Genomic DNA, 67,244 nt, shown 5'->3' with positions numbered 1-67,244 from the left:
GACAGCTTCAGATCGGTCACGGTGGGAGCATTTTCACCACGGACATTTGGCAAATGTTACAAATTAGAGGTCTCTCCATCCCACCGCTCCCCGCGGAAAGCCCCTCTCTAACTCCAAATAACGGTAACCCGGGAAGGGGAAGGTAGCCTGCGAGCAGGGATTTTCTCAGACAAACCACGAAGGATGGAATCGATGTCACCGAGAAGAGATACATTCCTGGAAAAGGGAACTTGTGGGGAAGAAATTTTTTTAACCCCCCTAGAACAGCCGATACCCCAGGTCAAGGGCCCTGCATCAGAAACAGCTGGGTTCCAGCGACAGCTCTTGGGCTCGCTAAACTGTGTGACCACGAGCCTCACATCTCAATGCCCAGTTTCCCTGTCTGCAGGTGTGGTTAATAGTAACATCTGTCTCCAATGGAATCGTCAGGTGATGCATTTAAATCTTAGAGCGTTGCCCGGCACAGAGGAAGTGCTCCATCTATGTTAACTGTGACCGTTATTGATTAGAACCCCACAACTTCAGCAGGGAGGGAGCTGATCTTCCTATCTTCCTCCTAAGACCAGTTTCACCTTTAGGTGCCCTTCCCAGGGCTGGGAGGCGGGGATTGGCTCCTCTGTCCTCCCCAGCATCTACACTTTGACCTGAGCTTCCTTTGGGCTCCTCACGTGTGCCTGTCCCCTGCGATCAGTACAACGAACAAAGTATCCCCTAGAACACAGAGAGTCATACGGTGGCTCCCTGAATGCACAAGCGTTAAGGATGTCAGCGGTAGACACCCGCAGAAGCCAAAGGTGTTCTGGAGAGGAGTTCCTGGCCGGCTTAAGGTGTCCAGTAGGTGGATGATCCCCATACCCGAATATGGGGATTAAGAGGTACAAACTTCCAGTTACAAAATAAATAAGTCGGACGCACGCACAAAAGATATCCGCTATGTAAGTACAGAAAAGGCAGGACTCAAATCTGATTGTAACTACAAGACCTAAATCCTCTTAAAGTCGTATTGCCTTCTAACCAGCAGGAAAACTATTTCCCAAGCGTCTGACACTTCTGATTCCAAATTGACTAACCAGATGAAGCCATGTGATGCATGACTGACGGATTATTAGATCTAAGAGAGTTAGAGAGCGTCTTTGTTCAGAGTGGGGGTAGGAGGCATGCGTCTGGCTGAAAATTAGGGGCACTGTTGGTAAAACAGCGGAGGGAGAGCCCACAGTCACTGCCACTGCAGTCGCCTTCCTGAAGCTGTTCGCTTCTTGACCTCCAGGCACTTCGGGCTGACCCTCCATGCCCCCGGGATGATCTGTCCAGGCTGGGCAGGTGGCTGGATTTCCCCTGCAGCATTCTCTCTGCCTCAGTGTGACTTTGACCCCCACATCCCATCAGGTACAGAGTCCCACTCCTTGCCTCTACGGCACCTTTCCACAGTCTCCCTCCTTTCCAACCCTGGTCTCCTCACTGCAGCTCAGACGGCCACACCCACCGATCCGGGCTATCAAAATAATCCCTTCGTTGTTCCTTCTGCCCCCATCTGGCTCCCCTTTCAGTCCATTCCGCTGGCAGATTCCTCTCCCGGGTACAAGTCTCACCAAGACACATCCCTGCTCAAGAATGCCCATGATGTCCTATGTCCCGTCCCAAAGTCCAAATTCCTTGGAGTTCTGCAGACTTTCTATGAATCGGCCTTTGCCTGGGTGTCTAAGCTCATCTCCCTCGTATGCTTGAAGCTCCAGCAAGACAGGGCTGTGTGCTACTCCTGAGTAGGACTTGTGCTCCTCGGCCACTGTGTTTACTCGCGCACTTGCATCTGTTGGCATGCTCTTCTGGCCTCAGGCGGTCCCCGTCCTGCCCCTCTTGTAGATCTCAGGTCAGAGTCTTCCTCCTCCAGGAAGCCTGACCCCAGCTGGGACTGCTCTTATCACCCCCCACCCCCACCACTCCTCAAGTGTTGTCACAGTGTTGTGTGCTTCCGTTGGGCTTGGACACAAGCACCTGCTAGGATGTCACCTTCTGCGGGGTTGGGGCCGTGCTTGATTTGCTCATCTTGGTTCCCCCGACAGCGACTAGCATTAGCACCTGCTATGGCAGCGACACTGATGTTTGTAGACTGACTTGCAGAGTTGAGCTAGTGTCCCACGGGAGCCAGGTGTGAATTTGAACAGCTCACGGGATGATCTGTGAGCCTTCAGCAAGTCAGAAAGCCGAGTAACCGTTGACCCCCACCCTGGGAGCAAACATTTGGGCTCCGCTGTAATATACAAATGTAGGTCCAGAGCTTCCATGAAGGAGGAGCCCCTTCTGCCCTACTGGGCTTGTGTTTGTGGGGTGATACACGGGACTGGTAAGGATAGAGGCCAGGCCCCTTTCCTTTCTTTGTTAAAGCTCAAAGTGTGAGTAGCCATGAAAACCAAAGCCTTTGGGTGGGTGGGGGGAGGGTGTTTAAAGGAAACTTTAAATTATCTAGACAAACCATCCATCGTTTGGCTGAGGAACCTCAGTCCCAGACAAGCAAGGGGAGGGGGGGACGGTCTGCCCAAGGTCACATGGCCAGAGTGGAGGGTGGCACCGAGACTGTCCTGACTCCCAGCCTGCTGTTTTCCTGCCCCGCCCCGCGAGCGGCGCGGGTTAAACACACCATCCCTCCTAAGCTCACATCGAGTTTGGGGAAACACGAGGGTCATGGAGGTTACACGTAGATTTGTGTGTTTGCTTTAAGCTTGCCATCTTGAAATGACTTTATGTTTATACAGCCAAACAGGGAAAGACCTGCATTCAATTTTCAAAGTTTAAATTCTAGACGTCATCCCAGCAGTTATTTTGATTGTCCCTGTCTCTGTTCGTTGTCACCTTTTTCCCTTGGGGAAGTATCAACATGCCTCTTCTGATCTTGTGCTGGGGCTGAGATGTCTCACTGGGATCACCCACTCTCCCTCCAGTGTGGAACCGGCCAGGTTTTATTGCAATAGATAAGACTTCAGACCTCGGGCTACTGAAAGGCCCTTTGTTTGTGGATTACAAGGGGGTCACTCAGTTTATCTCCTTCATTATGCGACCCTGCTTTTTTTTTTTTTTTTTTTTTTGAGTGGCAAGGTTAAGGTCCCGGGGCAAAATGTTGATGGAAAGGAACATTAAGCACCAAGTTGTACTGTGTTTGTGTTCATTCCCACCCATTTAACCTCCCTGAGCTGGTGAAGGTTACAACGACAGTCCAATTCTCTAGTGACTCACTCCAGGAAAAGGACATGTGACAAGAACCTGGCTCTCATGGGACTGCTTGCCAGTGGTGCCATGACAGAGATGGCATTGTTCGGGGAAGATTCAGGAAGTCAAACATCCGGAGACAAGCATGCATGGTCAACTCACCCCACAGGCTGCAAGAGAACATTTTTTCCCCACTGATCAATCTGTGTATTTACCCCTGCAAGGGCAGTCGGAGGACTTCTGGAATATTTACTCCCCTTCAGTCTCAAATTCGGCCTTCTCTACAGGCCAGGAGGGGAAGGGACCAGCATTCCTGAGACCCGCTAAGTACTGGGTGCTTTGCCCACTGTCGGTGTCAGTTCCGGTCTCCCGACTTGGAGATAAACATTATTCCCTTTCCCAATTTACAGAAGAGGAAACTTAGGCGCGTGGAATTTAAGGAGTTTGGCCAGGCCCAGCCAGCTATCACCCAGGTCTCAAACCTGAAGTGTACGTCCAACGTCAGCAAATGTCCCCCTTCCCACGCTGGCGCCCCTCCCTCTGAGACCAGCGCCATCTGGTGGCAGCTAGTGGCAGGATGCTTCTGCAAGCTTGGTCTCTCCCCAGCCTCCCTAACACATCCTGTGTTCTCACTTCGTCCTCTCCATCTAGACACCCTTCAACGCCTTCGCAATAGCCATTTTCCTGTGAAGACTTCCTAAGCAGGCAATCCCAGGAGATCCCTTTTTCTCTCGCGTGACTCTGTCTGTGCCCTTGCTTAGCCCTCACAGAATATGGCTCAGCCCACACAGACTCGCAGGTGCACATGTAAACTTCCGGCGGTACAGTAACTCGAGGGCACGGACGACGACGTCTCGAGCCCCAAGAATGCTTCACATAACAATACCAAGCACTAGCTGGTGAACACGTACTGAATGATTAGCTGATGGATTTTCAGGGAACGGCTCTGTGAGTCTCTGATTCTTTTTAGCAGAGAAGCGTGGAAAACTCAGACGGGTGGTTGCTCTCTCTCCCTGGTCAAGTCTCGCCATTGCACTTCACTCTGTAATGCTCCCCCCATCTTTCTGTGGGTTTCAAGGGAGACAACCATTGCCCTGCACTAAATTCATGCCTTCAGCCACCTCTCTGTCAGTGCTGGCAGGGGAGAGAGAGAACACCCTGCTTGCTGTGCCCAGGAGGCCTTCTGGCAGCCTTACCTGTTCCCTTAATCTTTTCCCAAGTCTGGGTCCTCACTCCCAGCACCTCCCCAGGGCTTTAGTGATGATGGCCTAACCCTGTTGGTCACCCGCAACACCTCGAATCTCCTGGAGGGACACATCTGCCCAGATCTCACTCTTTTCCCTTAACTTACTGCCTTTCCTCTCTGAGTGGTCTGTTTCCAGTTCTTTGAGAAGAACGAAGATGTCAGGGCACCCACATTGGCATGGCCTGTTTGCTCTCGACTTCATCCATCCTGCCGCCCTGCAGCCTCTTGGTCATTTGGGGGTCTCCCCAGTGCGGCCCCTCTAGGCAGCTTGCTTTCCTCCCCAAGGCTGCCTCCCGCCACGCCCAGGGTGTGGAGAAAGCTCTGCAGGTGCCTCCAGAGCCACCTTCCCCCAGGCCTGGGTGTGCTTGTCTGCAGGTAGATGCCAGCCTGCACCCCATGGGTCTGAGCATGGCCTGCTCATCTCCCCAGGCAGCTGGGAGGGCCCCAAGCCACCATCACTTCTTACCTTGATTTCAGATGCCTGGCCCTGTGACTGCCACATAGTAATCGATGTTAATTGAAGGCAGAGCCGAATGGCAGATGAGCACATGGTCTTGATTCTGGTCTATGAAAACACTCAGCACATCCAATCAACCTGACGTTTGCAGGTGAGTCACTGAGAGCCAGCCTCTGCACTAGACAGAACTTGAGAACAAGGACTAGAGGAAGCATTGCATCTGGAGGTCATGAAGTCTGTCCGCCTCCACTACGAGATGAGGACCAGGACAGGCAAGGGGCTTGCCCTCGGCCATGCAGGGCTGTAAAGAGCAGACTCAGGCTGGCCTGACTGCCTGACAAAGGCACTGTGTCGGTCACGCCTTCAGAACAATATGATGCTTCTCTCCTCAGATACCTGGTAACTCAGACTTACTCTTCCCCCAGTTGTTTCTAATTAGTAAGGCTTGGGCTACTAACTCCTAAAGAGCGTGGATGAGTCCTCCTTGAGAGAATTCACGCACACACGCCTGCACACGCAGGAGAGCTGGGATCCTGTGAGGTGCCGCCGTGCAGCAAGCATCTGGACTATGTGCAAGATAGAGAGGACACATCGAAGGCATCCCCTTTCCAGCTATGAACCCAGCATTGCGCATGCCCGGCCCTGCGATGGCCCTCAGCCTGCCGGCTGACGGAGGCTGTCCTGGATGTGCTTGCCGGCATCATTCTTGTCGAACGTACTAGATGGCTACTGTTGTGTTCAGCAAACAGCCGGTGCCTCATGCCAAATGTAGTCCTTGCTCGTCCCTGTTCCATTTATCTTCCAGTCTGTACCTTTTCTTTATTAGCAGGGGCGCTTGCTGGGCAACGAGATCTCTGTCGCGTAGCAGTTTCGTGTGTGCCTTCTATTCGCAACCCACCTGGAGTCAGAGTCACGTCTCTGAGACAGAACAATTGGTTGCTATGGAAATGACTGTACCACCCCAGGCAGCAGGCCTGAACTCGAGATGGGCAGGGGTGGTGGGGGCGAGAGGAGGTGTTGCAATATCCTGAGTCTGACTTTTTAGAGTACTGACTGGTTTCTCTGGGCCAGCTTGGTCCCTCTGCTCCTCTTCCTCAAAACTGTGTCTGTGTGTGTGTGTGTGTGTGTGTGTGTGTGTGTGTGAGAGAGAGAGAGAGAGAGAGAGAGAGAGAGAGAGAGAGAGGCAGGGAGGGAGAGAGAGACTTCACTTATCCACACCCCTGCCCGCCACCACTAATGGCCCCACCCAAATATGGAGACCTTCCCCTACTTTCTCTCAGCTGCCTCCACCTCCCGTGTAGAGCTTGCTTCCTGGGTTAACCACACCCTACCCCAATCCTTTCTCCAGTCAAACCCACCCCCACCCCATGCTTCGTGAGTTTGCTCTTAATTCATTTGAGTGGGATCACTTGCTTTGTTTCTCTCCTTGTGATGTTTGTTTCCCCCTTAATCAGGCTCGTTTACTGCATCTTCCTGACAGTATCCCAGGCCCCAGGAGAGCACAGCTGGGCCAGCTCATTGTCCCTCATGCACATCCTGGGCTGGGCTCCCCTGACCACAGGTCTCTGGTGGACGCTACTCCCCGACGCTGAGAGACGCCCGACTCAGCCCCCAGCCTGTCCAGCTAAACTTAGTCTCACTTCTTGAGATCAGTAAGTCTGGGGCGATAGGCAAATTGGACAGCTCTGGATATCGTTTTGAACCTGCGCCAATGTACTAAAAGGAAAAAGACTCTAAAGCTCCAGTTGTATAAAATAACCCTCCGATGATAAGAGAAAAATGAGAAGAGAGTGCTTTGTTATTTAGAAGTGTTTAATTGTTGTAGTTATTAAACCGTGTGTATGTTTCAAAGTGGTTTTTATTTTTGTTTTGTTTTGTTTCTGTGTTTTCTTAGCCCCCCTTGCCTGTCAGCTGGGACAAATCTAGGGAAATATGTACCTCCAGGGAGGGCCCATGACCCCCGTAGGCTAACATGGCCTCCGTATTTTCACGTGAAGGGCTGTGCATGACTGCCCAACCTAATGGCAGCTACTTGTGGCTGGGAGAAACTAGATCTCTTCCAGAGTGCTTTTGAGGCCAAGGTTAAGCCTACCAACACAAGGTGTGGGTGGGGGGCCTTCCCTGTATCCGGAACCTGGGGGTGCAGCGCTGGGGGACACCCTTCTCACTGTGTGTGGTTGTAGGCAAACAGAGCTGAGCGGGACCCCATGGAGAAGGAAGCAATGTTGGGTTTTGGTGGCCTAGCCACCGTTCCCTGGGATCTGTCCTCCAGTCCCCTGAGGTGAGACGACACTGAGAGAGGCATCCCACTCGGGGAGGAAAGGGGCTGAAGTCAAGGCGTCTCCAGGGCAGAATAGAGCTCAACCCCCACCCCCCACCAATGAGCCCAGGGCTCCGTTCACTCGTGAAAGGGGTGCAGTGCCTGGAGAGCATGACAAAATAGAGAGCGGTTCTGGCATGGGGACAGCGGTGAGCTCACATGCCCAGTGACAGGAAAAGACCTGCATGAGGGAGGGGCTTGCCTTTTCCCATCCTGATGCCCGAGGGTGTCCTCACCAGGCCAAAGCCCAAGACGAACACCAAGCCTGGAGCCCCCCAGGCAGGAGGGCCAGGGAAGAGTCAGCTCTGGTCCTCTGTAGCTGGGAGAAGGGCCTCTGGCGGGGACAGGCTTTGAAGAAGCTGCTTTGCCCCAGCCTCGCCCCTCCAGGGGCAAGTTGGGAAGACAGCCTCGACTGTCCCCGTCCTGCCCTCATCCTGCCCAGAGCGGGTGTGGCAAGGCAGAGGGAAGTCCCCTCCCGGGGTCTCACCTCTTCTGCTTCTGATTGAACTCCGTAGCCCCACCTCAAGGAGCGGCCTCTGTGCCCCCCAAAATAAGGGTTTGGAAAGTGAATGTCAAGGTTCTTTGTAGCTCTGCCCTGACTGTAGACAAGAAAGGGCCCCAGTGGCCTCTCCTGTGAGACAAAAGACCCTCCCCACCATCCCCAATGCTCCCACTTACTCAGCAATTACCCAAGGAGTCGAGGCCCCCCCTCAAAACAGACACGCTGCTCAGAGGAGAGGCTGGAACTCGAACTCAGGCTGGGCGGCCGCACACTGGGGCCGTTGGGGGCCTTCAGGGCACATCAGGGAGCAAAGCGGGCAGGCCGCAGAGGGATAAGGACAAGGCCATGGAGCCCGGGAGAGGGAGGCACTGGGCCAGCGGCCGCCCCTGGATCAGGGCTGGCTGGAGTTGGAGGTAACTGCATTATGGGAAAGACTGAAAGGTTAATATGAAACCAGCCGATGCCGAAAGAGAACAATTAAGAAGGTTAAGGGCCTTAATATTAGATTAATGGCTGCCGGAGGATAAAGTTCACAGCTTCCAGGAAAGAAGTCTGACTCAGAGAAATCTTTTTAGTTGGCGGCTCTCAGTCTGGTTTTGTTGATATGTGTTTTGCTGTTGTTGTTGTTTTTCTTTCTTCCCGGCAACTGTGAGAAAATTACCATTCACTCACAGAGGATACACTCTCTCCTCCCCTCCCCCTTTCTTCTCTCTCTCTCTCTCTCTCTCTCTCTCTTTCTGTTTGGAAATGTCCAATTTTCTTCAAGTTCTGGCATGGACTTTCAGGTCCCACCTGTTCAGCCAGCCTCGCCTCCTAGTTGTTTCTCTCTGGTGAGGGCTCCCCCTCTGTGAGATCTGTGGGGCTCTGTGAGAATATCTCCCTCCATGTTGGTGGTGTCCTTAGGACATCTCAGGGTGCTAAGTGGCTTCACAGACCACTAGCTCAGCCCAGAGAGGTTCTGAGAGACTAAGGAGGAGAGACTGAGGGATCTACGAGACAACCCTCTGGAAGCCTGTGTGGTCTAAAGCTTCCCAGGTACCCTCATGGCTGACCCGGTTTGGGAACCACGGGCCCAGGGCATATGGAAGCAAGTCAGGGCCAGGGGGTCACAGACCCCTTTTGTCATTGGTATGACCTCCTAGCTCCTGGGCCAGCCGGTGTGTTCCTTGGGGCAAATGCTTTGTTTTACTCCTCCTTACAATTCCTACGCAGGGCTGGCCAACATTCTGCACCTGGGAGTTGAGTTAATTTTCAAAATCCCTCCCCTTTCTGGACCCTGAAAAACCCGTCCAGTTTCCAAGTCAGCATTTTCAGAGGCCTGGAAAATGGAAGCCAGGCTGCCTCTCGGAATCAGTCAGGTCTGGGCCTCAAACAGCCTGGCCCGCAGGGCCACGGGAGCCCAGGAGCCCGGAGCCAGAGGTGCCCTTAGAGACCTTCCCTTCCAGCAGTTTTCAAACTGTGCAGCCAGGCATCTTGGGGTTCCAGAGTGGACTCTCCGAGAGGCCACTGAGAAGAAGCAGCAGGAACCCCAGGGGAGAGGCTCCAGGCCTCCCCCAGGGCAGCTCCCTCCACTGTTACAGCCTTGTATTACTATCAAAGGGGGGCAGAACACGTTGCCCCAAGACTCAACACCATGGCGTATTGTTTTAATTCAGGGCACCTAAGAAACAGCTGAGGCCACAAGGCCTCCCTGACTCTTTTTGTCCTGAAACCAGGAGATAAAATCTCCCATGTGAAAGGCACCCAAAGGCAGGAAGACGTCACTGGTGACAGGGAACTGGGAGCTGAGAAGGCCGTAGAAACAAACTCGCTGCCCGTGGCCCTGACCCTGTGTCTTGCCAGTTCTTCAAACTGTATCGTTTCTTTGCCTAAAGCCTCCTGATCCGGTCACCGCTTTGGGTCCGCGTTCTCTTGTGCGGGCTTTTCTCCTGTTGATTGGCCTTCGTGAGTGGGATTTCCAGCCCCAGCCAGGGGCTCCAGGGGGGGTCAAGGAAGACTCTCTCCCCTGCATTACCGCAGTAACCTAACCGGTATCCCAGCTCCTACCCATGCCAACCCCCAGGCCCCGCCTGCTTTCCATCCAGCGTCCAGAGTGATTATCTCAAAGCATAAGGCCGGTCGGTTGCTCTGCTGATCGAGAGCCTACGTTGGATTTCTGTCTCATTCAGTAGTAATCTGAAGCCCTCACCATGATCGACAAGTCCCCACGTGTCTTCGGCCAGCTGTCCCTGCCTCCTCTCCTTCCATACCCTCTTTGCTCACCTGCTGCAGCCATGCTGGCCTCCCTCACACCCCTGAACACACCAGGCAGGTTCCTGCCACACTTCCATTCCTTCTGCCTGACACGCTCTTCCTCTGATACCCACCATGTCACTTCCTCGTTTTCTGGCCCCATATCAATAAAGGTGGTCCTTCCCCTGCTCTACTCACCGTCTCTTCTACTAGAATAGACAGTCCGAGAGGCCAAGGACTTTTCTTTGTTCATGCAGCATCCCTGGCACCAAGAACAGTGCCCGGCACATACTAGGTGCTCAATAAAGTAATTGTTTCCTGAATTAATCTGGTTTTCAGTCTAAAATCATTCTGTACATCTTTTTTTTAATTTTCAAGAGAGAGAGAGAGAGACAGCACAAGTGGGGGAGGGACAGAGAGAGAGAGAGAGAGAGACTAAGCATGAGCAGGAGAGGGGCAGAAAGAGAGGGAGACACAGAACCCGAAGCAGGCTCCAGGCTCCAAGCTGTCAGCCCAGAGCCCGATGCAGGGCTCAGACTCACGATCTGTGAGAGCGTGACCTGAGCTGAAGTCGAATGCTCAACCGACTGAACCACCCAGGCGCTCCTTGTACATTTCCTTTTTACTCATGTCTCTGTTTGCCAAATTTTCTGCAATGACTATGATATTTAGTCAGGAAAAGCAGTACAAAAAAGACAAAAGTCTTCTTTCCAGCACCATTCCTTGGGAGACCCAGAGCTTCCATAAAAGGACCCGAGAAGATGAAGGGAGACCCTGTCCCGAGCCCCGGGGTCTGAGCGGGACCATAACGATACTGGGAGAGCCACCATTTTCCTGATGGTAGACGAGAGGGTTCGGTGGGGCCAAGCAGCCCCTATTTTCCTAACAGCATCTTGTCTCGGGGGCAGTGGGAGGAATGGGGGGCAGGGGAGAGGAGCAGAAACAGACCAATAAGCACTGTGACACATCCCCCGCTTTCCCCCGCCCAATGCCCCAACACAGCTGCTCCCAAGGGTCCAGGCTTCCCGGCCTTCTCCGTAGAAGGCATCGCTTTCATGGGCGCAACATGCATCCCCCAGCCCAGCGTTCTCTCTCTCTTGTCTTTGTGGACTGTTTCTCTGGGCCCGGAGGCTGCTGCCTCTGCTCATTTGTGTGACTGAACCCAGAACAAGGAAGAAGCGTGTTGGTTCTAAGCCAGTCTCTGGCCTGACAGCACCCCTTCTCTGGCCTCTGTGTCAGATCCCCTGGCTCCCCCGGTGGGCAGACAACCTGGGCTCCCCCATGACTCAGGGCCCACGTTCAGAACAACCTTGTGCGCTGCAAACAATTCAGGAAGTGAAAGCACTTGATTTGCACTTGATTCCTTTTCAGATGAAATCCTTTCTGATCCTCTTTCAAATGGGCCATCCAAAATAGGCACCTGAAAAGAGAACCGGGAAGCCATGCGTCCCCTCTGTCCCACACCTTGTGAGACTGAGATGGTCCCAGGGGCCACCCGGTTTCCTGCCTGTTGTGTTATGACTTACCAGCCAGGCCACCCCACACTCAGGGACGAGCTGCTGTCTCCTGGGCTAAGCCGTGCCCGAGATGTTCAAGAGCAGGATGCATCCAACTTCTGTAAAGAGCCAGATGGCAAATGCTGTGGTCTTTGGGAGCCACCAACAGTCTGGCCTTTGTCACCTATCTTTCTTTGTTGGTGCATTAAGACCCTTTAGAAATACAAAAACCGTTCTTAGCTCACAGGCCATACAAAGCCAGGCTGTACGGGTGGGCAAAGTACAGCCCGCGGGCCAGATCCAGCCCACTGCCCGTTTGTGTAAAATGAAGTTTTGTTGAAACTCGGCCCCACTAGTTTCTCTCCGTATCGTCTGGGGCTGCGACAGCAGAATTGAGTTGCCGTAACGGAGACGATAAAACCAACAAAGCCTGAAATATTTACAATGTGGCACTTTGCAGGAAATGTTAGCGGCATCTCACCCTACAGCAACCATGTAAATGAGTCACACGTATTTCAGTTTTTAAAATGTTTCACATGCACTGCTATTTAATACCTGAAACGGTTTTTCCAGATCAATGTTAGGCCCGTTTTACAGATAAGGAAACAGGCCCTATGGCTAATAAATGGCAGAACCGGAAGCTAAACCCAGATCTCTGACCTCTCAGCTAGGGAGTTTTGACCAGATAAAACTGCCCCCAACAGCGCAATCCCTGAAACCCGGAATATAGTTCTTCTTTTTTTTTAAAGTTTATTTATTTATCTTGAGAGAGAGAGAGAGAGAGAGAGAGAGAGAGCGTGAGTAGGGGAGGGGCAGAGAGAGAGGGAGAGAGGATCTCCAGCAGGTTCCCTGCTGTTAGCACAGAGCCTGACACGGGGCTCAAACCCATGAACCACGAGATCAATACCTGAGCTGAAATGAAGAGTCGGACCCCTGACTAAGCCACCCAGGTGCCCCCAGGAATGTACTTCTTATTCAGCAATATCAGGGAAGGGGGCAGCAGGTTCCTCAGTGCCAGCGTCTGAGAGAGGCTGGGCCTGACGGCAACAGAGCCGACCTACACAGAAACTCTTAAGATCATCACGAGATCCTAGTGTGCAGAGAACGTCTCCAAGGACTTTTCCTCGCACAGGAAAGACTACTGAGACAGGCTGCCTGGCTGGCAGGAGAGCTGTCCCTTAAAATCCAAGTTTGGCTTCTGTAAACACTTACCAGGCAGTCACATCACTGTGAAGGGCACGGCAATCCTTCCACAGAGTCTGGGCCTGACCTTGCTTCCCCAGCAGTAACCCCGCCCCAGCTAGACTTGGAGGTGGTGATGCCATCAGTGGTGCGAGAGAGACCCCCAGTGGACATCGGCGGTATTGCAGCCTCCTAGAGCAACTCCAGAAACACCCTCCGGTTCCCCAGGAGCTCGCTTCTTGGGCTGGGAGGGTAAACCGCTGGGACCGTCATTGAGCAACTGCCCCAGTACGTGCAGGTCAATGAGAGCTGTCCTCCTCAAAATCCTCCCCGAGGGAGGCTGGTGCACGCATGTTTAACGATGCTGCCGTGTCCCCTAACGGGTGAGGAGCAGTGACTTCGGGCTGCCTTCGTGGCCCTTCAGGTGCTTTTTGAGTCTTCTCTGTGGGGCAAATCGGACTCCTGAGGACCGCTGGCCTTTCTGGAACTTTGTTTTAACTTCCTTCAGTCCAGCACTGCTCCAGGACCTGTTCTGTGCGTCCCATAATGTTGTTAGCTATGTTGGTGGTTATTGTTTGTGAGGTTTTTTATTTGAATTGAACACCAAAGTCATAAACTAGGATTCCCAGCGTTTCTGGGAAGGTCAGGCCACATTTGTTCTGAGTTCTTGTGCCGCAGCCAATGGCTGAGGCTGAGGACCTGCTGCCCCCTTTAGACAGGCAAGGGTTCTCCAGTTTGCTACACTCCCCACCACCCCCTATTGTCTCTTACCGCCCGCCTTGCTATTGATTACATTGCCTTCCTGGCCCTATAGAAGCTTTACAGCTACATCACACATACAGAATAATTGCCGTAACAACACCTGCTGCCACAGGACCAGACACCGTGCTGAACATGCTACATACATTCTCCCGTCTGACCCAGTGGAGTAGATATCATTATTACCAACTCATAATGCAGAAACTGGGATTCACCATCCCTAAGCGATTTGCCTGTGGTCTGACAGCAAGCGTCTACCCCATGCAATTAACTGCTGTGCTCAGACAGGCAGGCAGATCTGGATCTAATTCCCTAAGATAGTAGAAAGTCAGGTTGCATAGACAGAAAATGTCTTTATGAGCTACATATTGAATTGAAGTTCAGTTATGGACATACGCGTTTTTCCTTGTCAATAACAGGCTCCTCCCATTGGCTTAGAGGGCACCCACCACTGGCTCAGTAAAAGCCCCAGACAATCACTAGGTTTTCCTTTTTCTACCCATAATATATTCAGGAACGGCTAGCCACGACCCTGATTATGAAATCACCAAGATCCCTTTGGTGTTAAAGATACCAGAATACTCTCCCTTTCTTTCTCAGGAACCCTGTCTTGACCCCCTTCTGATGCCAGGTGCCCAGTGCCCTGAGCTCCCCAGAAGGGACCCGGGGGCCCCGCTGTAACATCCCACCTGGGCCCAAACTCTGAGATGTCACCTCACTTTCCAGATTTCCCCCATCCCTTTTGTGTATCAAAATGTCCTTCATCAAAACATCCTCTGCCCTGTCCCCAATCTTCAAGCTCTTGCCAGGTGACTGTTACATTCATCTGATAAATGAATGGGGAGATGAGGGGCTGACAGGTTCACTCATTGCTCTCCCAGCCGCCTGTGGATTGGCCATCCTCTCTTTTTAAAACCATCTCGGAGGCTCGGAGGAGACTGAAGGCAAAATTCAACTCTGCAGTCTCCCTTCCCAGTGGCCATCCTCTGATTCCTCCCACACCTTTGTCCCCTCCTGCTACTGGGTCTCTCCAGCTGGCCCTGTCCTCTGCCTGGAGATCCTTTCCATCCCTCGTGGCCAGTGTCTGCCTCTTTGTCCTTCAATCTTGGCTCAGTCACAGCCTCATCCAAAAGCACGCCCTGCCCTCCCTGACGAGGTCACTGTCAGACTCCAGCACCAAGAACCCTTCTTCAGGGGCAGAAGTCTGCATTTATTCATCAGATGAACACATCTGGACCCTCATCAGATGATGGGTGCCATGATGCTATCATGGCAGGGTTTCACCTGCTTCTGTTCCCTTTCGTATCCCTAGGTCCTATAGGTCCAATTTATATTTGTGGAAGAAAAGCGTGGCTGGGGGAGGTGGGTGGGGAGCAATTTCTAATTGAAATTCTAGGTGAATCAGAAAGAACCTAAATGACTTGCCCAAGGACACAAGGCTGGTTAGCGACACAGCAGAAAGTTGGACCCAAATGCCGAGGCACATTTCCTTTCCACTCTGTCATTCTTTCCTCTGGGGCCTCTGCAGCCCTCTGCGGACTGTACTGAATAATCGGACCCTGGAAATTATGATGGCTTTGGAGGCATGCCCAGTCTGGCTCCAGACGCAGGTGGTGCAGTAGACTCAGGCTGCAGCAGGATCCCTTTGCCATGTGCAAGGGGGCAGAGAGGGGCTGCAAGTGCCAGGGCAGACCTCTGGGTCACAGAAACACATCTTTGACGTGGCACCACCCGGGGAAGACCCCCGGGGCACTGGGGCTGGTCTCAGCAGGAGCTGAGTCTTAACCCAGGATAATCAACGTGCTAGAAGAAGAGGGACCATCTGTGGTGACCTTGCCACGTGCAAAACACTTTAGGGACACTGTTTGGTTGATTCTCACACACGAGACCTGCCCCATACATATTATTCTCCCCATTTACAGATGACGAGACAGGTCCAGAGACCAAGCTGCCAAGCATCACACAGCTTAGCCAGTGGAAGGACTGGCTTTTAAACCTGATGTGTCAGGTGGCTGAGCAAGTTCTTGCAGCACAGCCTCAAATAAAGAAAAGGAAGTTCAAGACCTCATGAAAGTACAGGATGCAGGAACTCGGTATAAGGAGGATAAGGAGGGGCACCCGGGTGGCTCAGTCGGTGAAGCGGCCGACTTTGGCTCAGGTCATGATCTCATGGTTGGTGAGTTCGAGCCCCATGTTGGGCTCTGTGCTGTCAGTACGAGCCTGCTTCGGATCCTGTCTCTCTGCCCCTCCCCTGCTCATTCTCTCTCTCTCTCTCTCTCTCTCTCTCTCTCTCTCAAAAATAAATAAACATTAGAAGGAGGAGGAGAGAGCCAGAGGGGGCCGGAGTGAACACTCACAGGAGGAAGAAGATTCAGTAGGAGGGTGCTGGCCCTGGGAGCAGTGGGAAGAGGGGGCTGGCACCTAGAAGTCCAGAATGCAGCAGGCCTTGGCAGTGGAGTGGAGAAGGAGCGGGAGGCCTGGGCGGAGGAGGCCCCCATCCTGGGCAGAGAGCTCAACGCACTTCCCGTTTCCCCCGGCCGCACGCACCCTTCCTTCCTCCCCAGTCTTTTTAGCAAAAGGAGTTTTTATTTCCACCTTCTATGGAAACATTCATTTGTTAAGCAACCAGATGTCCCGGATCCAGAAGAAGAAAACGGCAGTCTGGTGGACCAGCTGTCCAGTTTAAAGGAACATGCAGGGATCCGTCCCTGCCCTTAATGCTGTGTCTCTGACGCCGGCTTCCGAGAGAGCAACACGAGGAGGGGACAGGAGGCACTGTGCGTCCTGAAGGGGGAGGGGGCTCCAGAAGGGGCTCAGCCGGCACTCATAGCTGGCCTCCTCTGGGTGACATTGGACCCCTAATGTTCCAGAGTTCATTCCCCGCCTCCAGAGGGAGGAGCAGGAAGGAATGGCCTCGAAGGCTTCTTGTACTTACGGGTTGATGGTTCTCCAACCTTGGCCTGGGGGTGCGGGCAGAGCGAGATAAGAGAAAGGACAGTGGTGACCAGGAGTCACCCACGAGGTGACTGAACAGCCGAGTAATTAAACGAATATGAGACTGTGTTTGAAACTCACCTCATCCCAATTTTGTACCTTGAGATTCTCCTATTGTCCGTCCTCAGGAAAAATAATTGTAGGTTTGAGAAGACTGTGGGTGCCGTATCGTGTAAAGGGCACAGATGTGGGGGTCAGGTTCAAAGGGCAAGACCGCAAGTAGATGGCTCACGCCCTCTGAGCACCGATGCCTCATTTATAAAAGAAGGGTCACCATGCCCACCTTACGGGGTACGATGGGTTTCCACAGAGAGAATGCAGAACCCAGCAGGATTCCTACAAACATCTATCTGTCCGCACCCAGCTCTCCTCTCCCCCCACTGGGAGACTTCCAGGTGCCACCAATCGGTGGGGCTTTTCCGCTGTGCAGATGCACAACTTGAGGCCAGAGGGTGGCTTCCCCCTCATAAACGGAAGAACCGAGATTCGAACCTCCGTCTGCCGGATCCAGTCCCAAATAGCCTCTTCCCAGGTTCCCAGAGACACCGCAGGGAGGGGTGCCCCGGCGGAGCCACCCTTTGGGGGGTTGCTCTGGAAAGCCCCGCTGTTATCAATAAGTCACATTTAACCTCCTCTTGTTCTCAGAACACCCTCCACTCTGGCCGGAAGGGAACAAGCCTCACCAGCCACCTGGGGGCAAAGGGGATCTCTCAACCGCTTCCCCGGGTTAGTCCAGGCTTTTCTAGCAGTGCCACCCGGCCCAGGGCAAGCGCTGCTATTTATACGGTGCCTCAGTGCTTCAGGATGAGTTCGCTCTCCCCCTGGGAGGTGCGGGGTGACTGATTCTGCCCTTTTGTTGCAGCTCGGGGGGCCCCGTGCTCAATGCACCTGCTGCCCTCACACCCCTCATGGGGCCTCACCAACGTGACTCCTCAGTCATTTGTCCTCAGTCGTTTTGTCACCCAGAGGCTGAGACGTGGGGAGGGCTGGGCAGCAAAGCCCTTGTAAACTCGGGGGGTAACAAGGCTGTTCAATCTCTCCAGGGGTCGAGGCAATAATAGCCCCTTAAATATGCACTTCCTCCAATGGGTCGTGACACTCGCTTCACTGTGATTGCAGCAGAGGATATGGGGTGACATCAGCCTGGGTGAGTCACTTCAGCCGCTGGGTGCTTACATGAGCCTGGCAGCCACCCTTGCCCCGGGGCAGGGCCCCGACCGTCTACAAGGCTGAAACCTGCCCCCTCTGACCACTTCGGTTCCTCAAGAAATCACCCAACCCAGGCTTCAGCATCTCTGACTCCTTTCCGCCTGCTGGGTAACCCCTCCCCAGGCCCAGCTTAGAAACCTGGTCTAGACCCAAGCCCCTTGATGCTAGCCTTGTCCACCCACACTTCTCAGGCTGGTCATCTCCCAGCTTAGGGCTTGGGGCAGGCAGACCTGGGTCCCAATCCCGCTTCTACCGCTTGACGAGCAATGCAGTCTTAACCATGTTACTATACTTCTGTGAGCCTCTGTTTTTCCATCTGCTTAATGGGAATAATAGTACTATCTACCTGCTAGCGAAGGGTGAGATTCAGCAAACAATGCACTTAACACAGTGACTGGCACGCGGTAAAGGTTCAGTGAATGGCTCGTGTGTCTCCGTGTGTGTGTGTGTGTGTGTGTGTGTGTGTGTGCAGGCACGAGCCCGTGAATGTGTGCCTGAGCCTTGACTCCTTCACTGTATTTTTTTCCCCATATACCAATTTGAGCCCCACAGGGCTACATCATTTCTATGTTCTCAAGAATCCGGCTTTCTTATTTCATCCTTCCTCTTGCTTTTGGTTTTCTAACCTCTTTGCCCATACGTTTTGCCTAGCCCTTTGCAGCCCTCATATCCTCTGTTCATTTCAAATGGCTTACAATAGCAGTGTATCAACATTTACAACATTTTCAGTCCTAACACCACAGGGGGTGGGAGCTGATGAACGAGCTGCAGAATTAACTGAAGCGATGAATTATTTTTTTAAAAAAATAGGAAAATTTGCAAAGATGCAAGTAGGCAATGCACAAAAGAGCAACTCCAGACGATCAAAAAACACAAAAAAAGGTTTCAGACTCTAGCAATCAGGGAATGCCAATTTCAGTGGCAATGGGATATTTCTTTGCGTCTATCAGGATCACCAACATTTTAAGACTGACGATACCTCTTTCCGGTGGGAATGCAAGAAAACTTTCCTTTAATCACTGCCTTCGGGTGGCATAGCCTTTGGAAAGCAATCTGGCAACATCTGCTGAAATTAAAATTAAAAATACATATACAGGGGGCCTGGGTGACTCAGTCGGTTAAGTGTCCAACTTCAGCTCAGGTCATGATCTCATGGTTCATGAGTTCAAGCCCCATGTCAGGCTCTGTGCTGATAGCTCAGAGCCTGAAGCCTGCTTCAGAGTCTGTGTCTCCCTCTCTCTCTGCCCCTCCACTGCTTGCACTCTCTCAAAAAATAAATAAGCACTAAAAAATTTAAAAAAAAATACATATACCTTTTGACATATCTGTTCCACTTCTGGCAATCTACCCCATAGACATAAAAACACAGCTGACCCTTGGGGCGCCTGGGTGGCTCAGTCGGTTGGGCGTCCGGCTTCGGCTCAGGTCATGATCTCGCGGTCCATGGGTTCAAGTTCAGCGTCGGGCTCTGTGCTGACAGCTCAGAGCCTGGAGCCTGTTTCAGATTCTGTGTCTCCCTCTCTCTGACCCTCCCCCATTCATGCTCTCTCTGTCTCAAAAATAAATAAACGTTAAAAAAAATTATAAAAAAATAAAATGACGAAGATAGTAAATTAAAAAAAAAAAAAACACAGCTGACCCTGAACAACACGTGTTTGAAAGTGTGTGTCCACTTACAAGCAGATTTTCTTCTACAAATACAGTACAGCACCATGAATGTATTTTCTCTTCCTTACGATTTTCTTGATTTTCTCTAGCTTACTTTATTACAAGTATACAGCATATCATGCATGTAACATACAAAATGTATGTTCATTGACTGTTTATGTTACCGGTAAGGCATCTGGTCAACAGTAGGCTACTAGTAAAGTTTTTGGAGTCAAAGGTCAGACATGGAATTTTGACTGCGTGGGGGTCGGTGCCCGAACCCGTGTTGTTCAAGGCTGAACTGGACCGGAATGTATGACCATACGCACAAGGAGGTATACTAGGTTGCTGTTTAGAGTGGAAAGCAAAACCTAGAAACAAGGTGAATGTCCTTCAGAGGGGGAGAGGGTGATCTGTTAGGACATGTGAGGAAACATTCTGCAGCCATTATAAAGAACAAACTGGACCTATCACAGGTGACTCATAGGGATTACCATGAATAATTGGTAAGGGAATTGTGCATAAAATCATCCCACTTTTAAGAAGAAATACGCCACCCTTCCCCACCCTCTGCCCCCATTGTGTATGTGAGCCAACACCATGAACGTGGAGGAGACGTGGCAGAGACCAGCCCCAGTGGCATCCTGGTTTGGAGGATGGACAGTCACGTGGTAAGAGGGGGGTGGGAAAAAGTGAGGGAGGACCCAATCCGAAGATAAAGGGAAAAAAAGGATTCCATCAAAAATTAAAACATGTAGTACAATCACATTTGTCCGCTAATGCAAAGGTATGTGCGTGAGTACATGTAAGAAGAAATTTTAAATCTCATATACATATCTTAAACATTTCTGTTAACCCAAAACATCCAGACGTCCATTCCTTCACCGCGAGTTTGACATAGAGTCAAGGTCTCTGCACTGCGGATATGTCTATTTCTTGGAGTTCCGCCCTACCCTGCCCTCGTACAGAAATCACACCCTGAATTCATTGTCTACAATTTCTAACGTCAGTTTCCATAGAGCAGAGTGAGAACCTCAGACACTTGAAAACAAGTTGAGTAGAGGAACTTTTTAGATACTATGCTCGGCCTCCAGGCTTTTCCGCTGTCTTGCTACATCCGGTTCAACAATAACCTCATTTTAGGATCTCTCCTCTATTAGGTCTCTCCAAACTGTCACCTTGGTTCTTACAGAATCAATAACTCTTTGTTTCACACCCACGTTTCCCCCATTTATGTGACGTCCGTTGGAGTACGGCTGGCACAGAACAGGCTTGGGGACAAACTCATCTCCCTGCAGGTGACATTCATGTCAACAGGTGACATTCATGTCAACAGGTAGACACGGTGTATGTGGCACCCCGGAAGCCACAAGCATCCTCTGCTTCAGTGTGCCCCCTGGGAGGGAACGGCAACCAGCATTTCACGGAGAGAACGCGCAGGGCCACGCAGCCTGGCGAGTCAGTTACGAGAGGCAGAACTTCACCGAAAATTCTTACGCGCTGTGAACTGGCGAGGGCGAAGATGCCTTGGTGGGTCACATCCAGCTCTCTGACTATGTGACTCCGTCAATTATTCTGTGATTGAAATAGCTAGGGTTTTGAGTGTGGGGGTCAGGATGACCCGGAGGATTGCGTCCTTTTTACCGTATGTTAGGTAGCATTCTGCTGAACCGGCAACGAGTCTGGGGGTAAGCGGCTTGGCTGGGGTGGCCAGCCTGGGTGCTTACAAAACTGTCCTGGGACAGGGGACCCAGCATCAGGACAGAACTCTGGCCCAGCTTTAAATATCCTAATTTGCTAGGTAACTTGGGACACATCATTTTATGTCACTACACCTGTTTCCTCATCTGCAAAATGGGGTGACCCTGGCTAACTCACAGTTTTTCTGAGACTCCGATGACTGTTCATAAAAGTATTTACCACAACGAGAGGACCACCCGGCTTCTTTTCACGTGTGCACACCCTCTATAGTATTTTTAGCAACAGGAGGGAGTGAGGGGTTCTGTCCCTCCACAAGCTTTCTTGTGGAGCTTACTACACTTGGAGCAGATCGAGAGGATCCGGGCCCACCTCCACCGGCTCACCGCAAGTGTCCCTGGGCAAGTCACTTCATCTCTCTGAGCCTCGGTTCTGTCACCTGGGAAATGGAGAACGGTGGTGGGGAAATTGCTTAGCGGTTATAGCGAGGATTAAACAGAGGTTGCGAGGCCAAAGGCATCTGGGACACAGGAGAGGCTCAGTAGAGGTGATTCTCGCAGACAAGATTCTTAGTCCACACTCTAAGATAGGACAGAAAGGTAATGCCCTCTAGTGTTCGTAACTCAGTTCTGACTCTGAGTTGTCATTTCTCTTCATTGGTGGAAAATTTAAACCCCAGCCCTTCTCAGGGAATGCCTCCCCCGTGACATTGTGGACCGTGACTTCACGGTGTGAAGGACCTGGTGGGGGGGGGGGGGGGTTGGTGGTGAAGGGTACTGACCCCTGACCGCACAGGTTGGGGCTGGCTGTCCTTTGCCCTGTCCATCTGTCCTGCGGCTCTCTATTGCTTCTGGGACATATTTAGAGCACACAGTTGTCTCCGTGGCTTGGGGCCCAGAGCCAGGAAACAAAGGGGTGCAAGACAATCGGAAAGCAGAGGCCCGTGGTGAAACAGAGTGACTGCGCATCTAAAGACATCCAAATTCAAAAAAGAAGAAGGTTTGAATTGGTTTTCTTTCTTCTCTTCCTGATACTTCTGCTTTCAGAAGATTCTCAGCTGGTCCGGGACTGAGGGTGAGGCCAACGAGACCTTCAGCTAAGCTACGAAATTTAAGGGGACACCACAAGAACCCAGTAAGCAAGATAAATAATCTTTAATGCAAAATTTGTAAGAATCAAACTTGCAAAAACAATCTGAGATGAACAAAGCCTCAACACTTTAAATAAACACATGATCTAAAGTCCATTGGGAATTATCATCACCTGGTCAGGAGAAATGCTTAAATGTGGCAATGTTCCCCGTTGAAAATAAGCAAAGAAGCAGATTTTGAAATTCCTGCTGAGTTTTTCATTAAAGCCAGGGAAGGACCATTCTAGTAAAACCCTATTTTAGGGTATAAACAAGCTATTTAAACTTAAAAGTACTATTGAGTTTGAATATATCTTCTTTTTTTTGTTTTTAGTTACTGTAATGTTCTAGAAAAATCTCCCTCGTTAGGAAAACACATACAGACATGTATACAGGGGCACGCATTTCTTTTTCTTTTGCTCATCTCCAGTATCGGTTGGCCAGGCGAGGCGTGCTGATCAAGCGGTTTCATGAGTCACCCCTAAACAGGCCTGTAAATGCCGTGGCTCCAACTGCTCTTGTCGGAAGGAGTGAGCGGTGAGGGGGTTTCAGGAGGCTCGTGAGAAGGGCACTATTAACTGGGGTGCTTTTCCTTGATTCCGAAATCAAGACGCAGAGGCCCTCCTGCTTTAATCAGTATTTTACTCCGTGGTTGAAAGACTCTTGAGAAATCTCGAAGAAGAAAAGGAGATCGAGAAGAGGAAAAGCCTGGGGAGAGAGGAAGGACACTTCTTCCCCAGACGTCAGACACTAACCCAGGCTGCCCAGGGAACCCACACATTTGCTCACTCTGCTCTCACTTCTCCCATCCCCGGCCCCTCCCCCTCTGGCCCTGCGGGCCCTGGTGGGGTGCTCTCTCTGCTCAGGCCGGAACACCACTCTGACAGTTGTGGGGGGGGTGGCACATAAAACGGAGGGTTTCAGAGGTCTTCCAGCCATACATGGGAGAGTGTGTGCATCTGGCTCTCCCAGTAGAGCGTGGCGGTGAAGAGCCCTCTGGGGCTGCACTCCCGGAGCTGGAATCCTCATTCTTCCACGTGTGACCCACTGACCTTGGACACGCCCCTGTCACTTTCGTCCTTCATGAATCAAGGGAAGCAACAGCACCCGCCTGTCCCTTGGGGTGGGCTGCAGGTGGAGTCAGAGGCTTGGGGGGAAGCACTGGGGATGCAGAGGTGGGCAGAGATGAGGCCGAGGGCCTTCACAGAGGGTGGAGGGCGGCGGGTCCCCTGGCTGTGCAGGAGGGCACCCCAGAAGGAGGAGCGGGGGAGGGAAGAGGAATGCGGGCAGCACACAGAGGACCCGGGGATGTGTGTGCTGGGCGGAGGGAGCATGGTTGGGGGTGGCAGGGAGGAGAACCACAGTGGGTGGGGACAACCTGTCTCAGGATCCCAAGGTGAATGCTGGTTCATGACGCTTTTTTAGACTCGCTGGCTAGTGTCTGAGGCCGGGTTATTGCTCTTTGCTCTGATTTCCAAATAGAAAGTCGCTTTGTCCTCTGGTGACTCCCAGCCCTGAGTAGAGTGGGGGGAAATGGAGTCGGGGTCCTGAGGGAAGGGACATCGCCTGTGGAGTCTCCAGGGCTGAGGCAGCTGGCGGGGAAGGCCGGCTTCAGGGAAGGTGCCCCCCACCCTCTCTTTCCCAGGGGTGGCCCCTCCCGTAACTGCTTTGTTCGTTCGGTTATAAAGTTTTATTAGGACATAATTCACACACAACACAAGCCACTCATTGAAAGTGGATCATTTGATGGTTTTAGTCTATTCACAGTCGTGCAATTCCTACAATTTTAGAACCTTTTCATCACTCCAAAAAGAAACCTCGCGCTCATTAGCAACCACTCCCTTCCCCTGACCCAACATCCTCCTCCCAGCCCTAGGCAGCTCGTAATCTACTTTTTAGTTCTATACGTTTGCCTTTTCTGGACATTTTGTATCCGTGAAATGATGGAGTATGTGGTTTCTTTCACTGAGCATGTTTTCAAGGCTCACTCATGTTGTAGCATGCATCAGACCCTCGTTCCTTTTTTTTAAAAGTTTTATTTTGTTTTGTGAGAGAGAGAGAACAAGCAGGGAAGGGGCAGAGAAAGAGATGGAGAGAGAGAATCCCAAGCAGGCTCTGCACAGAGCCCAACGCAGGGCTCGATCTCATGAACCGTGAGGTCACGCATGACGTGGGCAGAAACCAAGAGTGAGACCCTTAACAGACTGAGCCAGCCAGGCGCCCCCCTCATTATATTTTATACCAACTACTGTCCCATTGTACGGATGTCCCACATCCATCTTGTCGTTGGTTGACGGACATTTGAATTGTTTCCGCTACTCAGCTACTGTGAATAACGGTCTACGAACAAGTTTTTGCGTGGACATGTTTTCATTTTCTCCCGGCAATATACCAAGGAGTGCAACGGCTGGGTCATTTGGTTGTAATTCTTTAGTTCTTTGTATATACTTCCATTTGAGGACTTAGCATACTCACCAGAAGGGCTCATAGGTCTGTCACCGTGTGAACTCTCTTCATCTCGCACCCCCCGTGGAGCCCAGCACCTACGAGGCACTAGGCGTGTGGGAGGTGCCCCACTGTGTCACATGCTGCTTACAAGCAGGGCATGATGAGGCTGGAAAAATGCCCACTAGACACTACGGTGAAGGGGTTGCTGGTAACCTTGATAGGCGGTGGGGGTGACAGACTGACTGAAGTGCGTACAAGAAAGAGTAAGAAGAGAGAAGTCTGGAAAAGGAAGCACAGGACATTTCTTTGGAGAAACCCTTCCGTGGAAGAGAGCGGGGAAAACGAGACAAGAGCTAGCCAGGGAACTGAATAAAGAGGCTCTTGGGTTTTGGAAGATGCGAGAAACGACAGTGTGTTTGTGGGATGTAGCAGAAAGGTAAACGCTGATGACGGGGGAGACAGGTGGACGAGGCGGGCGATGTCCTTAAGTAGCCCAGGTTGGGTCCCGGCCACAAGCGGTGTTACGGATGGAATGTTTTGTCCTAAAACCCGTATGTTGAGACCCTAACCCCAGCTGACTCTATCTGGAGACAGGACCTGCGAGGAGCTGACAGAAGTTAAATGAGGTCATGAGGGTGAGCTCCTGCTTGGATTGAGTAGTAGACACCCCAGGGTTCTTCTCCTAGCCACGAGAGGACACGGCGAGGAGGGAGCCACTGGCAAGCCAGGAAGAGAGCCCTCACCAGCCGCCAAACCGGCCCGCACCTTGATCTTGGACTTTCCAGCCTCCGGAACAGTGAGAAAATAAATTTCTGTTGTTGAAGCCACCCAGTCTTGGGTATTTGGTTGTTATGGCAGCCCCGGCAGACTGAGACGAGGGGGAGAGCCGAGGGGGGTTCACGCACAGTCCCAGGAGGGGAGGCAGGGCACATGGCCACCAGCGCGGCCGGGTGTGTGGATGCGTGGTGGGAGCTGCTTCTGGACACTTCTTGTTTCGGTGACAGAGGAAGCAAAGCGAGCCGCTCAGCGTGGGGATACAGGGCTGCAGGTCTAGGAAGAGAGATGAGGAGATTGTGAGCGAGCCGACCAGGGCCACACAGTGAGGCCATGTGAGAGACACTGGGGACCTGCTGGGGGTCTGCGGTCCCTGCAATGACTACTCAGCCCAGTGCCGTATTTGCCTGCAGGGATGCTCAGCAGCTGTGGGGGCGGGGAGGGAGCCAGCAGAGGTGACTGCGCACGGTTGGGGATCTGGCCAGAGGAGGACAGGTTGGGGGGGTGGGGGCGGTAAAAGAGTGACGGTAGCCGAGTCGCTCTCATGACGAACAGTGGAGATGGACACCCAGTACAGTGAGGAGAACGAGAAGCCGCAGCGGCCGTGTGCTGGTGGCAGGCAGTGGGGTCACCGGCTTGCAGCACCTGCGGGGCTGTGGGGTCCATGGAGTGGGGCGCTCAGGGAGAGACATGCAAGGCACAGAGTGGAGCAGGTGCGCTTATAACGGGGACTGCGCGGGGCTGGGGACGTTGGTGCAGGAAGGTCAGGAGCAGGACCAGGGCAGGGGCTGCTGGGAAAGGAAGAGGGCAAGGCGCTTGGGGCCGACCACGCCAGGGCAGCGGATCTGGGGGGTTTTGAACGCAGTCAGATTCTGCAGGGAGGAGCCTTAGGAACGAGTGATCCGGACCCAGCACTACAACCTTCACAGGTTGAGGGGTAACAAAGAGAACTAGAAAAGGGGATGTCTGGTGGTGGGGATGTGCCAGAAAGTGTGTCGGAACTGGGGCAGGAGGCGTGGGCTGGAAGCAGACAGGAGCCAGGAGGACTCGGCCCCTCACTCTTGCCCCCTGAGGGGCCTCGAGAGGAGCAGCATCGAGGAGAGTCAGGTTTCCATGAGAACAGAAAGGTGCAGGGAATATCCACAGCAGGGAACACTAGGAATTGTGCTGATGGGATGGGGTCAGAAGGGGCTGAACAGAACACACAGAGACGGAGGTTCCGGGTGAAGAATGTTCTGGGAGTCCCAGGCTCCCCGCCGGGCCCGGAATAAAGGGTTTGACAAGATTAACCAGACACGCACCTGGAGAAGAAGCTTTGCCGCTCGGAGGTGCCTCCTTCTTGCTGACAGTTGTGGGGGGGCCCGGACAGAGCTGTCCCATGGGGTGCCTTTCACACACTTTGCCTTGGGGTAAAGAAGCGTTATTTCCTCTTTCGGGCTGAAGACTCTCATGTGACCGGGGTTCCAGGGGCAGTGCGGGCTCCGGAGCTAGGGGCTGAGGACAGTGACACAGCCAGCTGGGGCCGTCCTCTGCCATATTCAGAAGAGGCTGCTCTCCTGTACTTGCACAGGACTGCGGTTTCTAGGAGTTCTCTGCCGTTTCCCTGCCCGAGCGACAGCCAACACCAGGTACTGAGTGGGTCAGAGATCTTAAGGAGACAAGTGTCCCTGCAGACCACTGACCGCTTACATATTTATTTACAATAAATACATCCCTGACATAAACTTTATAAAACATTGAGAGACCGTGGTCATACACAGTAGTGGAGCCAAAAACAGTAGCAAGGACAGGACAGCTACGGATGCTGGTTGTTAGTTGTTGTTTCTTCAAAAAAAAAAAACCAAAAAACCCTTTTTTTTATTTTGGAGAGACAGAGAGAGAGAAAGAGAGAGAGAGGGCAAAGAGTGAGCGTGAGTGGGGAAGGGGCAGAAGGAGAGAGAGACTCCCAAGCAGGTTCCACACTCAGGATGGACCCAACACAGGGCTCAATCCCACGACCCTGGCATCATGCCTGAACCGAAACCAAGAGTCAGAAGTTCAGTCGACTGAGCCCCCCCGCCCCCACCCCACCAAGTGTTCCCAAAAAAACCCTCTGCCAAAGGACCACTTCAGGTTAGGATTCCACAATTTCCTTGAAAATGATGTCAAACTTCAATGGTAAACCAGATGGCTTTTCGTTACTTAAATAACTTAGTTACTGTACACTTGGTTTAACCATCTTGAAGCACCAGTCAGCTGGAGCTATAAAAAAAAAGAAAAGGTCTCATGTTAGTAACTTGTAAAATGCAGAGTGGGAGTCTTAGTTACCCTCCTGTTCTAATGTGAGTAGCCCTTTTATAATAAGCCCATCAAAACCAAGGGCTCTAGGGAACAGAGATGGAGGGAGGCTGGTCTCGAACCCTCCTGGGATGGGAGCCGGAGGTCCACCTGAGGTATTACCTTCAGTGCAAAGCACTCCTTACCAGTTTTCCCTCTCCTCAAACCAACTCAGCCTGTGAAAGTGAATTGAAATGGAATTGAAATTTCCCCATAAGAAAACGGAGACTGAAGAACCCTTATTAAACTGTCACTCCCTCTAGCAGGTATTTGTATGAGTCCGCTGGGGATGGTTTTTCTTCCCTCCTCAGCTTCTCTTCCTGTTTAGTCATCTCCGTAGTGATGACAGACCGTCTTGGGTTAGCTCAGAGGAAATGAGCCCAAACGGAGAGCTGTGGCCCCCCCTTGGGCACTCCCCTTCACACTGACATTCCAGTTCTTGCCTTTTGCCCGCCTCAGCCCGTACCTCACTAGGCCAGACCAGGTCCGACAGGCTCAGCCCAGACCAGACCAGAGTTCCCCAAATATCTGTACTCCACTGGTAACAAGAGATCATAAAAAAAAAAAAAAAATCAGGTCACAGGAAGTAGGGAAAGGGGAGCAAAATACGAGTTTTCCTTACTAAGAATCTAACAGACTATGAAATACAGGTGTTGTGAGTTTCTGAGGGGGACAGAGAGTGAGGTGCTTCTCAAGCTTGTCCCAGCAGGCACAGGCTCCTTAGGGCAGCACCACGCAGGGCCAGGGGCCCGCTGCTCCCTGGCCTCTCCCCCGGGGGCCCTTCTCACCTGCGCCCACGCCTGTTGTATCTACTGCCGAAGAATCAGGCCTGCCTCTCCAGCTCACCTTCAGGCCGAGGCATCGCCCGCAACTCTTTCTTCCCCGAGAAACGGGACTCTCCGTTCCCTTTCTAGCTTGACTCTGTGATCTGTTTTCCAGGCATTTACCCAAAAGTGGAGTCTAGCGGCACTCCCAGAAATTGTTAAATCGAACTGCCTGGGGGAGAAGTGTCATATTATGCCCCTCAGATATCTGAAACCTACCTGGCTGATGTTTTCTGATTGGGTCTAGCTCTTTCCGATGCTGTCCTCATGGACATGTGAGAATTTGGCATTTGTGCCTGGTTATGCTTGTCCCCTCCCCCACTCCTCTTCCGATCCCTGCTCCTCCACCATATAGATAACTCTTCAGTGAGTTTAGGGACCCCCCCCCCTTGCAGCCACAGTGGGCTCTTTAAACTTAAAAATTATTATTAAGTAGGTAGGAAACACACAAAGTACAAAGTTTGGATAGTAAGCAGAAGTACACTGACGAGTCTGAGCTCCCACTCCGAGCCCCTACGCGACCCGCGGGTTTCTCTGCAGATGCCAGTTTTACCATCCTAGGCTTATTATTCCAAAGCACGGCTCTTCGTGCTTTTCAAAACTCTCCTGCTCAAGAACCTACAATGGCTCCCACTTCCCATACCACTCTATCATAATGCCCCAGACTTCCCTGTTTTGCATTTCTTCAGCTTGATGCTAAGCAGGGCAATCTCTCCATCAAATAAACCACGAGGGTCGAGCTCCCCTCCATGTCTTTGCCTCTGCTGCTTCTCCGGGCTGGAATGCCTTTTCCACCACACTCTGGCTTGAAGATCTAACTCGCGTCCTGCTCCCCTCAGTCTTCATGATTATTCTGGCTTCTTCACCTCCCCTTGGCTGATTGCCCAGCCCTGACCATCCACATCACACATTCTGGCCCAGTACCCCGTGCCCAAGCCCTTCTGCGTATATGCTCATTCATGCTCTCCCATGTGGCTGCAAGCTTCTCGGAGGTGGGAGCCCTAACATACACCTTCTCTGAATCCCACGCAAGGTCTAGCCTCACTGGATACATGATCTCCAGCCATCAGCTAACACAGAGCCTGACCTTGCTCGAGTGATCTCTGTGCAAGTTTGCTGAATGAATAAAGGAGCAGGTAAAGGCATGAGCTCTGGGTCACTCCATCACCTCTTCCAGGGGCCCTGGCCAAAAGCCCTCCCTGAACCACATTCCCAGTCACTGTTCTCGTGGCCACACCTCCGCCATAACTAGCTGGGTCTCAGCAGAGGCCCACCCAGACTCTCGCCCTCCCCTGGCACTTCTGCTTACTGCTGCCAATCTGAGATACCCATCTCGCACCATAACGCCTTGCCCTCCTCCCCCACCCCCGTGTCCCTGCTGGCACGCCTGCTCCTCGCCTCATCTATTGTTGCTCAACCCCTCTCCAGGCCTCTCCGCATGGCCTCCTGGCCCATCAACCCCTCACAGCCTCACTGCCCCTGCCCAGCCTGAGCCCGCAGCTTACAGAGCTGCCCCAGGCCTCCTGCCACAGCTGGCTTCCCTGGTAAGCTGGGCATGCCCCGCCCGACAGCTGGGAGGGAAGGAAACTCCAGAGCCCGAGGGCCCTAATGCACGCAGGTGCCCACAGCCACACAGTGGTCCTCCCCCAAATCCCACCCCAACCGCTGACCCAGTGGCTTTCTTCAAAGTCATCAACTCACTTAACAAAGCCCAAGGTCTCGGCCACCTGTCCTCCCACTTGGCCTCTCCTCACCTTTCATATGCAGCCTGCTCCCCGAGGATCTCTGGCAGGGCCCACCCTGGCTCTCCCTCCCCACCCCCCTGACTTGTTTCCCCCACCCCCGCTCCTCTGCCTCTACCCACCACCCATGGGCCTTGAGTTTGTCTTTCTTGCTGATCTCAGACATCAGGGCATCAGTCACCGTCCTGATGAAGACGCGCCCCAATCTGTGCCTCCAGCCCCGGCCCCTGCAGCTACTTCCGCAGTTACGTGCCAGGCCTTGCTACCCAAGGTGCCCACACCCCAAATTCAGCCAGCCACAGCGCAGACTCACCCAAACAAGAGCCCTGTTTTGTTCCTCTGCTACGGGGTGGTGTGCAACCGGCTGCTGGGGTCAGAATTCCTGTCATTTATGGCTTCTTTCCTGAACGACAATAAACTTCATAACCATGATGGCATGGTGACATTTACTAACTACCATTTGGAGCCAGTCACTTGTTCTAAGAATTTTGTTTGTATTGACTTGTGTGTATATGTTGTTATTTCTATGCTATTATCACCTACACTCTTACTCTGACTTCTCTATCTTTGTTATGCCCATTTTCCACACGAGACAACTGAGGCACAGAGAGTTTAAGTGACCTGTCTGAGGCCCATGACAGGTGAGCTGGAAGGGAAGGGAACCCCCGGGGGGGCCTACACTCCCCGTGGAAACGTCCGTGGATACGACCTCCGCACTTCCTCCCACACCCAGCCCTCCACACGTATCTCCACCACGACCACCTTGGTTCAGGCCCTCTCCGCTCAGCTGGACTGTTTCGTTACCCACTGACCAGTGTCCCCATCTCCAGCCTCGTGTCTGTTAACGCACCCTCGGCCGTGCCAGCAGAGGGCTGTGCCCAAAGCGTAGCTCTGCTCAGAAATCCTCAGTGGTTTCCCGGAAACAAATGTGACAAACTCTCGGCCACTCTCTCTCAGTATCTTGGCTTGGCCCCACCTGCCGGTCTAGCCCCATTTTCCTCTATCCATGGACATGTGCTGCCCCTATCCCACCCTTTATGGCCCTGAGCGTTGACTCTTCCATTGCCCCCTAAAGCCCAGCTCCTGGGCCCCTCTCCCTGAGCGCCAGGGGCCTGGCAGGGGACAGAGGCCCTTCTGGAGCCTCCTGGTGGCGATTCAGGCAACATTGCTGCCGTTACCTATGTCTGGGTCCCATCCTTTGTTCATGATGCAGGCCCGGCCCTGACCCTGGCTCCCAAAGTGAACCCCATCCTCAGTCTAAGTCTCCTGGGATGGGAGGAGGAGGCTAACAGTATACCCCTTGGAGTCTGAAGACCCAGATTTGGATCCCAGCTCGACCGCTTGGTGATAGGACCTGCCTTCCCACCGTCACTGCCTCTAAGCAGGTGGTAATGATAGCCCCGTGCGAGGCCCACTGAGAGGGCGTGAGGGGGAGGCAGGTGGAAAGCGCCTAGTCCGGTGGTGCTTAAGGAACTGTGGTTAATGTCCCTGCTGATGCTAGCGTTCAAGACGAGTGACAGCACACAGCACGTGGTTCCCAAGCAAAAGGCACTCTATATCAGGGCTTTTCCAGTTCAGGCACACAATACACAATTCCCGCCCTCGCACAGTCTACAGGGTACTTACTCGGTTCTGTCTCTTTCTCCACCACGTTTCAGAAAATCTACAAATGAAGAAATTTCCATCTCAGTTACAGAACTGAAAAGACAAGCTGAAATCTGCAGTTACGACCGGAATCTGGAAAACTAAACCACAGCCCTGTCGAGCTGCTCTCCTAAATGCTTACCTCGAACTAACTACAGAGGTCATCCAGAGAGTTGTTCCGAAATTGGTCATCAGACGATAGAAAAACAAACCCCCAAACTGTCAACAAAATGAGTATCTCTACAGCGGCTCACGCACAAGGCTACAGAGGAAAGGGAGACCAGAATGGTGTGGGCCAGCACCGCCCAGGGATATGTGAGCCACACAAGTCATCTAAACACTTCAGTAGCTGCATTACAAAGTAAAAAGAACTGGGTAAAATTAGTTTTTAAAATGTATCTTACTGAGTAGCCCAACACATGAAAAATATTATCGTTTTCGCGTGTAACCAACACAAACATTGCTAATGAGCTGTTTTACATTCCTTTTTCAATACGAAGTCTTGTAAATCCAGTGTGTATTTTATATTTACAGCACATCTCGCTTTGGACTGCCACGTTTTAAGGGTTCAACAGCCACATGTGGCTCATGGCTACCATTTTGGACAGCACAGCTTCGGACATTAAGATACGGCTTCCACAAACGTGCATATCCATAAAAGGCATCCTCCTTCCATAAAAGGAATGAGCCCTCATCTGGAGCCATGCCAGTGGCCCAGCAGCAGAGTTCATAGGCTTGACTGAACTTGTCATGGGGTTTGTCACCTACAACCCACCCCCGGAGCTGCTTACGTTCACACGGCCCCCTGAGAAGGCTCCACGCCAAATGCCCCACCCTTTCCAATGTATGGCTTCAGGGTGGTGAAGCCAGCTGAAGTATTTTTTCAAGACAGTTTTTTTTTTCAGGTTATTCAGTGCTATCGGCACTGACCGTGGGAGTCATTCTCTCTCCACTGAATGAATTTTTTTTTTTTTTTTTTTTTTTTTAAGTTAAATCAACCAACTGCTTTGGGATTATATGGGCACTTAGTACCATCTTTCGCTGGTTCAGGAATTCTGGTGACAGACCCACCACAACTCTCAGTGGAAACTGATTGTAGTTTCTGGGGGACCAATCTGTTAAAGGGACGTTAGCAACAGTGCTGCTATTGGGGATTAAAAATAACCTTCTTAAGAGCACACTGGAGCTCCCCAGGTATTTTATTCATTGGTGACAAAGCCTCAAAACTTTCTTGAGCTGATTTTTATCTCTTATTTAGAGGAGAATCTACTGACTAGTAATCTGTTACCTAGGGATCTTCGTGGTATTTGCGGCCTGTAACATGGAAACAGTATCCCTGGGAAATCATATTCTAATGGCAATACACAATAATAGTATAGGTCAGCACTGACTGATGGAACTTACTGTAATGATGGAATTCTCTACCTGGCCTGATTACGGTAGCCACTAGCTCTGTGTAGATACCGAGCCCTTAACGTGTGGATAGTGCAAATGAAGAAAGGCATTTAAATTAAATGTAATTAATGAAATTTGATATTTAAACCACTACGTGTGGCTAACGCCTGCTGCACTGAACAGTGCAAGTCTAGGGAACCCGACACCTAAGCTGACAAACCTGGTCTGTGACATGAATGTGAAATGGCATGGATCCCACATGCCATCCCCTGGCTGAAAGCTTCCTCCTCAGCACTCCCCGAGGGAGTCGCAAATCAGTCTTGCAAATAGCCTTTCTGGCAAAGGCTGATATGGCAGGTGTCGGGGCTTCAAGAACACCTACTCTTCACATTTACAACCTGGTCCGTGCCCTCTGGGACTTGAGGAAGGAAGGGTTTCTGGTCACCGGGAAAGAACAGGATGTGAACAGGTCACCAGTTCTCCAGAGCATATAGTCTGCCTTCTAGGTTGGCCCACAATCTCTAGGGAGACTAAGGAAGGCTCAGGAAGCCTGACTCGGGCTCGATTTCACAAACAGGGAGATCACGACCTGAGCCAAAATCAAGATGTTTAACCGACTGAGACACCCAGGTGCCTAAAACTTTTTTTTTTTTTTAAGAGAAGGTATACATACCTCTTCTATACAGCAATATAAACATTGCCAGTATCACCACAAATAACACTGCTGCTATAATCACAAAACTGTGCCTTGAACTATCTGTAAAAAAAGAAATATAATTAGTTGGACTGATGAAAACAGAGATACAGTTGATTCTCCTTATTTGCAGATTCCATAGCAGCAACCTACCTACTTGCTAAAATGTATCTGCAGTCCCCAAATCAATACTCACGGCACATTCACGGTCCCTGGAGGACACGCGCAGCAGAATGGTGAAAAATCGGGTTTCCAGGAGCACGCCTCCCCGGCTGAGGCCGAACAAGGCTGCGCTCTGCCTTCTTGTTTCCTCTCTCCTACTGTAAACAAGTGTCCTACTCCTGGTCTGTTCAGTGCCATTCTTTTCTCATTTTTGTGGGTTTTTTTGTTTTTTGTTTTTTTTTTTTTTTTGGGCTATCTCACTGTCTAAAATGGCCCTGAACATAATGCTGAAGTGCTATCAGAAGGCTGGGATGTGCCTTCCAGAGAAAATGTGTGTGTTAGATAAGCTTCATTTAGGCCTAAGTCATAGTGCTGCTGGCCGTGAGTCCAAAGTTAATGAGTCAACAATATATATTAAACCAGGGGTCTTTAAATAGAAACACACACAAAACAAGACTATTTGTTGATTTCTTGCAAAAATGTGTCACCAGAAGCTTGCAGGAAACCTACCCCTGCATTTCCCAGAAGCAACATTCAGCATTCACTAATTCCATATTCACAGTGACTTTATAAAACAGAACTACCGGAAATAAAGAGACTCGACTGCGTTTCTAAATAAACTTATACGCACAAAGCTGACACACTGCAGGCCCAGTGTTATTTATTAAAAGATGCAAACGATGCACCAGAAGTTGTGTTTTCGGCCACCCCACATTGCCTATGGAAGCTGAACTCAGCATTATACGTTTGGCAAGGCAATTTGGCTGTAGTGCCTAACGGGCCTTAAGTAAAAATGTTCATCATAAAGCAGCCAGACACTTTACTCAGTGACACGCCCACGGTCTCCCTGAACCATTACAATATTGAGAGAGTACTCAATATTAACCTTTTGGTGCCTCAGTTTCCTCGAGGGGTGACGGTAAAGGGATTGAGGAGTATGCCTATCTCATAGGGCAGTTGTGAGCACTATTAGCTATTAGCTATTATCGTCAACCCATTGAGTAGATGTTACCGGTATCTCTACTAACATCCTTTGACCCCGCCATTCCATTTCTAAGATGCTAACCTACAGAAACCATCAGTGATGTGCCCCTCCTCTCCCTCCAAAAAAGGCACAAAGATATTTACCGCAGATTTCCTTATAGTATCAAAAAGCAAAAACAACCCAAGTGTCCTCAACTGAAAAGTATGGTGTTTACAAGGCGGACCCTATCCAGCTACTAAAAATCAAAAGGCAGAGTATTTAAGGATATGACAAAATGATGACAAAGCACTGCGAAGGGAAGGTTGGGGTCGCTGACAGCACCCACAAATGGTAAGGGAGCAGGGAGTGGAGGGAGAAAGCGAGTGAATAAAGAGACAGAGAACGCGAGCCCACACCCTTTCCTCGTAGTAGGAACACAGATGGGTTACCACAAACAGGAAGTCACTTATTGGTTTGACTTGAGAGGCCCCCCCGCCAGAAACTGCTGTTACCCCCCAGTTACCCCACATATTCATTCTCCCCTCTTTAGTAACAGAATTCAGATTTTCAGCTGGCCATACTATCACTCAACTAAAAGATTAATTTCTAGCTGCAAGAAAGCAGCCAGGTTTGACCCCGTGACTAAGTGTTGGCCAATGAGATATAGGAAGGGCTGTGTGGTATTTTTCCCAAGCCTCGACTCCTTTCTGGATCTTCCTGCCTGAAATAGTGGGGAAGGCGGAAGGAGCTGGGCTGTTCCTGGGTCTCTGACAACTTCATCAAGCAGCAATATGCCCAGGGCTGCCTATCTTGGATTTTTGTTTTTTAATGTAAAAGAAGTCATCTATATTTTTAAGCCACTTGATACTTAAAAAAAATTTTTTTTGAACAGCTGAATATAAGGCTACTTGACCCAGTCCCTTCCAAAAACCTTTCTCCTATGGATGATGCCAGATCCTGCCACCACTCCAGGACAGCAGATACTCAGGGCAGACGACAATGACAGTAATACAAGTTCTTAATTCTGCTCATCCTTCGTGACCTGTCCGCTGCACGGACAGGTGCTAAAGCCCTCTTCACCTGGCTCCTGGGATGCCACAATTCCTGGCTCCCTGGTGGTCCTTTTTAGTCTCCTTTGCTGGACCCTCTTCCTCTCAACAGCCTCTAAATGCCAGAGTCCCCGAGACTCGGTCCTAGTCCAGTGCTCTGTCATACCTGCTCAGTAGGTGATCTCATCTGGTCCCATGGCTTTAAATGCCAACTATGCACTGATTATGCCCAAACTTATTTCTCCAATGCTAACTATTCACCAGAAACCTAGACTCACAAGTTGAAGCGCCTTATCTGACGCCTCCATTTGAAATCTAACAGGCACCTGAAACATGTCCCAAACCAAACTTATTTCCTCCCTACACCTGCTGTTCCACTCTCCAGTCTCAGTAAATGGCACCACTGCTCCTCCAGGGGCTTGAGCTAGAAAGCTAGGAGTCATCTGCACATTTCTTATTAGAGAACCTTCTCCCCCACTCAAACCATTAGGAATTCCTTGTGGCTATATTTTCAAAATGTACCCTACCCTGAACCACTTCTCCCAATGTCTGCCACTATCACGGTCTTCTGAGACACTGTGTCCTCTGGCTGAGGCCCAGAATTTCTAAATTAGCTGCATATTCCCCAAGGAGGACATGAGATGCCCAGTGAGGTGCAAAAAAGCAAAAACATCTACTTATATTTACTACTTATAGCAGTCTTTACATTTTTCTGATTTTGTCTCTGTTTCAAAATGATATAGGTTATAGCCATTGTGGTAGAAGCATCGATCGGTTCCCAACACCCAATCTCCCCATTTTCTTTTGGTAATAGAGCCCTTGTGTTTTAAATGGGTACATGGCCACCAGCTAAGGAGGACCTTTCCTAGCCTCCCCCAGCAGCTGTGGCCGTGAACTCTGTCTGGCCAAGCGGGTGGCACTGGAAGTGATGCATGCCACACTGGGTGGGTCTTTAGAAGGAAGGACGGAGGGGCGTGTGGGTGGCTCAGTTGGCTGAGCGCCTGACTTTGGCTCAGGTCATGATCTCGAGGTTCTTGAGTTCAAGCCCTGCATTGGGCTCGCTGCTGTCAGCTTGTCAGCACAGAGCCCACTTCGGATCCTCTGTCCCCCTCTCTCTACCCCTCCCCCACATGTGCTCTCCCAAAAACAAATAAGTATTTTTAAAAATAAATAAAGGGAAGGACTGGGCTCTATCCTTCTCCCTTCCCACTCACTGCGACGCAGGTAGAGACCCTGTTTGACTCCAGAGAGCACAATTTTTAAGTCATAAACATTTTAGTATATATTTCCAAAAGATACGGATTATTTGTAAAACATAACCATGTCTTTATCGTACCTAAAAAAATAATTAAGCACTTAATATAATCAAATATGCAGTCACCACTTAAATCTCCCATTTTTTTTCACTTTCTTCTGTTTGAATCAGAATCAAACAAGGTGCATATATTGTAATTAATTATAGGCTTTTTAAATGTCGTTAATCTCTAAGCTCCCCATCACCCCTGTTTTTCTTCCCCTTATAATTTACTTATTTTTTTAAAATTCTTTTTAATGTTTGTTTTTGAGACAGAGCATGAGCAGGGGAGGGGCAGAGACAGAGAGGGAAACACAGAATCCAAAGCAGGCTCTAGGCTCTGAGCTGTCAGCACACAGCCCGACGCGGGTCTTGAACCCACGAACCTTGAGATCATGGCCTGAGCCGAAGTCAGACACTTAAATGACTGAGCCACCCAGGTGCCCCTATAATTTACTTATTGAAGAAACCTCATCCCTGGTCCTATAGACCCCCCATAGTCTGTACTATCATTCCACATGGTATGGTTTTTGCCAGCCAATCCCTGTGAGGGAGTCAAATATTTTTTCTTAATTTGACTTATTTTAAGACACAGAATCAGGATGATGTCATGGGAAGAAAACGAAACAAACAATTTCCAGAATTCAAAGATCTAAATTTTAATTCTATCTCCATTACATAAGTGAACTTGGGGAAGTCACCCAACCGGTTGAACCTGTCTCCTCACTCTCAAAAGGTAAACAACAACTCCTGTCCAGCCAGTCTAGAACAGTGGCTGTAAGCAACAAATAAGACGGTCAACTGGGGGGGGCTCTGCGAAAGGCGACAGGCTGGTCAGTGTGAGTTACGTTTCATCCACCAAGTGTTAAAAGTCTAGATTTAAAAAATCAGCACTTAAAAAAGAAAGACTATGTAACCATTAGACGCACATGAATTTCTATCTGTTACGATACATGCAACTCTAGAGAAAAGTATTCAAAACTCATCCATGGTATAAAAAGAGAGAGAGAGAGAGAGAGAGAGAGAGAGAGACATTTATTGTTGAAAAGAACCATTAAGATCATTAGGTTAGAAATGGGGGGGAAAGAAAAGGGTTCTTCAACATTTGCTTTGAGGGACTCCAGATATAGGTCTCCGATGTCAGCACTACTCCAGGATTTAAAGACCTAAGAACTATCTGGCAATGTTTCTCAAACTTTCAAAATCTATAATGCGGTGTGAACTATCAGTTTGGGAGGAAATGTAAAAGAAAGATGAGTGAATCACCATTATCTAATAACAAAAAGGGTTTGTTTGCGAATCAACAACATTATACCATATCAATGAGAGGGACTGAGAGGGACGAACTGGTGACAATCTTTTCTGGAGGTATCTACAGGGAAGGGCATCTTATTTGGGCACTCAATTCTAATGAGAAAGGTTAAATGAAAACCTATGCAAGGGCGAAATGCTGGAAATTCTCTTAATTAAAGTATTCCATATCATCCTATAGAGGATCTTATTCAGAAATTATTTCCTTCGAAGTATTTGCCTCTTGGGACATGCAAAGCTTTTCCAGATTTCAAATTGCTTGTTCATTCCGCATAAAATCCTTTCCTTCTCTTGTTGGTTATGTGCCTTACACACACGCCAAAGCCAGAAAAGCACACTGGTTTTGTTTTCTGTTCCCACAACAAGGCAACCATGTGCTAGCACGCAGATTGCATTTCCACACTGTACGGCTGGGATATCACGCGACACCCACTAGGTGGGAGTAATAGAGAAACGTTTGCTCCAAGCATAACAAAGTCATTGATTTTGCAGCTGGCTTTCAAATCTTCTGGACAATCATGCGACTTGTACAAACGGTGCCGCTTTGAGTGGCACTTCTGTGGGTTTGGTCTTTTCTCTGTCCTCAGGGACCAAAACCATCAGTGATGAACTGGACCTCATTTTACACTTTGTCTGGAAGTATTTGTTGGTTTTACCCAGGAAGTCATGCTGCTTTGTCTGAAAATGATATAGTTACCTTAACACCTCCATGCCGTTATTTGAAAGATTTCAAGAAGGATAATACATGGCAGACTCAGGGAGAATGGCTCAATAATCAAATCTAATTCAAGTTTTTTATATTCATTAGGTGTACGAACTGCCTTTTTCTGTTTCAATTGTTTATTCAAAAAAAAAATCGATTCACAGAATCACCCTCTCCTAACCCAAGGAAGCTCATATTCTGTATCTGCCCTAGAATCCTGTTCACTATCTATAATTATGAAATTATTCCGAATTAGAGTGGTTACTATTTTCATCTCTTCCTTTATGTTTTAATGAACCACTTTCAAATCACTGATCCTTTTGTCTGTGAACTGGGGATATATTGTCAAAAACTGAAAATGAAAATTGCAAATTACAAATGTACATGTTAAACAAAATAAAAGGAGCACAGCCAAGGAAGGCACACTGTCATGCTACTCACGGAGCGTGAGCCTAGACAAATGTACCAAATGCACATTCTTTGCGGCACACATGCAACCCTCAAGAACCCGATGGTTATTAAGAAATTATGGAGTGGTGTTGTGAATAGTTAAGAGCATGGGCTCCGGAGCCAGATGGCCTGATTGCAAAACCAGCCTCTGTCCCTTACTAGCTGTTGACCTTAGGCAATCAAACTAAACTCCCTTTGTCTTGGCTTCTCCCCAGAAAATCAAGACCGTCACTCGTAGCCAACTCACGCAGTTGTGTGAGGACTGAATTAATTAACAAATGTATTAGAATGATGCCGGACACAGAAAGGGCTATGAAATGTTAGCTTTATGTTATAATGGAATGTCTGTGAAAACTGTGACTTCTTTTACGCATCAGATTTGTGAAATGTAGGTCAGCCACTACATCTGTGGTTTGAAACTCACAAACCACCAGCGGTCCCTGGACCACACTTGTCTACGGTATCTCTGCCGTGACACATTTGGATATGTACTCACCTGGGACACAGGTTGCTAAAACCAGTGATGATGCCTGTTTGGACAACGGATTACTGATGATACACTCTATTTCCTGTGAGAGATCACTTTCCCTCTTAATAGAAACTTCAGATGAATTGGTGCTATTTTGACACTGTTCCGAGAAGCAATTCCAGGAGTACTTTATAAGGTTTACATGGCTGCTGTAGGTTTCCGGGATCCTGCAGCGGACTGTAATGTTTTCGGCAGTGAATGTGCAATTTAGTGTTGGAAATGGAAGAGGCTCTGGGAAAAAAAAAAGAGAAATGTAATATTTAGTCCAGAAAAGAGTAATACTTAGACTCATCTTCTCCAAATAGATGAAGAGCTCCCAACTTCCTTATGAGTTTGAAAAGGCAAGCCGACCACCTTCCTTGAGCTCCAAGGGGAGAGAATTCTCTCTTCTCCTGGGTCAGACCTACCTGCTCACATTCAGACTACATACAGGCACCACATCCCTTATCCTCAATTCAGAAAGCCAAAAGATATTACCCAAGATAGTAGCAACGTCGCATAGCTGCAAATCCTGATCTGAATTGACACGAGGATTTGTTTTTATTCTTCTCACTTCAAATATTCATTATCATGTTGTATCAAAAATATTCATGTGCTTGAATATGGGGCGGTCCCCCAAACTAAGTGGGTGCTTTGTAACATACATAGAGGAAAGAGTTAATACCACCTTTCTAAAACCTAAAAATGTTTAATTGTAAAAGACGTCTGACTTAACAGTGTCTGCAAAACATCTGGTGCAGCTATACTGTGGGGAGGCCCTGATAATAAGTAGAGTAGGGGACAGCACCTGTCACGGACCTGCCAGTCTAGAGGCCTTACTCCCAGCCTTCCTGTAGCAAGTGCTCCCTGCTGGCTATAGAGGGAAGGTGCCTGGGTGGCTCAGTCAGTTAAGCGTCTGACTTCGGCTCAAATCATGATCTTGCCGCTCGTGGGTTCAAGCCCTGCGTCGGGCTCTGTGCTGACAGCTGGGAGTCTGGAGCCTGCTTCGGATTCTGTCTCCATCTCTCTCAGCCCCTTTCCCATTTGTGCTCTCTCTCTCTGTCGCTGTCTCTCTCTCTCAAATATAAACAAATATTAAAAAAAATTTTTTTAAAAGGATGGGTTAAGAACTGCAATGCTACTTTATCCTATTAGATATTCTTTCCTTTGTTAATTCACATACCTTCCTGCATCTCTACTTTGCCCCAACAACTAACCCAAAGAAATTTGAGAAAACACGTACAAATATATAGACTACCCAGAAAATGGTCATGGTAGCATTTGGATAATAAAATTTCAATACATTATGAATATCTACTAAAAAGCAAATTAAAGCAAATTAATGTTCATCTATGCTGCCATTTAAAAATGATATTTTCTAAGGCAAAGGAATGCCTATGTTCTAATTAGTAACCTAATATACTCTAAAAACTGGAAGTGTTCAATTCCTCTCCTCCCCCCCCCCCCCCCCAATTTTGTCAACACTCCTTTCTCACTCAGTTAAGTGAGACCTGAGTCACACATGACTTCCCTTTCTGCTTGGGGCTTCTTCAGTTGTTAGGTTTAATCCAGCTCACATAACTTGTTAGATGTGGCCTCAAAGTAGGCAATGGAAGCCTTTCCCCAAATTAAATTGTAAGCAACAGACCAATATCCTTCAGGAAGATAAGCAGTTGTTCTCTTGACTCAAAATTGGGAAGCCCAGAGCTTCTCTCAGGCCTCCTCAGGTCCGTCCTGCCTCCCACACTCGGAGATTGGCTCCTGAAGCACCTCCAAGCAGCCCTGTGTATCTCCATGCAGCTGAGAAACACACCTGATGGTTCCAGATTCTGCGTGTTCCTGTGCCTGCCTCTGCAACTGGGCTGGGCATTTCCCAGCGGCATGAAACCGAGTTTTCTAGTTCCTTAGAAATGTTCCATGGAAGAGCTTCTCAAATATTAACGTGCATGAGGATCACCAGGGGTATGTGTTAAAAATGCAGATTGCTGGGCCCCGTCACCCCAGGTGACCCGGATGTGGGTGCTCCGTGTGTTCTGTTACAGATTCTTGCTCACTGATCCAGTACGGTCAACGTCTAGTATGTCATCAAACACTTTCTAGACTGAAAAGACGTGCCTCATGAGCCCCCAGACTGTGCATCTTTGGAGGGTAAAGGCTAGATATCACTCACCTCTCAACCACAGCATCTGACATAACACATGGAGCACAGGTGGCTCCTCTAGAAGAACAGATATTGGACACATGGAGGGATAGATGGTGGATGGATGGATGGATGGATGGATGGATACGTTCAGGGAGGCAGTTTCAAATTATCCTCTCCACTCTATAAAATGTAAATCCTCCAATCAGCTCCCCTCCGAAAAAGGAACAGTGTGGTGCCTAAAAGCATGGACTTAAGAGCCTGACTGCCTGGGTTCACACCATTTGCCTTTGGGAAGTTACCTTATCACAACCACCCCCCCCCCCCCGGCCCCGTTCCCTACCTAGGTTTCCTCTCCTGTGCAATAAAGAAACAAATAGTATGTCCCCTTTAGGATTCTGATAAGGATGAAATGAGATGATACAGATAATTCCTGCCATATGGATCACCATGCAGTGCCGGCACAGAGATGCCAGCTGTAACAGAGCACAGGACAAGAAGGAGAGGCTCCCCAGGAGGGTGTGTAACACCACCAGGAGTTGGGAGGTGTGAGCTTTGGCCCTTGAGAGTGGTGTGACCGCGGCCCTTGCGGTAGCTGGAACACGTTTAAGGCATCATATAGCCCAGGCCTCTTGTTCTACAGATGGGAAAACCCGTTGCTAAATCCGTCTCATTTTCATCTGTAAAATAGAATACTTTAAAGACTGTGAAGTCTAGTGGAATATAAAAGTAATCTGAAAGGACATTTGAAAGGAAGACTTTGTATTATTTTCCATGTTGTTAGAGCTCACTTAACTGAATAGAAGCTCTTTCTGGCGGTCTCATTACACTTCTGTGGCCAGAAAGCAAACCTCAAAGAGCCCGTCCCGCTCACCAAAAAGCATGCAAACCTTCCTGCAGCATCAGGCTCAGAGCTCCTACAACTCAGATCTCTCTGTCTGTAAGCTTCACAGTCCTACACTGCCCATGAGAATTCCCACAGCTATTGCTAACAAATGTTAGTTCCACCTGTACCTGAAGCAGTATTAAACTGGCAGGAAAGGCACTTATTTCACCCCTAAGATAACTCAGCCAATTTATAATGAATGGATTCAGCTCACTGCTCTGTAAGGCTGAGAACTGCTTATACACATCTGATCACATTTGTACATTTCTATTAACTCTAATAAAAAGTCATATCGCTTTAGATTATTTAAGGATAGAGCAGTTAATTCTACTTACGTGGACATCACCATCTTTACTGCAACCAAAAAAAGCAAGACGTAATAAGCATTGGTGGTGGAAATTTGAAGGGGATTTTGAGGGAAGAAGGAAACCAAATATCAACTTACACACAGAAGGAAGTAGATGCCTGAATTTAGGGGGTGCCAGGAAATCCCCCTGCCTAAAATATCCTTTCTGAAAATCTCCCATTAGGCCCCGTGTCTCCAGAAGATCACCAAGTCACTTAAACATTAACAAACCCTGAAGGAAGTATGCTTTCCTCATTCCCCTCCCCACCCCCCGAAAAAGTATGACCAATCGTTTTCTCATTCAGGTGTGAAGCGTGAAATCTCGAGTCATCTTATGTCTTTTTATAACCAAAATCTAATTTTGTTGGCTCTTTCTTAGAAATATTTTCCCTTTCTTCCCTTTCCAAATATCTACTAGCAACACTTCTGTCTCCCTGGATGATCACAGTAGCTTCCAAACTGGTGTCTCCTCTAATTTACCATAAACACTTACCATCTTATTAATGATCCAAAAACAGATTTTATCAAGTCACTTATCTGTTCCAGTATGGGCTACAGGGGCTCCCCACTGCCACAGGCTAAAATCCAGACTCTTAAGCCAGGAATTGGGGTCCCATATTTAATGCTGCCAGTATCACTGCCTCCTGATGAAAAACCACCCCACCCCTGCCCCCGTACTGTGGTCCTCTGCAGGGTTTTGCAAATTCAGCTTCCTAAGGGCTATCCACCAGTTGATCTAACTACGGAAATCAAGCACCTTTGTTCAATTACTGTGGAATTTTAAAAAATAAATTATTTTTAAGCATTTCATCAAGCTTAAAAAGAGAAATTAATTCAAGTGTTTGAACTGTTTTACAAACTCTATGAAAGAGCTCCTAACATGCATTCCATTGTTAAATAGAGAACCCAGAAATGGACCTACAAATACATGGCCAATTAATCTTCGACAAAGCAGGAGAGAGTATCCAATGGAAAAAAAGATGATCTTTTCAGCAAATGGTGCTGGGAGAACTGGACAGCGACATGCAGAAGAATGAAATCAGACCACTTTCTTACACCGTTCACAAAAATAAACTCAAAATGGATGAAAGATCTAAATGTAAGATAGGAAGCCATCAAAATCCTGGAGGAGAAAACAGGCAGCAACCTCTTGACCTCGGCTGCAGCAACTTCTTATTTGACCTGTCTCCAAAAGCAAGGGAAACAAAAGCAAAAATGAACTATTGGGACCTCATCAAGATAAAAAGCTTCCACACAGAGAAGGAAACAATCCATAAAAGGCAACCAGCAGAATGGGAGAAGATACTTACTTGCAAATGACAAATCGGATAAAGGATTAGTATCCAAAATCTATAAAGAACTTACCAAACTCAACACCGAAAAAAAAACAAATAACCCAGTGAAGAAATGGGCAGAAGACATGAATAGACACTTCTCCAGAGAAGACATCCAGATGGCCAACAGACACATGAAAAGATGCTCAGTATCACGCATCATCAGAGAAATACAAATCAAAACCACAATGAGATCCTACCTCAGAACTGTCAAAATGGCTAAAATTAATGACACAAGAAACGACAGGTGTTGGCGAGGATGCAGAGAAAAGGGAACCCTCTTGTACTGTTGGTGGGAATGCAAACTGGTGCAGTCACTCTGGAAAACAGTATGGAGGTTCCTCAAAAAATTAAAAATAGAAACACCCTATGATCCAACAATTGCACTACTAGGTATTTATCCAAAGGATACAAAAACACTGATTTGAAGGGACACATGCACCCCAATGTTTATAGCAGCACTATCAACAATAGCCAAATTACGGAAAGAGCCCAAATGTCCATCGACTGATGAATGGATAAAGAAGATGTGATATATATATATATGTGTGTGTACACACACACACACGTACAAACACACACACACACACACACACACACACACACACACACACACACACACAGGAATACTACTCAGCAATGAAAAAGAATGAAATCTTGCCATTTGCAACAACGTGGATGGAACTAGAGTGTATTAGGCCAAGCGAAATAAGTCAGAGAATGACAGTTATCACATGATTTCACTCATATGTGGAATTTGAGAACCTCAACAGATGACCATAGGGGAAGGGAAGGAAAAATAAAACAGAGAGGGAGACAAACCATTAGAGACTCTTAAGTACAGAGAACAAACTGAGGGTTGCTGGCAGGGTGTTGGCTGGGGGGATGGGCCAAATGGGGGATGGGCATTCAGGAGGGCACTTGTTGGGATGAGCACTGGGTGTCATATGGAAATGACGAATCACCGGGTTCTACTCCTGAAACCAATACTACACTGTATGTTAACTAACTTGAATTTAAATTAAAAAAAAAAAAAAAAGGATTCCATTGTCATCTAGATTCAAAATCAATCTTTTTAGTTGCTAGTTCTATAAACTGCCAGATCCCAAACCTGCATGTTTTAAAAATTCTGCTTCATCAAAGGGATCCATGGTTCTAACAGAATGCCTGCATACCCTAACAAGCCTCACTTTTCTAAATGGAGTTGATCTTCTCCTGGACAAACCAGCCACCCAGTCTGAGAGCCCCCATTTCTGTCAACTGCACCTCCCACGTCCCAGACACCTAGTTTGATTGCTTTCATTGCTAGAACAAATATTTGTGGAATGCCTACTAACCACTGAAGTCCCTTACTGAGCTCTGGGGCTATAACGATGAACAAGAGAGAAAGTCTCTCTTCCTCCTGATGTCTCCAGCAGAGCAGGTAGGTGAATTGGTGAATAGCAGTGGTTTATCCAGCTTGTCACCGCCCCTCCCCTGTTCCACTGAGACTGCCTCAAACAGGACTTGGAGAGCCCAGACTTGAACTTCTACATTGGACTTTCTGCCTCTTCTCCATCCCCTGGGAACCATCTTACACACTTTGCCACCGGTTGGATCTTCCTAAAACACCTTTGGCATGGAGGCAGCAGGACTAGAACAATACCCTCTTCTGGGAGAAAACAAGTGAACCTGGGATCCCACAGAGGGGAGAGATGACTACAGACTCAGCTGTGAATGCTGGGATGGGGGCAGTGGGTAGCACAGAAAAGTCAGCCAAAAGGCAAGGGCAACAGTAGGATGCCTGAGAACACAAAGAGAAGGCCATGGATGCCAGATCCCATACAGCCTTGCAGGCCACTACAGGTCAGAGTGAGAGGGGGCCACTAGAAGGCTCTCGGCAGATGAATGGCATCCCCCGGCCTCTGTTTTAAGATCACTCTGGCTGCCTGTATTTAAAAACAAAGTGTGGTCATAATATACGTAAGTCAAACAGCTATGCTGTATACCTTAACTTATATGGTGACAGATGTCAATGAGGTCTCAATGAAACTGGGGGGAAACTGGGCAAGGGTGGAAGCTGGGCGACCAATCAGGTGACCACGGCAATCTTCCAGATGCGGAAGCAGCAGCCTTGGACCAGCACCAGAGGAAGTGCTGAGAGGTGGTCAGATTCTGTGAAACCAAAAAATTTCCTGGTGGAATAAACATGGTGTTCAAGAGGAAGAGGAATAGAAAGAGAAGCACAGTGCCAAAGATGACCCCAAGGCTTTCGCCTGAGCAAATGAAAGGGTGGAGATCCCGCCAACCAAGCTGGGGGAGATTTGGGGAGGAACAGGATTCAGAGGAAAGTTGAGGAGCTCACTCCTGGACTTGTGGTATTTCAGAGGCCAATCAGGTGTCCGAGTGGAAATACACAGTAAGCAGCTGGAAACACACATAAGGAGCTCAGTGGGGGGCTGGACTAGAGCTCTCAATCTGTGCATTATCGGCAACAAAGTGATATTTAAAGCCAGACCCCTGGATGAGCTCACCCACCTGGGTTGTGAATGCGCAGAGAAGAGTGGCTTATGCCTTAAAGTCTCCAGGGCTAAGAGGTTGGCAAGATGAGGGAACCAGCCAAGGAAGCTGAGAAGGAACTGTTAGTGAGTTAAAACCAGAAGAGGGTGGTGTCCTGGATGCCAAGAGAAGGCAGGGTCTCAAAGAGGAGGGAGTGATCGGCTCTGTGGGATGCTGCTGGGCGGCAAGAAAGACATGGGTAGAGCATGAATGGATCTCTGGACTCGTTAATGAGGACGTCAAGAGCTTTGGTGCAGTGAGGGAGTGAAAGCCTGTTTGGAGTGGGTTAAAGTGAACAGGAGGAAAGGAGTTATAAAGCAAATACAGACAACTCTTCAAGGGGACTTTCTATAAACTCAAGACAGCAAGTGGGTGGCAGCTGGAGGGGTGGAGGGGGCACAAGAGGGCTCCCAGTGATGGCATGAATATCTGATGGCATACTGCCCGCTGGTGGGGATGGGCTGGCAGCTCTCGGAGGAGACTGTCGCAGGAGCAGAGCAGATGTCCCTGAGCGCAGTGACAGGAGGCGGGCCTCGGGGCACAGTGGAGGGCTTGGTCCTGTGACCAGGGAGAGACAGCAGGCTCAAGGGCAGGTAGGCAGAAGGGCTGAGGGTGACGTCCTGGGGAAATTCTCCTCTGAGGGCTTCTCTTCCACAGTGAAACAAGAAGCAAAGCCTTCAGCTGAGGACTGGGTCTGGAGGAGGGGGGTGTTCGAGGCTTGAGGAGAGGGGACGTTGGACTTGACTGAGGCGAGTGACCAGAAATGTACAGTGTGGGGCTCTGCGGGGCGATGGGTTTCTCTGCGGCCATGGTGTGTGAGATGGATGAGATGAGACTGGTTTGAGACTGGCTGGACAGGCCACATGAGTCCGACCCGCTTAAAAAGGAGCAAGGAAGCTAGGCAGGCCTTCCAGTGAGCGAGCATGCCTGGGCGGCCTCAGGAGGACGGGGGCCACACGAAGTGAAGGAAAGGCAGAGTTGAGCGGAGAAAGGAGCTTCACATGGCAGTGGGACACCTGGCGTGTCACAGCGGAGGGCTTAGAATGAGTGGTGGTGACAACGTCTAGGCTCTATCCATGGGCGGGGTGGTAGGAGGGAGGACAAGATCATCACGGGAGAGATGAGGGACTCAGAAGCCAGGATACTAGAATTACATATTTAATATTATAACCACTAAGAATTAATGACAGCAGGAACATCAGAAACAGCAAAAGGCAGCCAGGCATTCGAATGACCCAAAAACGTTGGGATGTACCCATGGGCCTTACAGTTGATGACAACAAGGAAGGAGAAGAACCCAGAAGCATTGGCAAGCAGCACGGAGGAACCTATACCCTCTCTCCAGTTCCAGTGTAAAGTGATATAGGAGAGGAAAAAAAAAAAAAAATCCACCTCCTGGGGTAGGGTGCAGGTGGAAACAGAGCGTCATCTATCAAAGGGGCTCAAAGAGTTCTGAGCTCATGACTGCCACTCCATCCCTTTCCAGAATATTCCTAGTAAGACAAGTGATGCTGAGGCCAGCAGCCCCACCCAGCTGGGGCTGCTCTCTCCACCTCGGTCACATCCCCTCCTCACTCAGAGGATGACAAGGGGACTGAAACTGGCCCCTGTGTGCCAGATGGAGAGGAAAACCCTGACAGCCCAAGAGACCTAATCCTTTTATTCCTCATAAACCATTCATTTGTGTTAGTCTCTTAAAATAGTTGGCAATTTGCCGTGTAAAACAAACCAACTTATCGAATGCTTACCAATCACGTAAAGGGTGAACTTGGTATCGGTAACGCTTGAAAGTTCGACTTCATAGTCCTCTTCATCCGATGATGTTAGATTGAAGATGGTAAGGTTTCCTGATGTGATGTCCAGATGAACCCTATCTACAAACGGTGGGTAAGCTCTGGGCTTTAAGAGTTCTTCATCCCATTCTACGACTTTATCTTTTTTTTTTTTCCACATTATCTCTTTAATGGGTATAGAGCCCGATGTGTACAAAGTTACGCTCATGTTTACAGTTCCATATATCGGCTGGGGCTCACAGCTGATGAAGTCTAGGAGGGAAAAAGAAAGTGGTTAGGAAAAACAACACGACTTTATTGAAAGTAGAAAGCCATCTTCCAAGATGCTCTCTGGGGGGAAAAAAAAGTTAAATTTAGCAGTAAAAATTATTCATCAGCTACTTGCTGTGCTAACTTGATAACCACTGACAGAAAATAGAGCGAGTAGAACATGCTTGACCATGCGAAGCTTACTCTTTTAAGGGGAGGACTGGGGCTCGCATAAATGCAAGAACTGTATTCAGTTCTGGTGGGGCACCAAACCCATGCCAGGTACTGTGGGCAAGGCTGTGAACGTGACAGCTGACCACACAGGTGTCACTCTAGGCCCTCAAGAAGTCCCACAGTGTGGAGAAGACAAAGCAGGCATGGGAGCCACCTCGTCAAGGGCCTTCCCCAGGAAGTGACAGTAATGCCACACTGGGGGCATCCCTGAGGGACAAGAGGTGCCGGCTGAGGGCTGGGGGAGGAGAGGTAATCATTCTGAGAGAGGAAGCAGTGCCTCCAAAAAGACAGGCCTTGAAGTCAAGAAGGAGCTTGGTGTGTTTGAGGAAATAAAAGCAGCTCCCAAGGGCTAGACAAAGAGAGCAAGTGAGTCACGGGTGGGGAATGAGGCTGGAGAGGCAGGCGGGCCCAGGTGACAGTGCCCATTCATGGGCTACTGGGGGTGTCAGATAAGACATGCTAAGGGTTTGGGATTTATCCTAATGGCAAGGGAAAGCCGTAGGAAGGCTTTAAACATAAGACTGGCACGATATAATTTAAGTTTCGGCAGACTGGCCCTGCCAGCAGAGTGGAGAGTGGTTACTGGGGACAGGCACGGAGGCAGGGAAACCAGAATCAAGGTCAGTGCTGGAGCACAGAGAGGGTGGAGGACTGGACGGACCAGACCGGGGTGTGGGCGGGGGGAATGGACAAAAGGGCAGATTCCAGAGCCCCTTGGGAGAGAGCGCAACAGGGATTAGTGAAGTGGTGGGGGGGTGAGGGAGAGGGGGGAGTTAACGGTGTTGGTCAGGCATCCTTCTTGGCTGACTGACTTGGGGCTATTAGCTGAGGTCAGAAACAATGACTGAGAAGCAAGTCAGGGGGCAAGACGCAGAGTAAGAGCACGGGGACTAGGTTCGGTGGTGTGGGGGAGCTGGCCCCAACTGTTAGCATCTCTGCGGGACCCCATTCAGCCAAGCCTGGCTGACAGCTTGAAATCCACATGGTGGGAGTATTTACAGCACAGAAACTTCAAACAGACACTCCTGCCTACTCCACGCCAATCCAATTGTTCGATATTTACTACCACCACTGGACTGGAATATTTTTGATACCCCAAAATGGGTTTAAATGCATCTGGTTCCAGACCTGACTTTCTTGTTAAGAGAGAAGAACAGCTGTAAAGGGAAAGGCATTAAAGATAAATTAAAACTTGATTGAAGTTTTTGCCTAGTAGCAAGCATGGTAATTGAAAGAGCATGGGAAAAATCAAGACTATTAGACCGGTTGTAGGCAACGTGTTCAGTGATTTCAAATACAAAGGAAATCTCTCCCATTTGCCGATTGTGAGGATTTTTGGAACCTGCCTCCCTTAATTAAGGGAGGCTGCCCACAGAAATACACCAGCAGCCCTCGATGCTTTGCTGATCACGCCCTCTTTCTTGCACTTGACTAGAGCACATGGGAAGGTGGATGAGAGGGAGAAGGATTTGAGGAGTGAGGATCTATCCACAGCCACCAGTGGAGGCTCCAAGTGTCTTGTGAGTGTGTGAGTGAGTGAGTGAGTGAATGAGTGAATGGGAGTGGGTAGGGTGGTGGGTGAAGAGAAGGGGTATGAGAGGAAGCTTGGCTGCAGAAAGACGGATGGCTGCTGTCTTCCCAGGGGCAGGCGATGTGTCCTGGGCTTGAGAACAAGAGGAAGAAAGAAGTCAGGGATGGAGTGAGATTGGCGAGAAGCACGGTGGGGAGGTGGGGGGAGGGGGGAGACCAGTTCCGACAAATTCAGTTTGGGGCTGGAAGAAACTTGCAAAATTATTTAGTTGAATTACCCGCATTTCACAGGTGAAGTGACAGGGCACCAAGCAAAATGAAGGAAAATGTCACCAAATGCCTACTCGCTGCATGTGGTGTGTTCACGTACCCTCGTGTCCCTTTTTACCGCTCGTCACACACTTTGCAGCGACCACGTCGCGCAGGTGAACAACCAGGCTCCGAGAGGCACATCAGTGTTCGAGCCCCGCGTCGGGCTCTGTGTTGACAGCTCAGGGCCTGGAGCCTGTTTCGGATTCTGTGTCTCCCTCTCTCTCTGCCCCTCCCCTGCCCTATTTCTCTCTCTCTCTCTCTCTCTCCAAAATAAACATTAAAAACATTGTTTTGATGTGTTTAATAACAACGTATATAATAGAAACATAGATACAATTTTATACAGATGCAGAGCAATGATATATCTACTTAGCACAGTCTTCTTCTCTGGCCTGGGTGTGTGGCTTGGAGGCCTTACCCTATCCCCCAATCCCTATAACCACCCTCAGTCCTGTAAACTATGTTAACAACTCTGAATATATCCTTTGCTATTCTTCTACCTGCTCATATCATCAAATAGAGATAAAGATATATCACATAGAACGCATATATATACATATATGTGTATATATATACACATATGCGTATGTGTGTATGCGTATGTGTGTACATATACACATATATATGTATATATGCGTTCTATGTGATATATACACATACACACACATACACACAAAGAATTTGCCATGGTTTAACAAAAAATGGTCTTATGCACACGTCTCTGCATTTTGCCCTTCCAATCAAGAATACTTCATAAAAGTCCCACCAAATCCACTGGTGTGGCAAGACTTTCCTCCTTTTAGTGGCCTCCTATTATGCCAGGGTACGAACGAACCACAATAAACCAGCTATCCATCACTGCTGAACACACCTTCTCTCCCTAGCCTCTTCTATTGCAGTAACTGTAATAATGATTCCTCTGTACAAGTTCTTGTGTATTTGTGGTCTCATATCTATGGCAGAGTGTGCCAGGAGTGGGAATGAATCAAAGGGCAAACAAATTTTTTATGTTAATAGGAGCTCCCACGCTGCTGGCTTCTGCTTGTCACATTTCCATCAGTAACACCTGAGTTACCTTTTCCTTGTGCTCAGCAAGCATCCCGTGATTTTTTTTTTGCACGTTTAATTATCAGACATAAAGCGATATTTCACTGTTATCTGAATTTGCATTTTCCTGCCCTCTAGAAATTTAGGCATCTTTTCCGTTTTTGCGTTATTTGGATCTCCTTTTCTGAAAACTGTCTTTTCACATCCTTTGCCATTTTCTCCCGTTGGGTTGTCTTTTTTTCATCAAAGTTTACGAGTTCCTTATAGGTTATAAACTTTTTGTTACCTGTATTATAATCTTTCCCCAAGGTGGGTGGTGGTGTCGTTCCCTAACACAGGGGACATGGAGGAGGGCCAGCTTTGGGCGGGAAGATTGTGCTTTCAGTCTCAGACACTGTGTAGCGATGTCCAGTAGGCTGCTGGGCACACAGGTCTGGGGCTCACAGGAGGTGATACAGACTTGGGACTCATCACATTTGTAGTGGTTACTGTCTAGCATTCTAGTCCCACAGCAAAGTCTTTTCCATTGCACTTCCGAGACTAAACCGGAGAGATAAGTTGCCGATAGGACAATTGCCAATGAAAAAAAGAATAGGAGTTGTTTCTCAAAGGTCACACACCCTGAATGAATGAATGAATGAATGAATGAATTTGCACTCAAATAGCAGCAAAGGAAAGGAGTCAGCAGTGAGCGGGTTGCTTTGCGGATAACTGAGTGGTCAAAAGAGGGACCACAGGGACACCAACTTACCATGCCAGAGGGCAGAACGGTAAGTACCAGACTCTCAGCCAGATGGGCCCAGCTGAACTCTCAAAAGCCTCCCAAACTAGGCTTCCTCAGCTGTAAAATGTAAATCAGAATGCCTACCACAAAGGATCGTTTTGAGGTTTGAATAAGATTGAGAGTCTTCAGGGATGCCTGGGTGGCTCAGTCGGTTAAGCGGCATTCTCTTGGTTTGGGCTCAGGTCATGATCTGAGTTTTGTGAGCTCGAGCCCCGCGTCAGGCTCTGTGCTGACAGCACGGAGCCCACTTGGGATTCTCTCTCTGCTCCTCCCCCGCACTGTCTCTATCTCTCTCAAAATAAATAAACTTAAAAAAAAAAAAAAAAAAAGATGGAGGGTTTTTAAACAATAGCTGAAATGAATGAAGTAGGCTTTCAACAGGGCTTCCCTCTTTCAGCGAGCCAAGCCACATCAAGGCCTTTGTCGTACGTGATCCTGGCTGTGTGAGACCTTTCATCATTTCGCCTAGTGTGAGCTTTCATCATTTAAAATGAGAGAGAGGCGGGGGGAGAGAAAACATGTATCAGCGATTGCCTGAACAGATATTCCATGCTAGCCAGAATTTTTTTAATTTGTATTGAAGAGTACTGAAAGATCTTTTAAAGATATGAGAGTACCTCAATGCCTATAGAGGGATCATATATTTAAAAACAGCTCCGACTCCAAATATTTTGTTGCAGCGTCCTCACAAAACATCATCACCGCACCCAATGTTGATAATTCTTCTTATATGGCTTGAAGTCAGGAGTGGAACCCGAATATTTTGCAAAAATGAAGTGCCCTGATTTTTGACTTAGAAAACGTGGCCACCATGACTACTGAGTGAAGGCAGAAGGATCCCCACTCCTGGCCACAAATTCCTCTGCGTGTTGTTACTTGGGTTCTGGGCTTGAGACTGACTGCTCTTTTTGGTTTATTTAACCACTCACGTAGACAGTACTTGCTGTCTGCGAGGCACTGTTGCAAGAGCTCTACGAGTACGTACCCGGTGAGTCCTCTGAAGAGCCACGTTAGGCAGGCGTTATCTCTGACCCTATTGTGCAGAGGAGGAAACTGAGGCACACGAAGATTGAGTGAGTAGCTAGTGTGGTGGGGAAACTGGCTCCAGAACGCTCTTAAGCACTGTTTCTTACCGGGGCTATGTGGCATGTGGCTACCAAAGCCATGATATGATACAGGATTTCTGTGGCTGCAGTTCCTACGATGCAGTTGGACGGCAGAGGGTGGGAACGAGAGGCTCGAGCTGCTCTGGCTGAGCCACAAGTGCGTCTCTGAGACATGCGGGTGAGGCACCAAGCTCGCTGGCCCCCGAATCACTGAATGTCAGGGCCCCAGGGGTCCTGACAGAACAGGAGTCTGTGGCCCCCACCGCCCCTGACCTCATATACATGAGGAAACTGAGAAGGTCTGATTGAACAAGAAAGTGATAAACCCAAACCTCCAAAATGCGACAGGGGGACCCAAATTCAAAACCTGGGTTTTGTGATGGTGGCGGTGTCGTTTGTAAACAACTTCAGATGTGACAAAGGGACACGGGACAGGGCTCCACAATGAAAGACCATGAGAAACGAAGGCCTTTGTGTGCACTGGTAAGTCATACACGGGGTGGGGACAGGAGTGGCTCGAACTTAGGGCGAGCAGAGCAAGGAAAGAGCAGGGAAGGAAACAAGGAGGGGCAAACAAAGACGTTACCAGGGGAACGAACCAAACCACAGGAGCCACCAAGGAGCCTGGGAGAACTGGCAGATGAAACACTGGCAGAGACCAACAATGCAGCCCACAGACAGAGGGGGCGCTGGTGAGCACGTGCTCCTCAGGGGACTGACTCCTCAGCTCCCACCCACGTGGGCACATAGAATTTGCAGAACTTCTGCTTTTCCAAAAAATGCTGCACATTCAGATTTCATGGAAAACTTCTCATTCGTAAAAGCTGGCAACTAATTCCAAGCTGAGTTCAAGGGTATCCCCAGCCAGGCTAACCCTCTGAGGACAAAGACAGTGTCATCCTTGGTCTTTGTCGTATCCGCGTGGTCTGGCACAGGAAGGACACTCCATAAATGTTTGTTGAGTGCCTTCACTTATCTGAATACAGCTTAACTGTAGTCCAAAAGGCGGGGCTTCCTGACAAAAACCACAGAAGTTGGCAGTTACCCCAAACCCTGAGCTTTGCAAATCCCCAAGCTGCTGTGGAATCTGGTTGATGAATCGTGAACTCAGCAAAGAGAAGTGGAGACATTTAACTGGAGCTGAAGAGTAAGTGGCCTGGGACCCCTCGTGTGCAGGCAAAACAGTCCCCTTCCTTTGACACCTACCACCAGCCCCACGGCCAGACTTGGGGGGGGGGGGGAGTGCTGGATTCCCACTCCCATCTCTCCCCCACTGCTGTTCCTTTGGGGATGGTCCCCTTTGTCCCCTGCTTCCCCTTCCAGCTTAACTAGGCTACACCTCCTACTGTACCAGATCCGCTTGTACCCATGCAGGATGTCAGCTCCTAATCAAAAGTAATAGTCCGTCTGAGGTTTAAGGAGAAGCAAGGTGTTCACTGATGCCATTTCTTAGAAAGGAGCTGCCCACCCTCCCGGGATCTGGAAGGAAGGTTTTTCTTGAGTTTTCTTTTTTTTTTTTTTTCCTTAGAAATGAACAACGCGATTTTAAAATGAGGGGTGCCTGGGTGGCTTAGTCGGTTGAGCGTCTGACTTCAGCTCAGGTCATGATCGTGAGTTCCAGCCCCACGTCGGGCTCTGTGATGACAGCTCAGAGCCTGGAGCCTGCTTCCGCTTCTGTGTCCCCCTCTCTCTCTGCCCCTAACCCACTCACATTCTGTCTCTGCCTCTCTCAAAAATAAATAAACATTAAAAAAAAAATTTTTTTTTAAATAAAGTATTTCTCTCTGAAATATTTTTAAGGATGGCCTGCAGATTTTAGCAGTTAAAAGTTCACTGGATGGAAAAAAAATCCCCTAAAAGTTTCAGTACCCTATTATTTAAGTCTTAGTATTTCCCCCCGTATGTTCGACACTATAACGGTGTTTCAGTTAAAGACTCATTTAAGCGTGACGACAGCAGGGGTTGGAGTATTCTGAACCCGAGTGAGCAGATGAGTCTCTTGTCCAGACGGGGGCTTGTGACCACAGCGTTTCTCCACTGCGTCACAGCACACTCTCAGCTGACATCCACCTGGAGTATGAAGGTGGTGGCATTTTTGGGAGAGAAAGAGTCTCTCCACACATACCCACTGATGATACAGAGGAGAGGCCACTTTCCTAACATGTCTGATATCAAATAATCTGTCCTATTAGGTCCCCAGATATTCTCATATTAATCAGTCCTCATATTAGTCCCTGTTTTGGGGTAGGAAATCTGCTCACCGGGTATGGAGATAATAAAGAAGAAATGGAGTCTTTTTTTTACTGAAGGAAGTGCAATGCAGCTTGTTTCTTTAACCCAGCTCTTCATAAATCCGATCCAAATGAACCCTAGGCCAGCTCAGCCCAGGAAAAAGTGAGGGTATGAGCTTGAGAGTATGGGGAAAAACATGCCAAAAATGGGAGCCACCCGGCGACAGATGAGGAAACTAGGAAACTAGGACTCAGAGAGGTTTAGGAGCTGGCCCAGGTCTCTCAGCTGGCCCAGGACAGGGCTGGTGTCCGGACAAGGGCAGCCAGCTCCAAAGCCTGCACTGTTGGCCACAATTCCACCCTCCTCCAGACCCGGTCAGGGGATTGTGGGGCCATGACTGCTAAAGATGGGAACCCACTGCTCTTGGCTGCACCACCCTGCTTCCCTGTCTCCTGTATTTCAGCCTGAAACAGCAGCCACCTGAATCTCAGCAGGCAATAATCCCCACCAGGCTCAGAACAACCCCCCATACTCCACCCCCCGAACTCGCCTCACAGGTGCTTTCAGTGGTCAAGCTACTCTTTGCCTCCTGGGTGAGCGCACCTGGAATTTAGATGTTGGAACCAATTAAATCAGTTTCCTTTTGAGTTTTTCTCTCTTCTTTCATGCTAGAATATGGCCATTATATTCTGTTCTTACACTTCAACACCGTCTCATTTCCCTCTCAGTCTGTACAATGTGCCTCCGTAACCACCACCCACACACGGCTCAAGAGCCCACGAAATGTGGTTTGTCCAGAATGAGACGTGGTGTGAGTGCAAAATGCTCACCAGACACTGAAGGCTTAATATGAAAAAGGGAATGTAAAATCCCTGGGTAATATTCTTGATATTGACTACATGTGAAAATGAAAACATCGTGGCTGTATTAGGTGACAGAAAACATATCATCAAAATCAATTTCATCTGCTTTGTATCGTGTTTCTAACTGACGGCACTGCCCCCAGCCTGTCCTTCCAAGATACCCATGTACCGTCTTGCTCAAAAGCTACATCTGTGAGCTCACCATCCTCAAAAGCCACACGTTCTTGTTAGAGGAGGCATCTCAAAACTACAGCATGCTCTGGGGAATAAGGTTTTCACTAGAGCTATTTAAGACTCTCTTTAAGAGTCTCTTAAAACTTATTCTGCAAAGTCTGATTCAAGGTAGTTCTACACACTATTGATCATTTCATTAGGAATCTCTTTATCATCCCTACTATTTTCCAGTTATTCAGTTCATAGTTGAAAAACTCACTTATGATTAGTTTCTTATGAATCTGATTTTCTCATTATTTTCTGAATGTGTATGTAACACATCATTTTTTTCCCTAGTTCTTAACTGTTACAGGGGGAAAATGTTCATGAAACTACACAGCAGTGAGCCGGGTGGAAATTCAGACACTAGTCACAACAGACATTTTGGGGAACACTACGAAAAGGAAGTGAAGGCCATTAGGATGCAAAATGGGCCTGAGAACAAGTCTATCAAAACAATTTAGCTTCCTCAGATGGATACCTGGTTGACAGAAGAGATATCTCAAGGTCACAAAGGGTAGACCTTAGAATTAGGTGTTCCCAGCTGGGGGCAGAGAGCAGACATGAACTTATTTCAGGGACTCTGGGCAAGAGGTCTCTTACTTCTACTGGTTTTCATTGGAGCCCCACAGGCACGAGCAGCAGCTGAGAAGGAAAAGACCAAAGGGCACAAGGGCAAGAGATTTTAAAAAAAGAAAAAGGACAAAAAAAAAAAAAAAAAAAAAAAGAAGAAGAAGAAGAAAGAAAGAAGTCAAAGGAGAAGATCCTGTGTCCGTAAAGTAATTGGAAGACATTTTCCTTTGAGGCTGGTGGCAGGCACTCAAAGCTATCTCCAAAGAACTACTAAAATATTTTCCAGCACTTTCCTGGGGTTGGTCTCGCTATCTTATGCTTCGTATTCAGACCTCAACTTGTCCGAGCAAATGGAAAGTAGTATCCTGGTTTCACTTCAGTCCTGAGACGGATGGTTTGATTTGCAACTGCAGAATCAAAGAGGCTATAGCCTCCTGTGAAAGCTTGAAAAAGCTTTCTGCACTTAAGAAACGTGAGAGGAAATCAGAAGATGGAAAAGTCATGCAAACGAGCACTCGTGGACGCAGGCAAACTTTCTGCTTTCAAGCAGAGAAACCAAAACCTACCCCGAAAGCCCGTTTTTATTCCAGAAAAGTCAGAGTGCTCAAGAGGCGATGAGACACATTTTTAGATCTCATTCTTAAAAGGTGGTTCCAACGGTCTTTCAAAATTTCTCAGAGGCCCATCAAAATTAAACCAAAAACTTAGTCACAAGTGCAAGTTGAGGAGATCCTGGTTTTTTTTTAAAAAAAGACATTCTTGTGACAATTAGGGAAATCTGAATAAGGGCAGAAGTTAGGTGATATTATTATTGTTAATTTTCACAAATACTATATTATTAATACTATGCAAAAGTACTTGGGAGTGAAGTGTGGGTGTATAGAGAGAGTATAACTACAACAAAATGTTAATAAACACGTAAATAAATCCCCATTCTGAATTCTACAATCCCAAAGGAGGTTTCCCCAAGCCCCCTTCGTAGATGGTGACGTTGAAAGCAATCTTCCGTGATTGGTAACCGTGCCGTCCTATATAATTTCACAGGACTTGGCAAAATTACACCGGACAATGTGTACACGTCACATATAAGAGATCATCTATGGGGCTGCCTGGCTGGCTCAGTGCGAGAGTGTGCGACTCTTGATCTCAGGATCACTGAGCTTGAGCCCCGTGCTGGCTGTAGAGATTACTAAAAAAATAAACAGAGAAAGAGAGGGAGACAGATTATGTATGCTCTTCATGTTTTCATAAGTGTTGCTTATCTAATCTTGTGTTGGGAAGGCATGGATTTTGAGTCCAATGGACCTGGATTCTGGCATGCGCTCACTCCTCGCCTGTGTGAACTTGGTCAAAGTACTTAACCTACCAAACCTTTGTTCTCCTCTTTAACAGTCTCTACCTAAAAAAACAAAACAAAACAAAACAAAACAAAAAAACTGGTGTGACAGTTCAATGAAAACAAAAATCTAAAACTGCTAAGCACAGAACCTGGCGCAGAGCACGTACTCAATTGGTGACAGCTACTATTACCACAATGGGCCCCGTTTTCCCGCAGGAATACACAGCGTTACTTTCACTCAAATTGTCTTCTTCCTAAGTAAGAACACACAGACTCTTTGAACCTTGACTGCAGCAAAAAACATGAAGAAGTCTCACATAATAATGCGAGATAACTTTATAACTTAAAATGGAGACATGCTTAACAAACCGGTAGCATCTAATGTCCAGATTTGCCACTGTTGTTAAGAACAACATGAAAATAAATCAATGAAAGGAACTTTTAAAGAAGCAGTTTACAACTTGGTTCCTATACAAGGAAAGAAACTCGAGCTGGGGAGATGGCTGGCAAGATAAAGGAACCATAAAATGTCCACAGCAGCAGAATAAGGCAGGTTCTGCTAAAAGAAACAAAACAAAACAAAACAAAACAAACCCCACAAAAACAACTAAGACAGCAGGTTCTTACTGAGCTTTGCTACCTGCCCAGCACTACCAAGGCCCTGTCCACGTGTTACCCTGATGATGCAACCCAGCACCCAAGCCCACTGGCTCTACCTTCCAAACACATCCCCCTATCTCCCATTCCCTTCTCTTGCAATCTTTTCTTATTAGCACTGTTCCTACAGCCTCCCCAACTGGTTTCCCGGCTTCTCCTTTGCCCCTCTATAGATTGTTCTCCACGCAGCAGCCAGAGTAATTCATTGAAACACTCCACCATTGTAATTTCGCTCCTGTCCAAAATCCTCTAAAATCCTATTTTGCTGGGAGTAAAAAAAGTCACAGCCTTTAACGGGGCCCATAAAACCATCTCCAGGACTTTGCCCTGATTATGTTTACAAGTTCATTTCCTACTACTTTCTGGCACAGTGGTCTCCTTGAAGTTCCTTAAATGCCCGAAGCTTATCTCAGGGGTTTTGCTGCCAGCCCCCCTGCCTGGAATACCACTCCCCCGAACAATTAAGGAGACCCTCCCCTGACTACACAGTATAAAACAGTAACCACTAGAAAGTAGAGTGGCTGAATGAAATATCACACATTCAGCCCATGGAGTACTATACAACTATAAAAAGACAATAAGAATGATCTCTGTGAACTGATATGGAAAGATTATCCAGACATATGGTTAAGAGACAAAAATAAGGAGCGGAAGAGTACATAAAGTACTATGGTTGCATATCTGTATCTACAAAAAGAAACAAGAAAGGTAAAACAGAAACAAACAGTATCTGCTATAACAGCTGGAGAAGGTGGGAATAGGATTTCTCTGAGCTTATCTTTTTACATGGTTTGATTGGAACCATGTTAATATTTTACATATTTAAAAATTAAATCAAGGGAGGGGAACCCTAAAATGGAATAGAAACAAAACAAATTGGGGCAGCTGGGTGACTCAGTCAGTGGAGTGTTTGGCTCTTGATTTTGGCTCAGGTCATGATCTGACTAGCCCACGTCGGGCTCTGCGCTGACAGTAGGGAGCCTGCTTGGGATTCTCTCTCCCTCTCTCTCTGCCCCTCCCTCACTCATGCTCAATCACTCTCTCTCGAAATAAATAAATAAATAATTGTTTTTTAAAGTTTAAAAAAATTAATTCAACTATATACTGAGTTGATAGCATAACCACACAGAAGGAAAAAATAACTTTAAAATACAGTTTTCTGTACATATTCAGTGGGCTATATGGAAGACTAAACAGAACTATAAAGAAACCTTAAACTGTATTTAATAAAGTCTGTGCTTGGTAGTGGTACTGGTATAGCAATTAGGAAACTATTTTGTGTTTAATGTATATTAGGAAAATATACTGATTCTATAAGGAACAGAGTTCTCACTGTGGCAAAAGGAGGTACAAATAGGGAAAGGAGGAAACGATGAACCAAATGGTTACATTAGGCTTCGTGGTAAAAGGATAAACTCATAACTTCGTGAAAACTCTATTTCCCTAGTTCTGAGAACGGATAGAGCCTAGAAACCATGACTCCATTAGCCTTCAGCACACCTAGCACCCCAAAAATACTGATTTCTAAATTCCGTCTCCCACTCAGAGGAACAAGAGAATCTACTGATTACAAGCAGAGGCCGAAAAGGTACAAAATGAGTCCAGAACATCTTTCCGTGCCAGAAAGCAGGAGATGCTCAAAAACTGATAGAAACATGGCAAAGAACACTGAGGTACACAGAGGTTCCCATCTGCCAAATTCTGGGTCACTGGGCATCAAAATAGATAATAACAAGAATGCCATCTTAAAAAATATCCAGGAGTCTATACTTGTACTAAAAAAATAAAATGAAAAAGCTCTTCATTACTGAAGAATGTCAATGGTGTATCAAGAAAATTAGGGAGAGACAATTGCCATCTACAAATATTTTAAGGGACCTGGGGAAGAATCACCACTGGATGCTGAAACATTGGGTGAGAGATTGTTGCAGGACAGTCACACAATCTCAAGGTGTCACTTGATAAATCATGTATTATTTATTTACAAAGGGCAACAGGTGCCTCTGCGAAGGAGAAATCTGGTTGGATCACCTTCACAAAACAACCAAAGGTCTCCAATAATGGGACAAATGGACTGCATCTGCTCCCTAATGAGATGCACGGAGGACACAACACACCTATGAAACATTCCTGAATCTGATTCCAGAATCTAACACTCCAGAATCTAATCATGAGAAAACAGATGAGCCAAATCGAGGGACATTCTAGAAAACTGGCCCAGACCTTTCAAAAGTGGTGATGTCATAAAGTACACCCCCCCAAAAAAAGAGTTGGCAAGTTTCAGATGAAAAGGGATTAGGGGCACCCAGGTGGCTCAGTTAAGCTTCCGACTCTTGATTTCAGCTCAAGCCATGATGTCATGGTTCGCGTGATCGAGCCCCATGTGGGGCTCTGCACTGACTGCTAGGAGCCTGCTAGGGATTCTCTCTCCCCCTCTCTCTGCCCCTCACCTCTCCCTCTCTCTCTCTCTCAAAATAAAAAAATAAACATTAAAAAATAAAAAATAAAGGGGATTAAACAGGCATGACTACCAAATGCAGAATGTGCTCCAGGATTGGCTTCTGGACTCTACCAGAAAACAGTATCATATCGATGGTGTATTTCCTGACTGTGATCATGGTTCCACGGCTTACTGGAGACATATTGTTCTTTGAAAACATATGTTCAGATATTAGGGGTAAGGTGTCATGAGATATGCAACTCTCCTCTTGCACTGCTGGTGGGAATGCAAACTGGCGCAGCTGCTCTGGAAAACAGTTTGGAGGTTCCTCAAAAAATTAAAAATAGATCTACCCTATGACCCAGCAATAGCGCTGCTAGGAATTTACCCAAGGGATACAGGAGTGCTGATTCATAGGGGCACATATACCCCAATGTTTATAGCAGTGCTTTCAACAATAGACAAATTATGGGAAGAGCCTAAGTGTCCATCAACTGACGAATGGATAAAGAAGATGTGGTTTATATATTCAATGGAATACTACTTGGCAATGAGGAAGAATGAAATCTGGCCATTTGCAGCAACGCGGATGGAACTGGAGGATATTGTGTAAGTGGGATAAGTCAGGCAGAGAAAGACAGATATTGTATGTGTTCACTCATATGTGGATCTTGAGAAACTTAACAGAAGACCATGGGAGAGGCGAAGGGGGATAAAAGTTACAGAGAGGGAGGGAGGCAAACCATATGAGACTCTTAAATACTGAGAACAAACTATGGCTGGATTGGGGTGGGGGGGAAGGAGGAGGGAAAGTGGGTGATGGCCAGGGAGGAGGGCACTTGTTGGGATGAGCACTGGGTGTTGTACGGAAACCAATTTGACAATAAATTATATTTTTAAAAAAAGATCTGCAACTCTCAAAGGTTTAGACAAAAAAAATTAAGTGTACATGTAAATGAACAGAGAGAAGTAAACCAAAGGTGTCAAGATGTTAATAACTGGTGATTCCAGAAGAAAAGTGTATAAGGGTTCATTATGCTATTTTCTGCAACTATTCCACAGATTTGCAATGTTCCAAAGTTTTAAAGAACTAAAAAGAAATATTACCACACTCACTCTCCTTTTCTCTGCATTACTAATCTCTGATTCGTCAGTGTTTACTTTACCACCACTCAATGTCTACATATTTACTCATTTATTCCCCCATTATAACGTAAGCTTCACTAAGATAACGTAAGTTTCACTAAGGCAGGGAAGTCTGTTCTTTGTTGCAACCCCACTCTCCTTGTACGGTGCCCAACACATAGCTGACACTCAGTAAGAATTTGTTCAGTGACTGACGTTCACAATCGTTCTATGAAGCACACACTATTATTATCCTTCCTCACCAATGAGTGGTCTCTCTCTTCCAAGGCAAGTGGTCTCTGTCTTCCATGCCCAGCGAGGCATGGAAAAGTTAGGTAATGTACAGAAGTTACAACTCGGGTGAGGGGCAGGGCCAGGGTGGAAAGCCAAGCATCTGACTGGAGAGCTGATGCTCTTTTATTAATTTAATGTTTATTATTTTTGAGAGAGAGAGAGAGACAAAGAGAGAGAGAGCAAGTGAAGAAGGGAGAGAGAGGGGGACAGAGGATCTGAAGCAGGCTCTGAGCTGACAGCAGAGAGCCCAATGTGGGCTCGAACTCACGAACTATAAAATCATGACCTGAGTTGCAGTCTGATGCTTGACCGACTGAGCCATCCAGGCGTCCCAGAGCTGATGCTCTTAATCACTGGTGGGCTGCTTCCCAATGAGTCAGATTCTGCCTGTTTGCGTGTCTCCTGGTTTCCACGGCCACCAGCATAGGAAAGCCTCAAAGCTCCTGGGGTCCTGTGATGGCACCTGCCCTGGCCTCCCTGCCTCCAATTCCTCCCAGCCTCCGATTCCTCCCAGCTACACCCCTTCCTCTGCACGGAGGCCAGATTATCCCTCCTAAGCACAGGGTTCCGATTCTGCCAGGCCCAGAAAGAGTTCTCCTTTGCCTGCCAACTTGTCTTTGTCACCCCTTGGAATCCTTTGCCACATCAGCGCGTGTCCACACACCACATATCCCGGTTGGCTAGGTTCACATACCCTCCCTACCCTGAAGTCTTTGCTTCACAAGAGACACCTGACTTCACCACAGTCTTCTCTCCCTCTGCATGCCCACAGCACCTTATGCTCAGAGGCCTGTCTTACATTTACTTCTGTACCTTGCAATGCAGGCACTTTTGAGGTCTCTCAACCCCTCCCCGCAAGCTGTACTCCACAGATATGGGTACCCCACAGGCACTCGGTGGCTGGAAGATTGATGTGTAGTTTGGGCCAAGGGGCCTCCAACGGGAAACCCTCACGTTAAGGAAAAGTAGTTAAGGGTTTATAAACATGCTCCGGGGGTTTGGCCAGGACCGTGTGTGTTAGGAGTTTACAGAAAGTGGGGAGGTAACAGCGGAGCCAGACACTTATTTCATGGGGCTGTTAATCCGGCTGAAGAAGTGGGAAAAGGGATGAAGGCAGTTCCCTTAAGGTTTCAAAGGGCAGGAAAGAGCACCGGCCGCCCTACTTAGGAATCCCGGAGTGAGGCCATCGCCCACTCAGACGCTCCCCTCGGCCAGTCCCCGTCCCAGGTCCCCCGCCGGCAGCAGTGCCAGTCAAACGCGCGGTGTCGGAGGACAGAGGGCTGCGGGGGCAAGGGGCGGCGAGGGCGGGGGCGCCAGGCGGCCGAGCGAGCTCGCGCGCCCCCTCCCCGCGCGGCGGACTAGCCGACTCCTCGGGCAGGTGGAGCCCGCTGCCCAGCCCGGTCCTCAAAGGGCTCACAGGCAGCGGAAGCAGTGAAAGGGTAAACCAAGCTGTCCGCGGCGAAGTAACCCGGGGAGGGGAAGCCGCTAGCAGTCCCTGGAACTTAGAAAAGGCACACCCTTCCGGAGAAACAGTGAGTCGTGAGATGACACGACTTGGGGCGGGGGGGGGGAGGAGGGGGGGGGAGTTCCGAGGGGTCTTAGAGGAAACTACGCCGAAGAGGTGAGCGAGCTGGAGTCCGGTCCCTCTCCTAACCAGGATTCCGGTGCCTAAGGTCAAAGTTACTTCCTGACTACCCACGGGAGACTCGGTGACGACGGGACAAGTCTCTCCGCGGGCAGCGTTTCCCCCGCCACCCACCCCTCGCTCCCCAACCCAAGTTGCAGCCTCCTCGGGCGCCGCCCGTCCACTCGGCGCCGGAGCCCTGGGGCCCCCGGACATCTCCGGCACGGCCCAGTCCCCGCCGGGTCCCGGGGGAGGCCTCCACTCACCCAAATGGAGCACCAGACAGGCCACACCGAGAATCCCCGCGGCCAAGAGCCCGTCTCTCCCCGCGTGCATGGCTCGTCCGGCCAGCCTCTACGCCCGGACTGGGCCAGGGTGGGCTACAAGTTCCAGGGCAGCTCCGCCCGGCGCCGCGCGCAGGCCCGGTCCCGCCCTCCCGTCGGTCCCGCGCCACACTCGCTGGCCCCGCCCCGCCTCCTCGCTGGCCCCGCCCCACCCTAGCTGGCCTCGCCCTACCCCGCCCTCTCCCTTGGTAGCCCCGGTCCCGTCCCGTCCCGCCCCCTCTCTGGCCCCGTTCAGTCTCGCCCCTCGCTGGCCCCGCCCCGTCCCGCCCCGTCCCACCGCCTCGCGGGCCCGGCCAGTCTCACCCCTCGCTGGCCCCGCCCTACCCCGCCCTCTCCCTTGCTAGCCCCGGTCCCGCCCCGTCCCGCCCCCTCGCTAGCCCTGCCCCACCCACATGCTCCGCCCCGCGCTCGGCTCGCTCCCGCTTCCAACTCTGGAGCTTCCTTCCCGGTCCGGTCCCGCGCAGCTGCGCGCCGCCCCCGCACCCTGCATCTGCTCCAGACGCCGTCCTGCCTCCCCCCGGTCCCCAAAGTCATTCCGCCGCCTCCCCGTCTGCTCTGTGGAGCTGTCCGTTCACGGTGGCTTGCGTCTTTAAAACCAAGCTTGTGTTGGTTCCTCCTCCTCCTGCAGCACTTTCGCTGGACGTTTGGGACGAGACGGAGGCATGTGTCCGCAAGTGGGGGTAGGGGGAGCTGCGCCCCGCTCGGCCGGCCTCTGCGGTGACCGGAGGACTCTCCCAGAGGACTGGGAGGCTCCCAGGCCCTTCATTCCTTCAGCGCTTTCCAACAGCAGAGCGCGGGGCTCGTCTTTCCTGCGGGTCACTGTCCGCTCACATTAAAAGGAAACATTTTGGACCCCTGCTAGGATGTGCGGGATTACCTGGTCCCGCCGAT

The 67,244-nt window shown here is 49.1% G+C and overlaps 1 protein-coding gene and 2 long non-coding RNA genes across 5 annotated transcripts; 1 reads left to right on the top strand and 2 right to left on the bottom strand.

Annotated features, from left to right (window-relative positions):
* Positions 1–7,288: 7,288 nt before the first annotated feature.
* Positions 7,289–13,184, bottom strand: LOC132672941 (uncharacterized). The gene is made up of 3 exons (XR_009607796.2): positions 12,667–13,184; positions 11,485–11,573; positions 7,289–11,378 (listed from the first exon to the last, which is right to left on the bottom strand). It is a non-coding gene; the product is annotated as an uncharacterized LOC132672941 (long non-coding RNA).
* Positions 13,185–26,470: 13,286 nt separating this feature from the next.
* LOC132672719 (uncharacterized) lies at positions 26,471–32,803 on the top strand. 2 transcript variants are annotated; one of them, XR_009607654.3, is made up of 5 exons: positions 26,481–26,922; positions 29,468–29,570; positions 29,863–29,978; positions 30,769–30,817; positions 31,835–32,803. It is a non-coding gene; the product is annotated as an uncharacterized LOC132672719 (long non-coding RNA). The 2 variants fall into 2 exon arrangements; XR_013557410.1 differs by lacking the exons at positions 29,468–29,570; positions 29,863–29,978; positions 30,769–30,817 and having other exon boundaries at positions 26,471–26,922.
* On the bottom strand, positions 27,164–66,490 carry CD58 (CD58 molecule). 2 transcript variants are annotated; one of them, XM_060625022.2, is made up of 7 exons: positions 66,276–66,488; positions 49,343–49,639; positions 40,339–40,602; positions 33,889–33,972; positions 31,803–31,839; positions 30,490–30,579; positions 27,164–27,535 (listed from the first exon to the last, which is right to left on the bottom strand). In XM_060625022.2, exons 1-6 carry the CDS (start codon positions 66,343–66,345, stop codon positions 30,519–30,521), a joined length of 813 nt encoding a protein of 270 aa, XP_060481005.1. In that variant the 5' UTR covers positions 66,346–66,488; the 3' UTR covers positions 27,164–27,535; positions 30,490–30,518. The 2 variants fall into 2 exon arrangements, with proteins under 2 accessions (XP_060481005.1, XP_060481006.1); XM_060625023.2 differs by lacking the exon at positions 30,490–30,579 and having other exon boundaries at positions 66,276–66,490.
* Between the last annotated feature and the right edge of the window lie 754 nt (positions 66,491–67,244).

Source organism: Panthera onca, chromosome C1, assembly GCF_046562875.1.
Source record: "Panthera onca isolate mPanOnc1 chromosome C1, mPanOnc1 haplotype 2, whole genome shotgun sequence".
NCBI classification, from domain to species: domain Eukaryota; kingdom Metazoa; phylum Chordata; class Mammalia; order Carnivora; family Felidae; genus Panthera; species Panthera onca.
Note: the sequence above shows the minus strand (reverse complement) of the source record. Positions and strands in the feature narration are given on the sequence as shown.

What these genes read in the sequence shown, in the direction of transcription:
- CD58 (XM_060625022.2), bottom strand. Translation starts at nt 66,345, where the DNA reads ATGCACGCGGGGAGAGACGGGCTCTTGGCCGCGGGGATTCTCGGTGTG. An exon ending in TTTAGCAACCTGTGTCCCAG is followed by an intron (nt 33,973 to 40,338) that starts GTGAGTACATAT and finishes CTTTTTTTACAG; the next exon opens with ATAGTTCAAGGCACAGTTTT. An exon ending in GGAGAAAGAGACAGAACCGA is followed by an intron (nt 30,580 to 31,802) that starts GTAAGTACCCTG and finishes ATTGTCGTTCAG; the next exon opens with GAAAGAAGCCATAAATGACA.